This window comes from Cydia strobilella, chromosome 4 (assembly GCF_947568885.1).
Source record: "Cydia strobilella chromosome 4, ilCydStro3.1, whole genome shotgun sequence".
Lineage (NCBI taxonomy): Eukaryota > Metazoa > Arthropoda > Insecta > Lepidoptera > Tortricidae > Cydia > Cydia strobilella.
The window spans coordinates 14371410-14430857 of NC_086044.1; the positions used below are offsets into that span (position 1 = coordinate 14371410).

At 38.6% G+C, this 59448-nt stretch overlaps 1 protein-coding gene across 3 annotated transcripts; it reads left to right on the top strand.

The window, feature by feature from the left end:
- Positions 1-1872: 1872 nt before the first annotated feature.
- On the top strand, positions 1873-54520 carry LOC134741047 (junctophilin-1). Of its 3 annotated transcripts, XM_063673798.1 has the most exons (9): positions 1873-2415; positions 21466-21677; positions 37492-37766; positions 38237-38281; positions 41031-41204; positions 41859-42193; positions 43254-44688; positions 52281-52484; positions 53207-54520. In XM_063673798.1, the coding sequence occupies exons 1-9, from the start codon at positions 2186-2188 to the stop codon at positions 53291-53293; spliced, it is 2997 nt and encodes a 998-aa protein (XP_063529868.1). In that variant the 5' UTR covers positions 1873-2185; the 3' UTR covers positions 53294-54520. The 3 variants fall into 3 exon arrangements, with proteins under 3 accessions (XP_063529868.1, XP_063529869.1, XP_063529870.1); XM_063673799.1 differs by lacking the exon at positions 38237-38281 and having other exon boundaries at positions 1888-2415; XM_063673800.1 differs by lacking the exons at positions 1873-2415; positions 21466-21677; positions 37492-37766; ... (2 more) ...; positions 41859-42193; positions 43254-44688 and adding an exon at positions 51477-51927.
- Positions 54521-59448: the final 4928 nt, after the last annotated feature.

A 59448-nucleotide genomic window follows, 5' to 3' on the forward strand; every position in this document is an offset into this window, starting at 1 on the left:
ACCACATAGGACCATTTGACATTTCCCTCAGTTTATCTTATGACAATACTGAAAAAAACGAAAGAACTTGCGGATTGTTGTCTCACTCACTCATAGACAAAAAGTAATAACGTGTTGTGAATACGATATCTTTTACCAAGCTTTTATTTTTGCCCGGCTTCTTTGCTTTAGTCATTATTCTGAGGAGTTTCTGACGTATGAAATGTCAATGATGCGTTTTGAAATTGCATCGACTCAACTTGTGCGTTCAGAATTATATTTAACATCATTATTAAAAAACAAACGTTTCTTATGGAACTTTAAGGTTTATGACATAAAATCATTAAATAAAGCTAAATTTGGTATTTTTTATTAGATTCTCAAACCATTTGTTTAATGATAATTAATATCGAACGAACCATTATTATGAGCGTTTTACGTTTTGTTATCTGTCAAGCTACTTACACACGCTCCATCCAAGGTCAAATGACTTTCCCCACTAGTGGATAAAATGCGTTTTTCCCCGCTTGTTTTAAAGGATAAAAGACAACTTTCCGAGCTAGTGAGGGGAAAATACACAACTTCCAAAGTTTTCTGTTAAGTTAAGCCCGCTGATTAGCGAACAAGACTCCACACTCACGTTCGCGGCTTCGCGCCGCAATTCGAGCACGAGTGTGGAGGGCCCTCTATAATATCGTAAAAAAATGAGTGTTTCCAGTGATGAAGATGATCTAACGCCTGTGGATGTTGCACTTTCCTCGCTATAGTGAGGTGAAAAGTTTTGTGTTACACGTTACACACGGGTATAACAAATAACTATTCCGACCCATTTCGTACATTGTCACAGTGACATCATTATCTTCATCTTCCTCGCGTTATCCCGGCATTTAGCCACGGCTCATGGGAGTCTAGGTCCGCTTGACAACTAATCCCAAGAATGAGGGCTAACGCGTATGAATTCGCCGATAGGGGCGCTAGTGTAGATGGTGGTCTTTTCCATAGTTCGAAATGTCAAATGTCACTTGTCACTTCAATCTGAGACTTCAATGACTGACACCTGTTCTTTAGTCTTTTGGACCACCATCAACAGAGGCGCCAACTGATGAGCAAAAAAACGATAGCCCTCATTGACGTACGCACTGGTTTTTACGAAAGCGACTGCCGTCTGACTTTTTAACCCAGGGGGGAAATTATTAGGCCTTAAATAATCGGATTAGTCCGGTTGCCTCACGATGTTTTCCTTCACCGCAGAGTACCTATGGCTGGTGGTTAAAATTTCATCCTTTATATAGTTTGTCAAAGGACTGTCTCATTTCAAACATAGACAGAGAATGAGGGCGCCACTTTCCACCTAACCTGTCACATTTTTGATGTAATTTGCGTAAACATGGCAACAATTTAGTTTGAATTTTTCATAGACATATAGTATATACAAGTAATTATTTAATTCCATTTTAGAATTTTTAGTTCCATTTTATTTAATTTCTACAGCCCGCTCCACACTATAGTTAACGCGAGTGTGGAGTCGATTTCGCTGATTAGCGAACTAGACTCCACACTCGCGTTCGCGGTTTCGTGCCGCGATTCGCGCACGAGTGTGGAGGGCCAGTACTATTTTATGTCACACTATGTCTCGTTCGAAAACAATAACAATTTGCTGTGCTGTAATCACGAAAGAATTTAAAATAAATCAGTAACCTTGAAAATAAAAGTCTTTATTCTTCAATTTAGGCATTACAATGAGTTTATAATACCTATGGCAGTCAAAAATTACCATCGCACCGGTTCCAACACTACAACGAAGCCTTTATCTCGGACTCGAAAGCTTTCATGTATTTACCAATATAGGGTCACATGTCACATGTAAGGAGAGTAGGTACCTAAGGAGTCGGCAAGGGTAGGTGACAAAAGCGTGAAAGCTAGCAGGGTGGCGTATTGTGGTAATCCAGCGGAGCATGCGACGTGGAGCAGCAAGTACAATGAGCAGCTTTGTGCGCAAGGCGGGCGGCGGCGGGCCGGGAGGGCGGAGGGCGGGCGCGCGCTGTCGGCACTCGGCAGCGCAGTCCGCCTCGCGCAGGACGGGAGCGGTGTTCACTCGGCGGCGCGCCGCGGCGCGACATGCCCAGCTGATGTTTATTTATACCACGAGCTCGGTGGAGGGCGCGCGCGGGAGGCCCTCCCCTCCGCGGCACCACGGTTTCGCGTGATGCAGCCGAGCGAGCTAGCCGACGCCGCGCCCGCCGCTAGCGGAAACCCCCCGCAGCGTGGCCTCAACGGCGGCCGCTTCGATTTTGACGACGGCGGAACTTATTGTGGAGATTGGGAGGATGGCAAAGCTCACGGCCATGGCGTGTGCACCGGCCCCAAGGGCCAGGGTGCCTACGCCGGCTCTTGGCACTTTGGATTCGAAGTTTCCGGCGTCTACACCTGGCCCAGGTGAGAGAGTGACTTCGCCCGGGCCTCGCACATGCCCGAGCGCGAATCGGCGTCCGAAGCCGCTCCAAAAATAGGCTGCTATTAATAATTGAGTTCGGTGTTTCGCTAGAAAACGCGTGTAGCGGCGGTGAAAGTACCTCATGGCCTAACAGCGGCCAAAATATTCATATCAATCTACATATAGATATAGGTACCGACTGATAGCGACACGTGATAACAGAGGGGTAGCTATCTATCGACTCGTTCTTGCTCTACATCACCAATTAACTGATTGTTACTGTCCAGAGTCCATACATGCCCATTACAGGTTCAATGGAAGTCATGGCACAAATCATTATTTTATTACATATAATTGAGAAAAATTTTAGCACGTGCGTTTCTGCTTATGTCTTGGAAAGATTCTACGAGTAAACTCAGGACACTCAGGTCATGAATTTTTTTACTGTCTTATTTTTGTTTTCTTTTATTTTCTGGGTGTTGTCTCAAATAACAAAAAGTAATCAAAGCACTGTACTAGTGATCCAGTGGTCGTGGATTCAAGTCCCACCCAAGACAGTGACTTTTCCACTTTTAATTTATTTCTAAGCTTAATCAAAGTTTGTCAAGGAATTCAAGTTGGTATAGTTGGTAGTTTGGTTGGTACCTATGTGTTAATCCTGGTATGTTATTCTCAACTCAACCTTAAACTGTTAAAAGACGTGTACAGTTACAAACTTTTAAGTAGTTCCGTACTTTTTAACCGACTTCAATTTCATAGAAGGAGGAGGTTCTGTATTCGGTTGTGGCTATTTTTTTTAGTATTTGTTGTTATAGCGGCAAAAGAAATACATCATCTGTCTAGCTATCACGGTTCATGAGATACAAGTCTGGTGACGGGCAGACGGACAGCGGAGTCTTAGTAATAGGGATCCGTTTTTACCCTTTGGGTACGGAACCCTAAAAAACGAAACAAACGACTGAGAACATAAACAAAAGTATCTGTAGAAATCGGTATCTTTCGAGTGGTATTTGATATTAACTTGATTTATTTTATTTTGAATGTGAACAGTACGATGTTCAGACCCGATGTACCATGCAATACAGTAGGTATACAGTAAGTATGGCTCAGTCAGAATGCGTCTCAGTGCCAGGCCTTCCGGCTATTTCATCCAGCTAGCGGCTGCTCCAAAGCAACCCACTTTCGTCGGGTCATTGATCCATTGAAAAATGGGATTTCCCGACATCACTAATAATCTTATTAAATACATTTATATACAGGGTTCATATTTGATCCACAAATTCAATAGGTCCCTAACACCTTGTAAATAACAACATGAACATGGCTAACATACACTACAAACTATACCACAACTACTATATGATACTACTATACTACTACATGTTTTATAATCACGCCTGCTCTGTATAGAGACAGACCAGACTAGAAATCACGCATATTCATTAGCTACAAATTCTACAATCCTGACCTGACACGCCTTTTTAGGATTCCGTACCAAAAAGGTACAAAAGGAAACCTTATGGTGCGACTCTGTGACCTCTGTCCGTCTGTCCGTCCGTTTTTCACATCGCTAAATATCTCGAGAACTATAGTTGGTCAAACCAAATTGTCAGTAAATAAGAACAAAAAAAAACTATACTCATCCTTTTATTCTGGGTGCTATTATAGTACTAGTGTAAAACAAAGAAAGTATGATTATCTCTGTCTATGTTTGAAATGAGACCGTCCTTTGACAAACTATACGCTATTGATTTGAAAATTGGAATAGTCGTGAACTCAGAACAAGGACTAAAGCGTAAGAAGTCGGGCAAAAATGCTTCGCAAACATGTATACCTGTCACTAACTTCCTTACGAATTAGATAATGTGTCAAAAAGAGATGTATATATGTTTGTTATTCCTCTTTTGTGTAGGGTGTCACAAGTTTGATAATTTGCTAGGGATGTAACTGTGTCGACTTTTTGACCAACCACCTCTTGACCAAACCTTTTGGTTTAATTCTTCCTGATCTAAGATCTAAATACATATATCGATGAAAATTAAAACGATTAAGGATTAAGTACTTTTACAATGTCAACTAGAACATGTCGTATCGGATGTTAATCGGTAATCCGAGAGCCTAAGCATTATTATTGTCTCGCACTAGAACTAGAATGATATTGTTTACCTACTGCAAATTGATTTACTTACCAGTTAACTATGAGCTGTCTCTATTTACATACATCTGCTCGCGCTATTATTTCGAGATGGAGAAGTCTGATACGTGGCGACTGGGGCTAATTTCACTGTCGTTCTTCACAAGCAAGAACTGCTGTATTTGTATGTAAGTAAATATTTACAACACATACATGTCACCTATCTATAGCCCAAGAAACATTAAATAATTGAATCAGATGCATCAGGAATCATAGTAGAATCATCAAGCCAACCCCTAAGCAAAGCAATATGCGTAATACTAAATTCGTCTGTATTACAATTTTCTTCACTAGATATTTACCAGCTGTGACAAAACTGTGACTAGGTACTCGATAGATTCAAGCTTATAACTAATAAATAATTCACACAATCGCTTAAAAATTGCGAATTGCTCTAGTAAATAACCTGCGTTATATAAGTCTTTGGAACAACAAAACAACACAACACAAGATGAGAACAAAACGAAACCGTTTTGATTTAAGGACAAAGTTTTAAAGCCTCTCAAGTCCACCTTAAGGCATAGGATTTAAGAGCCCGGTAACGATTTTGGAGCAAAAGTGTAAAATTGATAGATTTAGTCGTCGAAATTATACCTACACGTTTTGTTACGTAATATCTAAATAACAAGTATTGGTTTCTATTAGCACGTCTTCTCATCTTGCCTTTTAATAATGTGGTCGTGAGCGTGCGTCACCGATAATACATGAAGAGAAGGGGCTGTTTTTAAAAATTCATCAAAAAATTATGGTGGTAAATTAAATTATACAAATTGATGTATAAGAACAGTTTCAGCAAATGTTTTAGATTGTGTAAGTATCAAAATTACGTTGAAATTAATTTGAATGATTGTTCATTATTTTAGTATGTGGGTATTTTTGCACTTTGTAATTTTTCCTCAGTCACCCGTTGACCACGAACGCTGTAAAGAGTTCGAAACGTCGGGATGTATTATAAATTCAATATACGCGACATAATCCGTTTTCATAGTTTTATTTCATGAGTAACTATCGCGGTAACCGAAGACAATATTAACAAATCAAATTATTTTATTAAATATTTTGATTTGTGTTTTTTAAGTAGTCACACTACTATATAAAAATTAAAAACTGTAATAGATGTCATATATTAAAGAAAAAGTGACGAAGCCCTCCAGTGGTGAAGGCCAGATTCGAACCGGCGTCTTTAGCTATCGCGGCTAACGCCATGAACCCCTAGGTCACCCCGACACGCCATGTACAGGTTGAATAATAGTGGCGGGGTGGCCTAGGGGTTCATGGCGTTAGCCGCGATAGCTAAAGACGCCGGTTCGAATCCGGCCTTCACCACTGGAGGGCTTCGTCAGTTTTTCTTTAATATATGACATCTATTACAGTTTTTAATTTAATTAAAGTTAATATTATTGGGCAACATACATGGGCAGCGATCATCTCCAGAATGCCGTTTGTGCTGTCCCTGGTTCTGCGCAGCAATGAGGCCGCTTTCTTGCGTATAATTGCCGCAAAGCCGTCGATTAGCGCCTCCGCAAACATGGCGGAAGCGCTGCAGAACCTAGGTAGCCCAACCAGCACTCTGAAGGCGTTGTTATACACCACTCGCAGAGCATTATATGATTTTTGGGTATAGCTGACCCAAAGGCTGCCTGTGTAAAAGGATGAGCAAAATGCCTTAAACAGAGTTATCTTAACCGCTTTTGAACATCTAGCAAACCTTCGGGCCAACATGTTCGCCCTTACACACAACGCTCTCCGTACTCTCTCCATGTCCTCATCGTTCTTTAAGTTCTCGGTAACAATATGCCCTAGGTATTTAAACCTATAGACTCTCTCGAGGGCAGTCGAACTGGAGGCACATGTGAGGGACATTTGTTACCGGCCTTAAACACCATTATTTTGCTCTTTTTACCGTTGTAAATCAAACCGTGTGAGAAAGCATAGGACTCTCATATGGCTACAAGCTTGCGGAGAGCGCCGACCGAGGGCGCCAGCAGCACCATGTCGTCCGCGTAACTGATGTTGTTTAGGCACACGCCATCAACATGGCAGCCGACATGAGTGCTGCTATTGCTGCTAAGCTGCTCGATCAGCGCGTCCATGTACAGGTTGAATAATAATGGTGAGCTTAACCCACCTTGACGTACACCACATCCAAGTATATATGAGGCAGTAACCTCACCCGCCCACCTCACACGGTTTTCCTGATTAAGATACCAGTACCTGAGAAGCTGAATGAACTCTGATGGTAGCTTAGACTGCTGTAACTTATGCCATAAGATGTCGTATAAAACGAGATCGAAAGCTTTAGACAGGTCTAAAAATCAGGCGTATATAGGCGTCTTTCTGTCTGTATAGTACTTGACAGTGTGCTTTAAGCTGAGAATTGCAGTTTCTGTTGACAGTCCAGGTCGAAATCCGAACTGGTTGTCGTGCAGTTTGATAAGCGTTCTCAAATGTAAGTTAAGCACACTGTCAAATACCTTTGCCACAATTGTTGCCAGGGAGATAGGCCTGTAATTTGACCCATCAGACGCGTCACCTGTCCGGTTCTTAATAATGGGTACCACCAGAGTCACCAACAACTCAGGCGGTAGATAAGATGGCTAAGGCACAGGTTGAACAGCAGAGACAGCACACGCGGTAGATGCGGACCCGCGTGCCTCAGGTGTTCGACGCTCAAACTGTCGTGTCCAGGTGACTTGCCTTTTGTCATGTTTTTAATAACTTTACAAATATCTTTAGCACAAACAGAAACAGACAATTCACCCTTCAGCGACCCAGCATCGAAAACGCCACACGAAGAACCCAAGGGAGAACTAAAATACCGTCAACACTCACAGGTACTCCACTTTTAGGGTTCAATTTATTCGTAGCTTTCCAGAAGCTCGCAAAGTCACCGCTAGAGTGAGTAATACAAAATTACCATTTTTAGCCGTCCAAACTTTACGAAATTTACAAATAAGAGCGACAATATCAGTGCTTTACGCGCGTTTACCTAAACGTCCATCAGAAAAAAAATCATTACTAATTTAGTGAGTCTGTTTTCAAAAAATTGATGTATAAAACGGCAAGATGAGAAGACGTGCTAATTAATATAAACCAGTACTTGTTATTTCAATTAGGTATCAAGAGGTGTACAATTTCAGCGACTAAATCTATCAATAACATTTTTGGGGCGACTAAAATAGATAACGGGCTCTTAAATTGAACTTGCTAAGCCTAATAATTACAAAACATAATCCTATTTGTTTAAGTAATACAATTTATTGCATTAGGTGCAATTTATTTAATCTAAGATATACAAAAAAAACCGGCCAAGTGCGAGTCGGACTCGCGTTCCAAGGGTTCCGTACATTACACAATTTAAACAATGTATTTTTTATGTGAAACGTAAGTGAAAATTGCCTTTAAAAACCCGTAGGGGTCGGATCAAAAAGTAATTAAGTCCGACTCACGCTTGACTGCACATTTCTAATAGGTTTTTCTGTGATCTATAGGTAAAGAACCATTTAGTTAATTTTTTTCAAAATTTTTGATCCAGTAGTTTCGGAGATAAAGGGGGGGAATGGTAATTTTTTGCCTATTTTCTTGAATAACTTCTAAACTGTTTATCCTAAAATAAAATAAAAAATATATTTGAGATCCTCACAATGATTTCTTTCATTTGATATGTAACACAATTTATTTTTTAATGTTCTCATTTACCCCCCAAAAGTGGCCCCCATGTTTAAAACTCATTTGTTTACGTTACATGTCCGTCTGTAGGTCACAAACATACATTTGTGTACCAAATTTCAACTTAATTGGTCTAGTAGTTAAACAAATAGTCGTATCGATATCATAACAGTATTTTCTTTTTGAGATATGTTTACAGATTAAATGTCGAAAAATGCAGAAACTTTGTACTACTGGTTTTGGTGGTATTTAGATATTAAGTAGTGATGTACCGACTATTGATTTGGCCGACAAGCCGACTAATCGGCGCTCCGATGGCCGAATCGGCCATATCTCAAAAAGAAAATACTGTTATGATATCGATACGACTATTTATTTAACTACTAGACCAATTAAGTTGAAATTTGGTACACAAATGTATGTTTGTGACCTACAGACGGACATGTAACGTAAACAAATGAGTTTTAAACATGGGGGTCACTTTTGGGGGGTAAATGAGAAAATTAAAAAATAAATTGTGTTACATATCAAATGAAAGAAATCATTGTGAGGATCTCAAATTTTTTTTTTTTATTATTTTAGGATAAACAGTTTAGAAGTTATTCAGAAAATAGGCAAAAAATTACCATTCCCCCCCTTTATCTCCGAAACTACTGGATCAAAAATTTTAAAATAAAGAAACAAAATGGTTCTTTACCAAAATGGATCACAGAAAAACCTATTAGAAATGTGCAGTCAAGCGTGAGTCGGACTTAATTACTTTTTGATCCGACCCCTACGGGTTTTTAAAGGCAATTTTCACTCACGTTTCACATAAAAAATACATTGTTTAAATTGTGTAATGTACGGAACCCTTGGAACGAGAGTACGACTCGCACTTGGCCGGTTTTTTTTGTATATCTTAGATTAAATAAATTGCACCTAATGCAATAAATTGTATTACTTAAACAAATAGGATTATGTTTTGTAATTATTAGGCTTAGCAAGTTCAATTTAAGAGCCCGTTATCTATTTTAGTCGCCCCACAAATGTTATTGATAGATTTAGTCGCTGAAATTGTACACCTCTTGATACCTAATTGAAATAACAAGTACTGGTTTATATTAATTAGCACGTCTTCTCATCTTGCCGTTTTATACATCAATTTTTTGAAAACAGACACTTAATTAGTGACTTGATACCTAATTGAAATAACAAGTACTGGTTTATATTAATTAGCACGTCTTCTCATCTTGCCGTTTTATAGATCAATTTTTTGAAAACAGACTCACTAAATTAGTAATCGATGGCCGATTAGTCGGCCGACTAGTCGGCTAGTCGGCCAAATTCATAAATCATTATTTCTCTTTAAAGTTTACATTCAGATGGTCACTGCAGCAGCTATGTCTAAGTTAGGATGCATTTGTAAAACAATTTTCTTGTTCCTTTCGTCGTTTTAGCTTTTTGCGCGTAATTTTAATGCATTTATTTCACAATTTAAGCAATTAAATGACAATTTAACCAAGGAAATGCATATGCTACAAGATATTACGGCATCAAATATTCGAATAAAAAATATTTCCTTCAAATACAAGCTTTATGCATAAATAAGCCAATTGGCATTTGAGCATTTTGAGCAAAATAGACTTTCCTTAAGAGACCCGCGCGCCTCAAATAATAAAAATTACATAGGCACTGTAATAAAACGTTTGTAATTGCAACCAACTACATAATATTGAATGGATCTCTTTGTATAAAGTACTGTGTCTTTTTCTTTAAGAAACAAATAAATCTATCTATTTACTCCCTACACATGAATTTAATATAATAATATGAATAACAATATTCGTATGCACCCTTAACAGGTATAAAGTATAATTAATTTCATTGAATAAAATGGAAATTTTATCAAATGTATTTGCTGTTTATTTAGTTTATGTCCTGTTTTTCTGTAACTAATAAAAGGCCGACTAATCGGCCATTTTGGCCGACTAGTCGCTGACTGATCGCCGACTACAAATGTGGCCGGATAGTCGGCTTTCCCGACTAGTCGGTACATCCCTAATATTAAGTTATTACTCGAGAATGTGTAGCTGAATTTCGTCAGCTTAGGTAAGCACTATCATGGCGTGTTTTGTTCGATCCCCAGTAATTGTATGCTGCTACATATTTTTTTTTTTTTTACACTAATTTTGTATTGTTTTTTTTTTATTTGTTTTTTATTTTTCTATTTTGAAATTAATTGATCAAGCGCGGATTAAGCGTATTCGTTTCATTTTTACAAGCTTTTATTAAATTAGCCCTAAAAAAATATGTTTTTTTTTTCGTTATTTTAATTTTCTAAAGTGTTCTGAACGGCGGAGCCATACGTTTAGTTAGCTTTAAGTGGTTTTCCTTATTCCGAATTTCATACAATTTTATTTACAGTTTTTCTTTTAAAATACGTAGATTTCTTGCACCATATACTTTGAGGTTTAAGTAGCATACATTCGTTTGTCTGAGCGGGTTTATGGAGCCAATTATTCAATAATATTATTGAAAAATTCAATAAAAAAATTGAGAAAATTTTACTCAACGCCTGTTCGTGTGAGTGACCTTTACACTATCCATGTCAAACAAGATGGTGAAGTGAAATATTATAAAAATAAAATACGCGGTACTATAAAAAGCTGGAAGAGTTAAAATGTGGCATTTTTACAGAAATTTCAGGACTGAATTGTTTGAGGCTACCGTGTGCGAAAATTAAGGCATAAAACGCTCAAATGCGCTCATACCTATACAGGCTTTACAATATAGAGTCGGGTAAAGCCCGATATTCAAACGATATACAAGGCTCTTGGGGCGCCTTTTATATTGTAAAGATTACATACAGGGCGCCTGTGGCGCCCTATACACTGTAAGGTCGGGCGAAGTCCGACATTCAAGCGTGCGAAGCGCGCTCTTACACACAGGCTTTACACAGTAGGGCCGGGCGAAGCCCGACATTCAAGCACGCGAAGCGCGCCTTACGCAAAGAGCGCCGCATTTTACACTGTAAAGATTACGTACAGGGCGCTTGCGGCGCCTTTTTCCCTTACCTACAACCTTTTCACTGTATGGTAGGGCAAAGCCCAACATTCAAGTCATACAGGGCGCCTGCTTTACGCTATGAGGCCCCTATGCGGTCTTCGCAATAACTTCCACGCCACGTTTCACATCTACCCATGTTTTTTTTATGCCAATCGATCCCATTTCTATCCACGATCAAAAGCTTGTATGGTACCAAAAAAATTAATGTCTGAAAATATCAGTTGGTTCTAAGTGCCTTGTCAAAGTCTCAATCGTTGTTCAAACAAGAATTTAAATTTAATTTCGGATCTTTTTTAACAATAAACATTCCATCCGCTGCGCCCTCTAGGTTACTTTACTGTAACATTACGAATTTACTGACTTTTTTCTTTAAGTATGTATGTGTATGTCATGTATGTGAATGCAAGATATTGCTATATTTTGCAGTATTTACACAATTTTGATGAAGTGTGACAGTCTCTACTGTTGAGTGTAAATATATTTCGATTTAGACGTCATATTTTTGTTACATACGTAAATATCAACACGTCTTAGAAAATGTTCGAGTTTTGGAAACGATGGTGATAATTCGAAAATGTGCACAATCACACATCCATCTTAAGCTATGCTCGCGAGGTCTACAGCTCACAGAGCCACTAGTTAATTGTACGTCTAATCTTCATCTGAATAATAAAGACGTTCGTCAACTGTGAGTGACAAGTTCTCGTTTTCATTGATTTCGGGCGTTATTTATTGCAGTATGTGTCTCAGTAGGCTTTAAAAGTGACACAACTTTATCTGGTATAGGTAGACTTATTACGTCGGTCTTTTAGAGACAAATCCGAAATATAAGGGTCCGAAGATGAGAGAGCAAGCCCAAGTTGATTTTCGGTTTACCTTTCGAGAGTGGTGCTGACGATCATACCGCCAAAATAAAAAAAATAAATAAAAAAACAGCAATTGCTTAACGAGGGTGGACCCCTTCCCAATGCCACATGATATCCTTGATCAGATTTAACAGATTATGCTGACACAATCGTTCGGAGGACTTATCTTATGTTTTCTAACTCATGTGTGTTGCATGCTTATTACGGCCGAATAAAAAAGTCTCAGTTAAACGGTACCTATGCCCATGACCAACAACCAATTAGCGGACTCATCTTAATAAATAAATATTATAGGACATCCTACACAGATTGACTAAGTCCCACGCTAAGCCCAAGGAGGCTTGTGTTATGGGTACTCAGACAGCGATATATATAGTATATAAATACATAGAAAACACCCATGACTTAGGAACAAATATCTGTGCTCATCACACAAATAAATGCCCTTACCGGGATTCGAACCCAGGACCATCGGCTTCACAGGCAGGGTCACTAACCACTAGGCCAGACCGGTCGTCAAAATCTTCATAGCTACCAGCGTACAACTAGATATCCTCCAGGAAATGAAATGAAGTACAATAGCTTTAATTCGCAAAAAGAAAATAACACTTCGTAATTAAACTTGAAATCGTATATACTTAAAAAGTGACAACCCTAACTTAATTATTTGAAAATTCATATCTCGCGAATACGGAATAACCTCCGAAGGTTATACCGATTTACCTATATCCTATATATGATCGTAGCGCTACGCCGTAGATATTCGTAGCGTTTTCCTATGTCACAACCACTACAACGTTAGTATTATTCACATTGCTTGGGTGCGGTATACAATTATGTACAATAAAACGTTTTATGGTTATAAATTGTATGAAGATGACAGCTGTCACCGTACCCAAGCTATGTTAAAAATACTATATGTAAGATATGTTGCGTATCTACTCCTTTTCATCTTCATAGTCCTGCATATGTTTGATTTGTTTTTCATACAATACGTTTCGTTTTTCTGGCATAAGTTTGTTTTTACCACAAGTAACATGTCAACCTTTCTAGATAAAGCGCTGAAAATCGTTTTTACAGTCATCGGTCACTTATATGTAGTTTTCGATTTTTGCTCGCATAATTACTGCCTCAAGGTATGGCTATGGTATGGTATAGGCTATGTAGCTTCAGATTGAGTTTAGGTACATACATATTGTTAATAATAATAACCCCTCGTACATACATCGTACTCAACGAAGATGTAAATAATCGGTGTGTAATTATAGCTATAGTTACATTACATACATATTATTATCATCACCTACGTTGGCAGTTGTAACTTTTCTAATTTAATTACTCTTTTAAGGTCAGCATGTTTGTTAGAACGCTACAGCTAAGATTGTGTTGTTATATTAATATTCATAAACTGCTTTCCCGTTTCACCGCCCAGTCGTAGAAGCCGATTTTGCTATAACAATTTGTTATGATGTTAATCTTGTTTTGATAAGACCTTAGCGATAGATCACGCTGATAGCTGCGAGCGAAATGTACTGGAAGTTGTGTCATTAGTCGTCTAGCTCGCGCATGAGATGCACTGTGAGTCATGTCAATACAAGATTATAAGAAGATCAAAACCTTAACAAATTATTAAATCAGAATCTGCATTTAAATATAATTTTGAATATAAACTTTCAACCCCCTTTTAACCCTCTTAGGAGAAGAATTTTTAGAAGCGCTGAAATTATTTCTCTTGTATTGTACCATAGTGCCTTCCTAGGAAGTTTCAAGTCCCGCACTCAAAAAAAAATATTTGATCCCCATACAAACTTTCAACCCCTTTCCCCCCTTCCAACCCCTTGTGGCCATCCCATCGCCATCCCGCCGCGCCATAAGCCATCCGGCACCACTACCCTCTCTACACGCTGGCTCATCTTAGTGGGCCAGCATGATGGCCCATCGTGTAGAGGAGTCATAACATAAAATATACCGACACGCGAAATTACCTGCGGTGGGTAGATGAATAGGTTCTTATTCGATAGAATTGGTATTTTTTTTAGATTGAAAATAAATTCGTAGGTTGGTAGGCATTAAGTAATATATAAACGTTAGTAGTGTTGGTCAGGCGAAATCTGTCGATTCCGGCGAGCGCGGCGGCGGGTGGGTACGAGCGGTGCGCCGTGTTCGGGCAGCAGCAGCTCCAGCACCTCGGTCCAGTTGGCGTCGAACACGGCGCACCGCTCGTACCCACCCGCCGCCGCGCTCGCCGGAATCGACAGATTTCGCCTGACCAACACTACTAACGTTTATATATTACTTAATGCCTACCAACCTACCAATTCATTTTCAATCTAAAAAAATTACCAATTCTATCGAATAAGAACCTATTCATCTACCCACCGCAGGTAATTTCGCGTGTCGGTATATTTTATGTTATGACTCCTCTACACGATCCCCTTAGGGGATGAATTTTTAAAAGCGCTGAAATGATTCCTTTGTATTTTAATAAAAAACCTTTTTACGAAGTTTCAAATTCCTAGCTTAAAATAAAACTTGAACCTCATAAAAACTTCAACCCCCCTTTTTAACCCCCTTAGGGTTTGAATTTCTCAAAATCGCAAATATCAACTTTCTAGGTTTTTAGTTTCGGCTCTGCGTTAATGAACCAATCAGTCAGGATACACGCATTTATATATATATAATCTAGACTATTAGCAGCACATCTCACTCGCACCAATGGGTATGTACGAGCAAGATGCCCGGGCGAATGATGTCAAAATGAGATGCAAACATCAATTTGTAATTTTCCCTGCGTTCACCCGACACGCAAACTTGACAAACATCAGTACCCTTAGAGGATAACCAAACGGAGTAGCCATTAACAGGCGTTCCCCTCTGTCGAAAATAGTCGGCCAATGGTCATACACAATGTATGGACTGACGTTTATCTGACATGGCTATTTTGACGTTACGAATACATTTGACGTTTCCCTCCCCCGCAAAAATTGGCAGACTTTTGTACAGCAAATTACAGACAAGGCGTCTCCGTTCTCTCCGTTGGTTATATCCTCCAAGTCAGTACCCTTACCGTGAGTCACTGACATATACTCTTAACGTCTACGTAATGCGTCTACGTAATTAACTTTCTATACATCTCGCTCGCACTAATATGTCAGTACATGCGAGATGCATAGAAAGTAAGTTACGTTTACGCTAGCGTTTATGTCAGTGCCGAACTGATGGTAGCCGTACCGGGGGCTTACCGCGAAAACCGAAATTCACAAATGGCGGGGATCTTTCTCTTTACTCCAATGAAGGCGTAATCAGAGTAACAGAGAAAGATGCCCGCACTTCGATTTTCGCGGTTATAGCCCCGTTTACATTTCGCAAGTACGAGTATACCTCCCAACGGCAGCTGTTACAATTTCTAAACGAAGCCATTACTAACGCGCGTTACACGGCGGCTAACTATTTGCCAACAGTTAACTCTTTATCGCATTCAGTCTAGTAATATTGAATAGTCTTTGATTGCATTCAAAAGTACACGTAAATTTGGCTTTACGTTTGTACGCATAAAGGATGACTCAGGCTAGACCGGGGTGGGGCCGGGCCGGAGCTTCCGGCGCTATAGAAAATGACGCGTCGGACGCATCGGCCCGGGCCCGACCCGGTCTAGCGTGAGTCATCCTTAACAGTAAATAATTGGAGTTCCGACTAAATTAATTAGATTAGCAGTCACTATACCTATGATCAAATTTTAACTTTTTATTTCCAACGGACGGGATTTGCTTCAGCCGACGGCCCACGATTGTGATTGAATTTAGATATAAGTATTTAGCGCTTAAGCAGCCTACCTCTTGATTTTTTTCGTTTTCCTACTTTTATTAACTCAGTAAAAAATCCGGGGGAGTATATTTGACTTCTCAATGTGACAGGGCTTGACATGGCTACTTCAGAAAACAATTATAGAGAAAGTGGTCATAAAGCTCCAAGAACTAAATTAGCGAAAACAACCATGGTGTGACCTCTATTCAAGATTCTAAACGATCGATAAATCTAACTACTGTACATCAGACATTTTACAGGACGCGCTTGCAAAGTGAACAATTATGTATCGCCCTACGAAGTTACTGTTATAATTAGTTTAGCGACTCGTCCCCGTTAGTGAGCTCAGTAGTCTACCTTTTACAACTGAAGTATGTTGATATAACTTGTAATATTCAGTTACGCTACCGCAGAATGTGTAACAGCCGCGATATAAATACTTAGAGGTTAAGCTCGCTTGTTCCGACTCCGACGTTCTGAGCAGGGAACAGAACACTCCATTATCTTGCCGCAACTAATAAACAAAAGAAAGAAATTTTATGTATAATGTATCGTTTAGGTGCTGAATGTCTTATATATAGGTATCATAAAATTCATAAAGTAATATTTTATTGTCAATGTATGTATGTAGGTCTGTCTCAATAACTAACGTTATGATTATAAATTTTGATCGGTTGATTCATAATATTCGGGGAGCGCTATAGGGGATTATTGTAATTACTCGAGCATGTCAGATTAAGATATGTGAGTGATATCTTGCTACCTTGTCATTTAGTCATTTTAGTCCAAATTAATGCTATAATTGTGCTATTACTAAATCTGACAATTATTTTTACACATTATCTTAATCTGATGGTTACAATGTTACAGATTAAGGGAATGCGTAGTTGCTTACAAATAATTTTCAGATTAAGTTATAGAAAAAATATAGCATTAACTTGGACCAAAATGACCAAATCCACAATCTACAATCTACTTAACGATTTGTTGAACCCCCCACCAACTGCTGTAGACTTTTTCCGGCTCGCTATAAAAGAACTGTGTTTTTATTGAATTCCGTTTACTTCAGGGTATGGGTAAGTACGTTTAAAGAAACTAAATGGCATATTAGTTATTTAAAAATTATTATTTTTTGTTATAAAAAGTAATTAAACGTTGCATATATGTGACGTTTTCAATCAAAAGGTACCACATTGTCGCTTGTCGATAAGGTTGATTTCTAATTGAAGCTATATGGAAATAGCGCCTTACTGACAAGCGACAATAAATACCCTTTTGGTTGAAAATGGCACATATGTAGCTTTGTTGTAACACGGGCATTACATTTAACTCAACCAAACAATTTAAAACTGCTAGCGGAAGCCGCTCCACCCCAATTACAAAGAAATACCGCAAATCGATGTACAGGTTAGCCGTTTGGCACACGCATACTAGAGGTCAAAACAACATTTTTGACCCGCAGTTCCTAAAAAAATTCCAAAACCTATCATGTGTGGTATCATACGAAAGGGCTTTTTAAAGCGATTCTAAGCATATATCACATCATTACATTTCGGCCATATTTTTTTAATTAAAATAAAAAGAATTTTCGAAACATACCAAGTTTGGGCTCCTCCAGATACGATATGGCAGATTTTTTTTTGTACAATATACCACAAAAGATACGTGATATCCACATATCCAACCCCAAGAAAGCAATTTTGAAAATAATATCATTAACAATTTTTTTTTTTCAATTTTTCAATTTTACAAACTGACACAGTTCTACTTCAATACCTATTTTACGAGATTTATGGAACTGTACTGCAGATACGGTACATATTAATCATAAAATGATACGTAATATCCATATATCGAACGGGAAATACCTCTTAACCCTTTAACTGCCCCTTTTCATCGGTTGGTACAGTTTGTTTAGTTTTTGACACAAAATATCAAGGTTGTATCATTCAGATACGATATACCTTCTCTATTTTCGTTGTACAATATACCACAAATGATACATAATATCTTATTATCTAACCCCAAGAAAGCAATTTTGAAAATAATTTCATTTAGATTTTTTTTTTTAATTTTTCAATATTGTAATATTGTAATATTGAAAAATTATACACATGAAAAATATTAAAAAAAAATTCTTAATGAAATTATTTTCAAAATTGCTGTCTTGGGGTTAGATATCAAGATATTACGTATTATTTATGGTATATTGTACAAAAAAAATCTGTTAGGTACATATATCGTATCTGAAGGATACAATCTTGATATTTTGTGTCAAAAACAAAACAAACTATACCAACCGATGGAAAGGCGCTGTTAAAGGGTTAAAGAGGTATTTCCTGTTCGATATATGGATATTACGTATCATTTTATTATTAATATGTACTTTATCTGCAGTATAGTTCCATAAATCTCGTAAAATAGGTATTGAAGTAGAACTGTGTCAGTTTGTAAAATTGAAAAATTAAAAAAAAATGTTAATGATATTATTTTCAAAATTGCTTTCTTGGGGTTGGATATGAGGATATCACGCATCATTTGTGGTATATTGTACAAAAAAAATCAGCCATATCGTATCTGGAGGAGCCCAAACTTGGTATATTTCAAAAATTCGTTTTGTTTTAATTAAAAAAAAATGGCCGAAATGTAATGATGTGATATATTTTTAGAATCGCCTCAAAAAGCCCTTTCGTATGATACCACACACGAAAGGTATTTTTTTTTCATAAAAAAAATGTTTTACCATTTTGTAGGTATAACTTTTTTTTCTTTCTATCACCTAATCTTTCGGGCAATAGGTCTCTACGACGCTCAAGTAACTACACATTTAGCATCGCCGGCTCCCGTACTATAAAAGCTGGCGCGACATTTATACCACAGACAATATATGTTTATACTGAACGGACAAAATGCCGCACCGGCTTTTTTTATCCAAATATTACGTCACAGCAATGGTGGGGGCTACGTATCTACCTTTTTCCTATGAAAAAGTGTGTCAAGAGGGGGATGGGGTCTAAAAAAATCTAAATTTTGCGTGATGTAATTAATGGACGACCCCTAACTAACAATGAAACAATTAATTTATAATAGCCCGTGCGTCATATCGTGTAAATATGGTCATTATTATTCCATGAGCCGTCGACGTTGTACATAATAAATGCAAGGTAAAAATTATAACGTAGCAATTAGGAAAATGCATTTAGTGTTTTCGCCAGGTTCTCCTAAATGTGAAATGTGAAGGGTATATAATGTCTAGAAATTAGGGATGTTACCGACTAGTCGGGAAAGCCGACTACCCGGCCACATTTGTAGTCGGCGGCTAGTCGGCAAGAAAGGCTGATTAGTCGGCCTATTATTTGTTAAAGAAAAACAGGACCAACGCAATAATAGTATTTTATACAATCGTGATATAATAGAGAGCTTTTCAGTCGAGTACCGTGTTTAAGCAACGAAGCTTGCTGAGTTGCTTAAGTGAAGGTACGAGATTGAAAAGCTTGATTATATCACTAGTGTATACAATACTTTTTCTACGAGACAAAAAAATAATACTTTCAACTAGTACAATCATATACTTAGGTAAACAAACCAAAAGTATACAGCTAAGATACGCGAGCTGCCGCGGCCCTCGATACCTTCATACTCATATGCGCACCGGCTGCCGCGGCCCGGCGCCCCCGGCGGGTTGGTCAACGACACCTCGTAACTCATGAGGCCCTGGTACCTGCTCCTCGCTAAATTCAATTTTAAGACAGTTTTTTTCTCGATTTTGACCACCGTAGCCTATGGAGACTAACAAGCAACGCTAAGCGGTTTTCGTAGGATATGGATGTTGCTATATGAAGGGTGTCACATGCGCGTTTATGACTTATGAAGCAATTGTTGGCCTACCAATCACAAAGCAGATGCGACGCAGCAGCGTGTTTAAGTAGGCTAATTTGCATTGAATCGAGTCTCCTTAAACAAGAAATATTTTACTGAAATGTATGAAGTTCTATTTTCAAAATTTTAATAAAATTCTTATGCTTGAGTCGGAAGTGCCATAGACTATCCAACGTTGAAAAGAGTAAGGTTGTAGTGTTGCACATGAAGTCGTAAGACACAGATTATACTCGACGAGTAGAAAATAGTTATTTTCGATACAAGTGCGGAAAAGAGAAAATTCGAAAAGAGTGACAAATGACCTATTCGCACGTGTATCGAACAACGTTTTACAGTACATATGGCCCTTTAAACTTTCGACATATGCACGAAAAGTGCAACTTACGCACTAGTGCGAGAGAGTAGCACTATATGTACTGTAAACATATATTTAGCATATGTTTTATAGCCATTTTACTCAAATGATTTACGGTGTTTCATACTACAACTACTGTTCACATTATAAATAAATATAAATAATAACAATTACAATCGTAATATTACAAAGGGTAATTTTTATATATTTATGTCTAATATTTGAGGTGTCTTTAATTAAGCTGCTAGGATGTCTCACAAAGCATGGGTTTAAAAAAAAACAAATAATCTGCAGGGAATTATTAAAATTATGTGTAATGGCGGGGAACATTTTTCGTAAAATCCATGTCCATGGGGAAAGGTTCTGTTGAAACTGGCCATCAGGTACATACTTTTTATATAACTGCTGTATGTTCAAATGTATTTTTTGACAGACTTCATTAAAATGATCCAAGAGGAATATTTGTTTTATTAGGTTATGGGCCCAGTACGAAAATACTAAAATAAAATAAAATAATAAAATAAAATAAAATAAAATAAAATAAAATAAAATAAATAAAATACTGTACTGCTAATCAAATGATTAGCAGTCGAAATTCAACTTTTTTCAGGGATCTTGACCCCAAGATCCCTGAAAAAAGTTGAATTTTGACTCCACACGACCAATCATTAGGTATAATATGACAAATAGCAACCCAAGATCAAAACGATTGTTTGTGGCCGACTAGCCGACTAATCGGCCATTCGAGCGTCGATTAGTCGGCCAAACCCATAGTCGGTACATCACTACTGGAAATACATTCCCTATTGGCCAATCTGTCGGTTCTTAGTATTCATTATTAAGTACTACTAGTTCATCCCAAATTTCGTGATTTGTTAAAACGTTACGAAGTTTGTTTAAAGTACCTACACTTAATTTTACCATCCACGTCATTTCACCGAATAGATGCGACGTGTACCTCCATGGCTAGTTAACTATGTGAACGCACCGTTAAACGTAGTTAGTATGATAATGTATGTTAAGGGGCCCACTGACTATCAGTCCGCCGGACGATATCGGCCTGTCAGTTGTTCGGAACTGTCAAATTTTTGTTCTAACTGACAAGCCGATATCGTCCGGCGGACTGGTAGTCAGTGGCCCCCTTTAACAACAACAAGGGCTTAATCCCTTCGTTAATTGAAATACTGTCCATCTTACACCAACTTAAATCCTATATTGACATTTTTTTTTTTTGCAGTGGAAGTTCGTTCGAGGGACAATGGCAGAACGGCAAACGTCACGGGCTGGGCGTGGAGACGCGCGGCCGGTGGCTGTACCGCGGCGAGTGGACGCAGGGCTACAAGGGCCGTTACGGCGTGCGACAGAGCACCACCAGCAACGCCAAGTACGAGGGCACGTGGGCCAATGGGCTGCAGGACGGCTACGGCTCAGAGACTTACGCTGACGGCGGTTAGTATTATTACGATAGTTATTAATTTATTATATGCAAAAAAGCTGGTAGAAATCGTACAATAAAGTGAGCATGACGGACTGCCCAAGTGACACTGTGACTGGCCAAGTGCCTAATACCTAGTATTAACCTCATTTTTCATTACAAAAACTGAAGAAATACCTTGTATTTCATTCATGATTTCATTGAACATTCTAACAATTAGCTCCATGCCTTAATTTTTTTTGTTAACCTTCACATTATTTTATTAAAAATATATTTAAAATGTTAAAAAATTTTGAGCGGTTGAAAGGCTCTTAATTTTTGGCGCGAATTCGACAGAGCGTGATGACGTCACACGTTATACGGTCCAACTGACGTCTGCTACTAATAACACTTATGTGAATAATCTGTCGAACGCGCGACGTCACGTAACGTTTCGCGCGTTTCGCTCACTAGTTTTTCGCGGGCAAATTTTTGTACTTTTTAGGGTTCCGTAGCCAAATGGCAAAAAACGGAACCCTTATAGATTCGTTATGTCTGTCTGTCTGTCTGTCTCTCCGTCCGTATGTCACAATCACTTTTCTCTGAAACTATAAGAACTATACTGTTGAAACTTGGTAAGTACCTATAGATGTATTCTGTAGAGTTTCACACAAAAACAGAAAAAAAAAACAATAAATTTTATGGGTTCCCCATACTTGGAACTGAAACTCAAAATTTTTTTTTTTTATCAAACCCATACGTGTGGGGTATAAGTCTTCAAAAATGATATTGAGGTTTCTAATATAATTTTTTTCTAAACTGAATAGATTGCGCGAGATGTGTTCCCCTCCCCCCCCCCCTGTAACTTCTAAAATAAGAGAATGATAAAACTGAAAAAATATATGATGTACATTACCATGCAAACTTCCACCGACAATTGGTTTGAACGAGATCTAGTAAGTAGTTTTTTTTAATACGTCATAAATCGTAAACCGCAATTTACCTTTTACTCACGTTTCACATAAAAAATACATTGTTAAAATTGTGTAATGTACGGAACCCTCGGTGCGCGAGTGCGACTGGCACTTGGCCGGTTTTTTATTTATTATTTTTAAGCAATTAAATGATAATTTAACCTTTCATCTGTGGGAGACCCGAATCGGGCATCAGTTTTTGCGGCAATTTTTAATACAAAATTTTAACTTCAAGGTCACTATTTCAACAGCAGTTAGCAAACAGTAAAACGGCGACAGACGGTTTGGTGCAACCGACCCTAAGAATATGATTTATATTAACAGGACGTTAAATATAGTCGGGAAGAAAATCATAAAAACTGGCATGAGTATTGGGACAGTTAAAGAAATGTGATCAGGGGTGCCTTCCTCAAGGCCACATAGTGAATGATCTAGTAGATATATGAATTATAGCTAGCCAAACAAGGGATGAATTATAGCCGAGTCGAAGACGAATAATAGAGGAGGTGACCGATTTGTAAATCATATGAAATTTTAATAACCCAAGGTCTGACAAGAATATTAGGCTAATATGTATGTATGTATAAATATGCTTGCCTCTTAGATACTAACAAAAACCTACCATATACGAAAAAAATGTTTACAGTACATATGGTGCTACTTTTTCGCACTAGTGCGTAAAGAGCACTTTTCGTGCATATGTCGAAAGTTTAAAGGGCCATATGTACTGTAAAACGTTGTACAATACACGTGCGAAAAGGTAATTCGCAACTCGTGTCGATTTAAAACACTCGTGTCGTTTTAAATCGACACGAGTCGCGAATTACCCTTTAAAGTTTCGACATATGCACGAAAAGTGCTCTTTTACGCACTAGTGCGAGAAAGTAGCACCATATGTACTGTAAATAACGATTACTTCATCTACAGTCATATAAACAATGTCGCAATTCGCACCTATTTCAGTTTGGCACTCAAACGCAGTGAGGACACAGAGGAGTACACCACTTTTCTGCACTAGAGCAAAAATGTATCACTTTCTGCGCACTTTTTAGAACAATAAATAACGACCCACTTTCAGAGCATAGGATATGAAAATTATTTTCAATGATCTAAAAAACTATACGTAATAAATAATTTTAATGACTACTCTTTGCCTGTCTCTACATTACAGTGAAATCATCGCATTTCAGAAATCATCGCATTGATTCGTGATAAACTATAACATACAAAAGTATAAAAACAACAAAGAAACATAAATATAAAAAACCGGCCAAGTGCGAATCGGACAAGCGCACGAAGGGTTCCGTACCATTACGGAAAAAACAGCAATAAAATCACGTTTTTTGTATGGGAGCCCCATTTAAATATTTATATTATTCTGTTTTTAGTATTTGTTGTTATAGCGGCAACAGAAATACGTCATCTGTGAAATTTTCAACTGTCTAGCTATCACGGTTCATGAGATACAGCCTGGTGACAGACGGACAGACGGAAAGCGGAGTCTTAGTAATAGGGTCCCGTTTTTACCCTGTGGGTACGGAACCCTAATAAGAAGTGCGATTTGAACTTGGCTCGTTGAAAGTAATACCATCAACGACCCTAACGAGTTTTTTAGTGACCTCAAGTAAATTCTGCTTGCCATATATGTTTTTAGGGAAAACTCAATTTACAATACTGCATCAAAATATTGCAAGTTTTTTATTGAAAAAAGACCATTTGCAACTAACTTTAACTGAGTTATGTGATTCAAGCATATTTAAGTATTGATGTGATTTGTCTTACTGAGACGTTTATTAGATTAAGCCAGGAACAAAGTGCTCTGCTGCGGCATTATGAACTGGCTTCTCACTACTCAAGGAAGTGTAAAAGGGGAGGCTCCTGTATCATGATTAATAGTTATTTGTTATACAAGGGTGCAAAGTTGCATTTTACCCGCGAGTGTGGAATTGAAAAACGAGCAAGCGAAAGGATTCTAAAATAGAATCCTGAGCGTAGCAAGTGTTTCAACACACGAGAAGTAAAATACATTTGCACCCGTGTGTAACACAAAACTTTTCACCTCACTATAGCGAGGAACGTGCAACATCCACAGGCGTTAGATCATCTTCATCACTGAAATCACTAATTTTTTTACGATATTATAACAAAAAACTGGAAATTCTGTATTTTTACGTGAGAAGTTTTTAAGTAAAAATTTTGTTGACAATGTTGACATTTCTGACGTATGAAATGTCAATGATGCGTTTTGAAATTGCATCGACTCAACTTGTGCGTTCAGAATTATATTTAACATCATTATTAAAAAACAAACGTTTCTTATGGAACTTTAAGGTTTATGACATAAAATCATTAAATAAAGCTAAATTTGGTATTTTTTATTAGATTCTCAAACCATTTGATTAATGATAATTAATATCAAACTAATCATTATTATGAGCGTTTTACGTTTTGTTATCTGTCAAGCTACTTAAACATGCTCCATCCAAGGTCAAATTACTTTCCCCGCTAGTGGATAAAATGCGTTTTTCCCCGCTTGTTTTAAAGGATAAAAGACAACTTTCCGAGCTAGTGAGGGGAAAACATAATTAAACATAAACATAATTTATTCAAAAACACATTCATATAAAAACAAAGACTAAAAACAGTGATGGTCTACATGTGCCTGAACTAGGATACCCTGGGTATTATGAGCTATAAAGCCGTCCAACCGATAAACGATTTAATAGCTGAAATGTATCACTTCGAATGCTGTGCTGTAGAGATTTCCTATATGAACCTAATAATACTATGCGTATATAGGCCTTATAAATTAAGGTTGCTGCTTTTTATTATGTCAAAGATATATCAAAAAAAAAAAACACTTAAAAATAACAAACATAGTTCTGAGTTAGAAAACATTAGATAGATAGATAGATAATTTCTTTATTCATACCCTCAACATGGCATTGAAAAGAACAAGATAAGAACATGCAAAACAACTTAATTACTAAAAACTATTACTTTATGAAGCCATGTGTCGTAGCACAGAAAAGGCGCTGACTCAGCATTGTGATGCGGCAAGCCACATCGCTGGTATTCTGCCAGTACCTTAACAAACATTACTAAAAACTATACTTAATCTGTATCACTACATAAATGAACCAACACGGCAAAAGGCGTGTTTGGACCACATTTATTAAGGATGGCACTGGTGCAGTAATTCCCTTAGGGCTATCTAATCACGAAACTGCCCAATTGTTCCCATTTAAGCCAAAAAGTAAACCAAAAATACAGAAAACAACTACTATACTTAAAAGATCTTAAATTCGCGATAGACCCGATTGTAAATGTAATTTAATATGTGTTCAAAACGCGAAAGTTTTAAATGATATATACTTAAAAGAGATTATTCAGTCGAGAATGTGTCCAAATTTAAAGACCTATCTATCCTAAGTAATTTGTCGTTCCAAGATGTGTATAATGACAGTGATATATAAATAGTGCCTTTAATAATTTTCATGAGACAGTGAGATTTTTCTATTTTCTATGTTTTCCGCAAATGAAAATTAAAATACAAATTAAAGTGGCTCGCGGCTGGATTAAAAATCAGTACAATTGAAACAGTTTGGATTAAGCCAACCTAATTAATCCTAAAATATATAGAACCAAATAAACTACTTATACTGGGTCCGTCTAATAGTGAATCCTAACACCAGTACCTAAGTAAAGTAAAGGACCTATCAATGTGGTAGGCCGCACCCACGAGACGCACTAAGATTGAAATTAGCCGTGGGACTAAGCTGGAGCGAGGCCAAGAAGGTTGCAGAAAACAGAAAGGCGTGGCGGGATCTTGTGGAGGCCCTATGCACCTCCGGGGTGCCCTAGGACATACAACAACAATGCGGCAACGTCATCAACGCATTTTCTCAAGGTAATTGTCAGTAACATAGCCCGCGCCAACGCTGTAGTAGAGCAGTAGCGTTGAATTGAAACAGTAATATGCTTTCCATGAATTCGTGTGTCCAATATTGCATCAGTGGCACCTAGAAGTATCTTTTCAGCCGCCCCGTAATGCTGATTCAGTTGCTATCAGACGAATCTCACCTTTATACAGACTGCCGCCCCGTAATGCTGATTCAGTTGCTATCAGACGAATCTCACCTTTATACAGACTAATACCCATGCATGTTGGTTAAGTCTCAGAATAATAACTAAGTTAAGTCATGTAGGGACATTAGAGAGAGGGCAATAGAGATTAGTCAGGCGGGAATTATGCCTGGGGACTGAAGTCCTCTGAGAGGTAGTCAGAAGGAGTATATATATAGTAAGTGACATTTAAAACTTCGTAAGCGCGATGTAGGTTTCTAGCTGACAGATGACGACAGTGACAGAGGAGACGCCACATTCATATTAAGGTATAATGTTTACATAGTAAGCTAACTCTGCACAGAATTTGCAGTGATAAAGTATGAAAGTGCCTCTTTAAACGTCATATTCATAGGAATTTGACGTTTGTGGAAGCACTTTCACACACTGTCGCTTGCCAAGTCGGTGCAAAGTTAGCTTGGTCTGACACTATCTATTTCATTTTATTCGGTTAACAGCAGCAGCTCTCTGCTCAGACAGACCAAATAAAATAGAATCGTCCTAGTTCATTCCAAGAGTAAAGCTACAGCTACATGCTGCATGTACCGATGAACTAATTTTGTCAGATCTCAGCATGTCACACGCCGACACGTGCGCCCGCGACACTCCGGCTCGGCCGACTCTTGCCGCGGAATCCACGTATTGAGAAATATCGCCATTCTATTATTTTCTTGGCATATCGTGCCATTCGTGCCAACTCAATGTGTCTGGAAACTAATTAGGATTAATTCAGCCTTGAAACAACTAAAAGATATTTCATGAGAGCTCGTCAGCGTCACGCAATTCTTACAAAGATGACTCATGATTAGGGTAAAGTATATGAAAGTCATTCATAAATTCACAAACAACCTACGTACCTATATTTATGTCATCTTTGTCGCACACTAGTCACCATAATACCTACTTGATACGTAGCTCATCCGGCCAGAATGTTGCCCTAGCACGGAATGCTCCATTCATGTCGCGCCGCACGTAAAAGGGGCCATTCACGAGGTTATTCTGTTACGTACTCGTACATGCCTACTCTCCTCCATTCTCCATTATGCCAATAACCTCTTTAAAAGAGCGCAAATGTGAGCAAGCTTTCAATGCGATAATGCAAGTCTATGTATATTTTTAAAAAGCTGTGTTACGACAATTTAACTGTGAAATAAAAGCTGCATGAAAAGGTTGCAAAAATAATGGAAATAATAAATACGAGTACGTACCTATTTCGTATCTCATGGCCATGGCTAACAATTCCCCAAAAGGCAATTAACACGCTAGTTGTAAAATAATAAAATACAGAAATCATTTAACTCTACTGCATCGTTGTTATGGTTTTGCGGTTTTTGGCAATCGAAAATTAGACGATGACCGCGGCTGCCGAGCTGACGTCATCTCCTTAGTCCCCATTATAGAATTCCCTAACAGATGTGCGAGTTTTTCATCACTTTTCTTGCCTATTTTGTGCCAAATTATGTGCAATAGGTTCATATAAATAGTAATTACTTAGTGTAGTTACGACCTATTATGTAAGACATACATAGAATGGATACGTTAGAATGGACACCGCCACTTTTGTGTCTACATATCAATCATAGGTACAGTCGCCATCAGATATATCGAAGCGGTCGAGGTGCTCAAAAATATCTGAACACGCACTCTAACGGCTTGACAATAGAGGCGTGTTCAGATATTTGTGAGAGCCTCGGCCGCTCCGATATATCTGATGGCGACTGTACCTGTTTATTTATTAGGCCTGTTACACTGCCCTTTCCGGTGTAGAAGTATATTTCCGGATTCAACTCAAATAGTGAAACATACATATAGGTATATGACAAATACAAACTTTAATTTTATGTACTTTATATTCATCATGTAAATATTTCCTCTTGTGACGACAGGCGAGTTAAAACTAACCGTACCCGTACCAGCGTAGGCGAACTAACTAGGCGATAGGAAAATAGAGCATGACTATAACAGATAAAAGCTTTTTGGTTTAATAAGTGGTAGGTAGGAAAGAAGTCGATGCGGCGTCGGCCAGCCGCGCCGCTGCAGCCGTCGCCGCCGCCCCGGTTCGCGGCCCTCGTGTTATATATAGCCAGGCACGCTTGCCGCCGCCCGCGCCTTACAATGTCGACCACTCGTTTAGACCAGCGCGTACAATAAAAATCACGATAAAGACCTTCATAAATCACAATCATAATTGGTATTACCTAATCACAATACAAGCCAAATGGCAGGATATAGAGCACGCAAACAAAATGTAACTAAATACAGAAGCGCAATTCCGCATTCCTCAGTCCGTTACATCGAAAAACTTGTACATATTTATTTTGTTTTTATAATATATTGTCTTCAATATAAACAACACCGTACAGTACCTACATACAGTACATAGTACATTGGTGACATTGACAGCGTGCTCAATACTCTCCATATATAATACTGCCACGAACGACTAATGGAGGTAAGTATGTCATAATAACAAGATCACCCTACAATGGATCAAGGGACACAGTGGATCCCGGGGTGACGATGCTGCGGACGAGTTTGCCACTAGGCAAGTATCGAGTGCGGGGGCGATTAGCCCGGAAGCGATTCTCCCGATACCGTTAAGCAAGGTACTCTCAATGCTGCTGGCACGTACAGGCATGGCATTAACTTTTATCAATAAATGTCTTGTATCTTGTACAGGGAAACTACACACAGCGGGCTTAGCACGGTAGAATTTTTAACCGACTTCAATTTCATAGAAGGAGGAGGTTCTGTATTCGGTTGTGGCTATTTTTTTTTTTTTTTTTTTTTTTATGTATGTTCACCGATTACTCCGAGACCCGTGGTCCGATTTGAGTAATTATTTTTTTGTTCGAAAGGAGCTACTTCCAAGTTGGTCCCATATTAATCTGGTTCTGGTCTGATGATGGGATCCCTGAGGAATTAAGGGAACTCCTCAATTTTTAAAGGCACATGTATGGTGATTTGGGTGTTTTCATAAGCAACTTGAGCATTTTCTCTCGAAAACGACCAATTTGATGAAGTGGACCTGATGATGATGATTGTTTTGATGATAGTGATGATGATTTTTGTAATGTAGGATGTTCAGCGATTACTCCGACACCCGTGGTCCGACTTGAACAATTCTTTTTTTGTTTGAAAGGAACTACCTCCAAGGTGGTCCCACATTAATCTGGTGCTGTTCTGATGATGGGATCCATGAGGAATTGAGGGAACTCCTCAATTTTTTAAGGCACATGTATGGTGATTTGGGTGTTTTCTTAAGCAACTCGAGCATTTTCTCTCGAAAACCACCAATTTGATGAAGTGGAGCTGACGATGATGATTGTTTTGATGATAATGATTTCAGCGATTACTCCGGCACCCATGATCCGATTTGAGTAATTCTTTTTCTGTTTGAAAGAAGTACCTCCAAGGTGTTTTCGTAACAGTTTTTATTTTGATCTGATGATGGAATCCGTGAGGAATTGAGGGAACTCCTCAATTTTTAAAGGCACGTGTATAGTGATTTCGGTGTTTTCTAAAGTAACTCAAGCATTTCCTCCCAAAAACCACCAATTTGATGTAGTGCAACTGTAGCCTAACCACGAGTTTGACAATAAATATTCGCTAGCGTCTTCGTAACTTTGTACACTAATATGCCAATACGAGCGAGATGCATAAACAGTAAGTTACGCACACGATAGCGAATATGTCAATGTCAATCTCGTGGTAAGGCTACTGATGATGAAGACTACGGACAAAATGTGGAACTTCCCTCGTATGTGTATTATGATTTTTGATGTAGGTAGTGTTGGAAACAACCAAAGAGACTGAGAAGTGAGGGGTAGGTGTGAGAGGTGAAGGTAGCGGGTATTAGTATTTGGGGGGTTTGGGGGTTGAAGGGAGGTGAGTTGATGGGTCGGGGACTGAGGGGTTGGGAGTTAAGGGATTGTGGGTTAGGGTTAGGAGTTAAGGGGTCTGGGGTTAGGGGTTGGTGGTTTAGGGTCGAGGGGTTCAGTGATCAGGGGTTGATGTGCTGTGAGGTTGAGTGATCGGGGGTTTGAGGGATTGGGACAGTGGCGGGGCGGAGAATGGATTTAGTGACAGGAATGATTTCCCAGACGGACTCGAGGAAAATTCTGATTGTTTAATAAAGTTTACGAATTTAGAGTTAAACATGATTATGTTTTTCATTCATGCGTCACGCTTTTAACAATGTCAAAACTAAAAATGGAAAAATAAACTTTTATAAAAAAAAAGATAAACCGACTTCAAAAAGGATGAAATAAAATATGATCCTTTTTAGGGTTCCGTGTTTAAGTATATGCGTTACCAACTGATATGTTTGAAGTCGGTGCCAAGCCAAGTAGTAACAATACCAGTCAAAAATAATGAGCTTTATGTATATAAATCCCATTACAACTGTACAAATATTATAAACGTGAAAGTAATTCTGTCTGCCTCTTTGTTACCTTTTCAAGGCTAAATAACTAAACCGCTTTAGCTGAAATTTGGCATGAAGGTTCCTTGAATTGTTTTATATTTTGAAATGTAGTCCTCTGGATAAGCGACAGAAAATAACTCAGTCCCAATCCCACACTTGCGTGCTATGGACTGTTCAAGAATTAGTAAGAAATGCTCTTTAAAAATACGACGACAAATAAACGCATTAGATTTACACTAATGTGCCGACAAGCATGGTACGAACTGCGCCAAAAAGGTTCAACCGTGTGTTCTGTTCTGAGGTGTGTTCTTAAATACCTATAGAAAGTTCGTTTATTATCGTCGTGTAACGCTGCGTCTTACATAGGCGAACAGTCGCGAACGCGAAGCGAAGCGACACGGCGCGGCGCGGCGGGCCCAAGGCGTTCGCGTTCGCAAAGAGATCGCCCACGTAGGACACTTCTATAGGTAACAAAGGATTAATTAAGGCGCCGTGCCGCGCTGCTTAGCGTTCGCGTGTTGTTCGCCTACGTAGTACGCTGCGTTAGGTAATCCAACGTACATACTTATATAGCCGCAGCCTTTATCGAATTGCACCAAAACCACTATGAATATATGGTTCAAAATTTGGCTTGGCACCGACTTCAAACATATCAGTTGGTAACGCATATACTTAAACACGGAACCCTAAAAAGGATCATATTTTATTTCATCCTTTTTGAAGTCGGTTTATCTTTTTTTTTATAAAAGTTTTTTTATCGCCTGTCACCATGCCTGTCACGTTCTAACAAGTATGTAAGTGCGAAAGTGACAGGCGTAGTGACAGGTGATAAAAATGCAACCATGCTGATACCGCTGAACACTGGCTAAACCAGACTGGCTGCAGATAGGCCAAACAAGCCATGCCTGGCATCAACGGAAAGCTCACAAGGCGCTCCTTCAACTAGGGAAGATCCGACTGAGTATGGTAACCAGTGTCATAACAGGTACTATTTAACAAACGTCTTTTTATAACAGGCGTCACAGACAGTCCCCATGCCGAGGATGCATGGAGTCAGAAGAAATAGCCTTTCACGTGGTGCTGGAATGCAGCGGAGTGGTCCCAACCCCATACAGGCAAAACATCTCGGATCCCCGAGAGACCTCCTCGAGGTCCTACTCAAGATAGGATAGGTTTGATAGGATTCCTCGAGGAGTTGGGCTGGCAGGAACTAGCCCCTGTCACGCAAAATAGGCGACAGTCATCGAGTTGCGGAAAATCGTCCGAATTACAATACAATATAATGCTCTCCATATCACGGTGCGATTAAAATAAGTGGATTTGCACTAAATCCAATTAATTAACAAGCCAAACTATGTTCCAGCTAAAATTGTTTGGTAGTGGTCAAGGACAGCTATTATCAGTAATATCCTCGACCAGCCTGTCCCGCGTGGCTAGTGGCTTGTTAACAGGCGACGTTATCTACGTCTGATAAATTAAAAGCTAATTGATAATGATAATATTATACCTGCCAAATGTAAATAATTTCATTTTCTAATGTAGCCTCTCTAAGTGCTTTCACGTAAGAGCTTTCTTATTAATTACGTAATTAACCCATTAACGCCTGATGTTATACCTACTCGCTTGAACACAACTATTACTGAGGTCAAATCGATATGCTATATAGATAGAGCACCAGTATACCTAACGGAATAACAAAAATGAGTAGTCCACTAATGAGTTAATTGAGAATTGTCAATCTCATCTAGCGTCCACGCGTACACAATTTCATTAGAATTGGCGAGCCAATGTCGCGAGTTTTAAGTACCTATAAATTAAAAATGTGGTTCATGTCACGAGCGAAGTGTTCTACGATTATGCAGAATACTTTAACCTATGTATTATGACATACATGTAATATTATTGTTAAGTTTATAATTTTAATTTTTATACATTGATTTTATAATGAATTACCTATACAATTTGTGATTTTATGATGTTAATTAATAAGCTTTGCTCCATCTCACATAAGACCTAGATCGATTTTTCGCCCCCGAAAACCCCCATATAGCAAATTTCGTCAATATCGTTAGAGCCGTATCAGAGATCCCGGAAATATATATATATACAGGAATTGCTCGTTTAAGGATACAAGATAATGTACAGAAAATCCCGACACGACTTGTAACTTTTTGTTATTAAAAAAATATTTGTATTTGTATTTTGTTCTCAGTGTCCTCTCATTTCATTTTTGCGTTTACACCACACAATTGAATTGCCAATTTAATCAGATTGTGCGAAAAATTGTCCCGTTCGCACACCCACTTATAGTTTTTAATTGTTTGATCGAGTTAGCGAGAGAAAATAGCAGTCGATAGACAATTTAAGTATTTATTTTTTATGAGAAGAAAATACAATTGTATTATATGCAATATTATCGCCACTCGCGCTTGTTTCCTTCGGTATGGTGTTTCGTTTTTAGGGTTCCGTACCCAAAGGGTTCAAGGTTCAAAGCTCAAATATACTTTTCATTTCTCATGCTCTGAAAGAGGGTCATTGTTGTTCTAAAAGGTGCGCAGAAAATGATACGTGTCTGCACTAGAGCATTTTACGTTCGAAGTACGATATTTTTAATTTTTTTACGATAAGCAATTGAAATTTGAGTTTAAATGGATTTGTTATACAATTTCCATTGTGATACTTGACTCTCCATTCCATAAATAACGATACTTTTGCCTGAATTTTTAATTGAAAGTTCCCTCAATAAATACTATAAAAATGTATTATTCGTCATGTTTTTGAAAAAACACATGCATTTTACTTTCCTCGTATTCGAAATGAAAAGTAGAGTGTTTAACTCGGGTGAAAGGCATCATTTCTGCCTCGGACTATTGGCGCTTTCACTGCGTTCGAGCGCCAAGACACCTCGGCAGGAATGAGTGCCTTTCATCCCTTGGTTAACAATCTACTATTAATCATGTAGGCCTAGCAACAAGCACTTATGAATGGTGAATATAATATGTACATATTCAGAGCAATTTATTGATGTTAATATTATTCCATAATAATATTGAATTATTATACAGAACAAATTTAATACTAAGAATTTCACAAAAAGATCGTTAAACATAAAAAAATACTAGTCTACAATGTTACTAAGTAGAATAAAATCTAAATGTCAAATAAATAAAAATAAAAACAACAAAAGAAGTACATTGGATTATCCATTTCCTCATCATTAAATCAAATATACCCAATAAATAATTAATCGTTCCGAATCTAAATTAATCCCACGTTGTTTTATTGTTCATGTAGTCTTGTGTGGTACAATAAGCTTTAGAAATAAGTTTACGCTATACATAATTCGTAAATTTATTAATTGATAATTCAGTAATAGGTTTGGAAGTTTATTATAAAATCTTACACAATTACCCATGAATGATTTTTCAATTTTATGGAGCCGAGTGAAGGGCACAGCGAGCTTATGTTTTTTAAGTATTTATACAAGGTGACCTTAGCCAAAGTACTATGGGAAAAAATGGAGAACATAAACATGCCCAGGGAATTAATTTATATATTTAAATATTGGTACGGACACCAGGTCAATAAGGTCAGGTGGGCAGGAGCAACATCGGAGGAGTATGGGTTGGGGTGCGGGGTGAGGCAGGGGGGGTTGACTTCTCCCGCACTGTTCAATCTATACATGGACGCGCTAATCGGCGAGCTCAGCAGTCAGCATGTCGGTTGTCATGTGGATGGCGTGTGTGTGAATAACCTTAGCTACGCGGACGACATGGTGCTGCTGAGCGCGTCGGTTTGTGGTCTCAGAAGGTTGTTGAGAATTTGTGAGGAGTACGCTGTGAGCCATGGCTTGAAATATAATGTGGCTAAAAGCCAATATATGGTCTTTGAGGCCGGCAGTAATCGACCATTGCATGTACCTGATGTAACTCTGTATGGAACACCACTAGAAAGAGTAAAGAGTTTTAAATATTTAGGGAATATCGTTACTGCTGACCTGAAAGATAACGTGGACATTGAACGGGAGCGAAGGGCATTGTGTGTAAGGGCTAACATGTTGGCGCGCAGGTTTGCTCGGTGTTCCAGCGACGTGAAGTTGACGCTGTTCAAAGCCTACTGCACGTCGCTGTACACGTGCTGCCTGTGGGCTAACTTTACGCAGAAAGCATACAATGCACTTCGCGTCCAATACAACAACGCGTTCCGGGCAGTGATGGGGCTGTCTCGCTACTGCAGCGCCTCGGGAATGTTCGCGTTCGCGGCAGCGCACACGGCGTGTTTTCATACCACTATGCGACTGCGCGCCGCGTCCTTGGTCCAGCGGGTGCGAGCCAGCCCCAACACAGTCCTAGCGATGATCGCGGACAGAGTGGACTGTCCTTACATCATGCACTGCTGTAACAGGCATGTAATTAAGACTGGGATAGGATAGGGACTTAGTGTATGCTTTAAATTTATTTTATTGTTTTATTAATAGGTACCAATTTTTCGATTTCAATTTCAATTTTAATTTTATATTTGTTTTTATTATTTTTATGACATGTGTAAAAACTGATTATGAGCCTTGCAGCTTGAAATAAATGTTTTTTTTATTTTTTTTATTTATTGGACAAACCCTGAAATCCCACGTAGGGTAACTTCTCAGGAATGCTCCAACGTTAATATTTTTAAATTAGAACAAAAGATAAAAAAATAAATTTTCTAACAAAAATTAATTCCAATGATCGACAACAAAAAGAAACATAAGTACTGTATTAATCATCATCCGGTTTTTTTAAATAATCGCAATTAAACATAAGTACTGTATTAATCATCATCCGGTTTTTTTAAATAATCGCAATTAAACATAAGTACTGTATTAATCATCATCCGGTTTTTTTAAATAATCGCAATTATTTTTAGAAGTGGCGCTAGTGAGCACGTTGATGGGCTCTTAATTCCTTTGTGTTTTGCTCATTAATATTGTTGAAAGTGTAATATCGATAGCTTATTATACAGTAAACAGATGTTGGTCCGAGAGCTGGTAGCAGGGTAAGTCTGGCTGCAGGGTAGCGGGACTTTTTCGATACTTAACTTTAACCTGTGAAAAATTACAGATTGCCTAAAGAACCTTTTTTTAATTTTTTTATTTTATTTTTTTGCACGCGTCTGGCAAGGTTAAAGACCCGACCAAATCGTCTGACATATTTTTTTTATGACTGTTTAGATATTCAATTTTCACTTGTAGAAATTACAGATTGCCTCAAGAACATTTTTGGCACCAAAAAAAATCTTTAAAAATGTAAGGGTTGATTTAGACCCGCTACAATGCAGCTAGACTTGTGGTGCTGAGTTAGGGTATGATAGGAGAAGTATCAGGCAAATTTTCAGCTTGCCTCAAGGACCTACTCCAAAATGTCTACCAGCTCTCCGTCTAAAAGCGCTGAAAAAATATTCAGAAAAGATTTTTTACTATGTTTTTCGTAAAACGGGTTTTTAACCGGTTAACCGGTTTTGTGTCATGTTTTTCGGTTAATAACCGGTTTGGATTTTGTCCGGTTTTTGCATTCCCTAATTGTAACAAGCAAAAGGCTGCCTTAGCCGCACTTTTACTAAGAAGGGAAGACTTTTTGCAAAAACTCAAAAATGATTTAACCGATCAGGTTCGCTATACCTATAGTTTTCCTTAAAAGTATTCTCTAAGCTTTAAAAATTACTATAAAGTGATTATAAAATGACTATAAAAATTATGACATAACTCATTTATCAGGAATAATTCTGATTTCTCCATAGATTTTAATGACTTGCAATTTTATGCATAAAGTGTTATGTTATTGTTATGCAACCAGAGGGAGTTCCATTGTTATACATATGCATGCAAAATTTCAGCGTTCTAGCACTAACGACCACGGAGCAAAGCCTCAGACAGACGGACATAGCGAAACTATAAGGTTCCTAGTTGACTACGCTACGGAACCCTAAAAAGCCAAGGGTTAAATATTGAGGCCTATAGGCCTCATTCTTCGTAGTGTAAGTTAAAACGCATTACGAATATTAAAATTTCAAGATTCTTTGAATTCGTAAAGACCTGCAGTAAAAAGTAGAATGACCTAACGTTTCTGCAAAACGTGTCCATGAAAATGAGGCCTTATGAATGTGTGATGATGGGGCACGGGAATTCGTTCGTACAACGGACAAAAGACGATTACACTCTCAAACTCAGAATATCGTACGCATGCGCATTGCCGATCCATTAAAATGTTAATCGAGAACTGAAGATTTTTGCACTAAGTAAATCAATGAGCAATTGTGCAGGCAACTGATGTTTACCACTGCCTGTTCCAGGAACATACCAAGGACAATGGATGCGCGGCATGCGGCACGGGTACGGCGTCCGGACCTCCGCGCCTTTCGGGCTGGCATCGCACTACCGCGGCGGCGCCCGCGACCACCGGGGCTCGATGTCCTCGCTGGCCGAGGCGGGCACGCCGGACCCCACCGAGCGGCGCACGCATCGCATGGACGAGGCGCGCGGCGGCTTCGTCCTCAAGAGCAACTCGGACGAACCTTCGGGTCGCCGCGGATCCCTCATCGAGAAATCAAAGAAAGGACTACTCTCTGTAAGTTCTAATTTCACCCTACGTATGTATTGGCTTATTAAATGCGTGACTCACTAAATGTTGACATTTACGACGAACTAGCAGTGAATTCACACCAACGCCCACTTAGAATTACATCAAACTTTTGTTTTATTTTAGAACGCCAGTAGTACACGTGTAATAAAATAATACGTTTATATATGTAGATATATAATGGCTTTCTATACCTACTTAAAAGGCTGGGGACCTTTACATTACTTCTATTATGTATCGGAAATAGCTACATACTAAGTATCATACTCGTACTTATGTTGGTAGTATGTATCTGTATTGGTGTGTTTTTATTTGAAGTGCGTGATCAATTGTAATTGTAATAAGATACGAATATCTACTTGATAAAATAATAGAATTTCAGTGTGTGCATGTACTTATTAACAATAACTTTATTTTTGGTAACCGCAGACTAAAGTTATTTTTATTTTATTTGCAAGCCGGTAGCACAAACCGTTATCTTAGAAGAAATAGATGTAGTGAAAGTAAGTACAAATCATTACTAAGAGCAAATCGAAATAAGATCGACGTTACATGATCAATCAAATAAAAACAAACTTAAGTAGGTATGTGTCAATTAGCACAAATAGTTGATGACAATCTTATCACGATATGCTCTGCTTTCATCTAAAATATATATTTAGCTAGCAATGTCGGATACAAGCATATGTAGTTTCGCAAGAAGGCAATTTGCTTATTCAAGTTTATAATTCTCCACCATAACCAGGAATCGGCTAGAACATTAATCTAGGCCAGCCATTCTCAAAGTGTGCTCCGTGGACTCCATCTCACACCCCCTCCGCGAGAAAAAGCGAAAACAAATCAATTAACCAGCACTCGTATATCTCTGGTCCACAGTTAATTTGACAAATGAACATTTTTAATTTGGGGCTCTATGAAATATTTTGCTTTCCAAAAGGGTTCCGTTGCCAAAAAAGTTTGAGAATCGCTGATCTAGGCATATTTGAGAGATAATCAATTAAGTTTATTACTTTTTGAAAAACATCAATAAAGTTTAACTTTTTAAATGGCGAAACGATAACCTGAATCTGGCATTCTGGAAGTTAAACACCACCTAGGCACAAGGTAATACCTAGGTAAGGTGCATTTAATTTTTATATTAAGGATTAGGCTAATCTATGCAGTTTTTTATAAGTAGCTAAGTTACCTATTTCAATAGTGTGTATATTCTCTAATCACTTTATTATTTATGAAATGTCCGTATGTGGTATATTGTTGAAGTACTTTTCAATCAAAAGTTAATAATCTACTGAATCTACTCCATGAGCTTGGCCCATTCCATAATTAAAATATAGTCTGTCAAGCGATGTCCGTCAGTAGAATAAACGGCAAATTTAAAAAACTTTTTGGCGCGAAGGGTGTTCGTCCCATAGAAAATTTGAAATTCGCGCCTGTTTCTACTGACAAAGTTGTTTGTCCGGCTTAAAATAGGTATTAAAATATTTAAAAGAGGAATGAATTTTCTACCTTTACAATAATGTTTCGACCTATGTACATCTAAGGATCAATCGGATAGGTAAGGGGTCGGGTCGGCAAATGCTTTTGAACATACGATTGCAGCTCTTCAAAGACTTCAAAGTGGCCCATAAATCCACACTCAGACAGGTGTTCTTAGACCTCTGAAAGCTACATTGGTGGCTCTTTGAGACTCCTTAAAGAAGTGATTTCAACTATGACTGACTCTTATTCTCAAAACTTAGCCGACTCCCTGATCTATTCCTACTAATTAACAACACTAAGGGCCTGTTTCACAATGTCCAAGTAAAGTATTGGATAGCTAATTAACAAATAAATTAACTGCCAGATAAAATTTCCTACAAAAAAAGCACTTTATCCAACAGATAAAGCTTATTTGGAGATTGTGAAACGCCAACGATGACTTTATTCATCAGATAAGTGGCAAGTAGCTTATTCAGGACTTTACTTGGACATTGTGAAACAGGCCCTAAGTAACATCACTTTGAAAACAGGTTGTAGAAATTTCCATACAAAGTGACCAATCCAACGATTTACAAAGTTTTATACCAGTACCTAGTTAGTTAACTACAATTTGTAGGTAGTTAATTAAATAATTTAATTTTAGAAAAACTGTATTAACTTTCTTGATAAAAGGCTTGCTCGACTGCGTGTTACAATAGCGTTGACGTTGACCCCATTCAGCGAGTTGACTGAGATTCTCTTACTACTAAAAATACAGAATTCCATTGAAAGCACGTTTACTCTTAATATATGCATTCCGTGCTGATTCAGTCCATCCGCTGTGTCTCATTCATCCCGTTTACGTTCGGGAATACAAATAAATTAAGATGTATCGCTTACGCATCCTTTGATTTTATATACTCGAGTGACTACATTAATAACCAACCTTGCTTTAAAGGAAATGTTGAGTAAGATTGTTGAAACTTACGTGTTTTGATGATTCAACAAATTAATCATCTTTAATTATAATGGGTGAAATTTCAATAGCGTATTTTAATACCTAGTTATTATCTACAGTACACGAACACAACTGGACTGATTAGACCTGGACTTTTAGGCGAAAAACCCACGTGGCCTATATAGACCGTGATCCAAAATTTCACGCCGCGCCTCCGCCGTACTGCACCCCGCGGCAGCGGTGCCACACCGCTACGTGGGTTCTTCGCCTTAAACTTTGGAAATAAGTTTTTTAGCACTCTTTTCTATTGGTACTGCATTCGTATATATAAGTACCTAAGTATGTGTTCATTTGTGGCACAAAAATATAGGAAATTGTATATTCTATTAGAATTTCTTAAAAAGTATTTTTAAACTTCTGTTTATAAACATAGTTAACTAGTTTATTGAACTAATGACATTATTTCTCGTATACCTAATAAATTATTTAACTAACAAATAGCACTACTACCTACAAACCTCTACTTCTTCAGTTATTCTTTAATTATTATAGCTCGAATGTCGGTAGTGTGGAGTTTATGGTCACCACAGGTATTGCTATTTGATTTATACCTGATAACCTGATATATATCTTATAATTAGATGCTATTTACGGTAAGTTTGTATTCAATTGTATACAAGTTATGTACGATTGTATATTTAGTCTAGTAATATTTGGTCATCTAATTAGGTAAAATAGCTAGCACTTTGTCCGAGCTATGGTAATTACCATACCTATGGTCCCTGAATGGCATGGTTATTCCCATACCAATACAAAATTGTATGTATCTGTTACAGAAGTTGCGTAAGCAGCGAAGCGCGGGTGAGCTGGATAAGAGAGGCACCAGCTCAGTGCGGTCGGGCGGCTCCGGGGGCTCCGCCTCCTCCTGGGTGTCCTCCGTCGAGAGCACCCACTCCGCCATGACCCACGGCTCGCTGCACACTGACTCTAATGCTAGTTTCCTCGTTGAGGTACTTTGGTTTATTTGCTTATTGTACCACGCTTGCATAGCTTTAATAATACACGCAATACTACCATTCACGCATGATGGGAGCACATGATACATGGGCTTAATTCAATAGGTATTAATTTGATTTCAATATGTGTGCTTCTCGTTTCACATATTTAAGATTATATGTGTGATGATTTGATGAAATCAGAATTCAATCAAGATTAAACATAGATAACAATAGGTAAGGTCCCACTAAAGTAGCATCATTCGAACATTAAAAACTTGATTTGATATAGTATATCTGATATCTGACTATATCTGACTTTACTTACAGTGCATCATGTTCGTACTTAATTAATTGTTACACGGCGAAGATAAACATTTCTAATTATAGGTACCTCCTTTTGACTTCATTTTCACGTATCTCCTCCTTGCATCTCCCTCGTGCTTTAAAGTATATTGATGCGAATGACATGCGCCACGGGAAATAGACACCATTCACCAACAGATTTTTAAAGTTAAATGCCGCACCGACCTTCGTACGATACCATTATTCGCATTGGTTTGAATGCCTAATCGGCTCTGTAAGAATGAGGTCAAAGTGAAGTGAAGTAAGGTTTTTTTGAATTATATAAATAAATAAAAAAGTAAAGAGTTTTATTTATCATTTCAGGATGAACATTTGGAAGCTGGTGTCACAGAAACTTACATGGGCGAATGGAAGAACGACAAACGCAATGCATTCGGAGTGAGCGAGCGCAGCGACGGCCTCCGTTACGAGGGCGAGTGGTTAGGCAACAAGAAGAACGGATATGGAATCACGACGTTCCGCGACGGTACCCAAGAACAGGGCAAATACAAGAACAACGTGCTAATAACAAGCCAGAAGCGGCGCCACATGTTCCTCATGCGCTCGGCGAAGTTCCGGGAGCGTGTGGAGTCGGCGGTCACCGCGGCGCAGCGCGCTTCCAAAATAGCACTGCAGAAAGCTGACATTGCGATATCCAGGTGTGCAATCTCTTTAGTACAGTTTTTAACGGATTGTCTCATCTCCCCAACCCACCACGCATAACAGCCGTATAAGTTATTGGAAAACTTATTTAATTATTCGCCATATTCTTCCGCAGTAAAATCCTAATTCAATCTATTTTAAATTAAAAGTGGAAAAATTCACTGTCTTGGGTGGGACTTGAACCCACGACCACTGGATCACTAGTACAGTGCTCTAAGACCGTACCCGATGCAGCGAATATTCCCACCATATATGAGCCACTAGGGAGGCTCTAGCGACATCTACCGTAAGAGTGTTAATACTTCTTAAACGGCTATTAATTTAGTATGGGATGGCGCATCGTTACTGGTGAATTTCCAATATGACTTGGAACTCCGGTAGCCGTTTAAGAAGTGTTAACACTCTTACGGTAGATGTCGCTAGAGCCTCCCTAGTGGCTCATATATGGTGGGAATATTCGCTGCATTGGGTACGGTCTTGGTGGCTCAGATGGTAGAGCACTGTATTAGTGATCCAGTGGTCATGGGCTCAAGTCCCACCCAAGACAGTGAATCTTTCCACTTTTAATTTATTTCTAAGCATCGTTCGCAGACAAAAACAACTGCTTAATACAAAATTATTTTTTAATCTGGTTTTCCTTTTGCTGTAACGGCTATATAACTATGTGGTGGTGCTTGTGTTTGGGTGATATTTTTAACAGTGTATTTAGGTACGGTACGAGTACTGCTCAGTATTTTCGCTTGCGTTCTTTTTTGAAACGGATGCTAGATCACATTCATAGTTACTACAGGTACTACTTCTTTAAAGCTATCCTGGAGGGGCGGATAGGAAGGAAGCGGGGTAGAGGAAAACCCAGACGCAGCTTTTTAGATCAAGTGAAAGAAAAAGTAGGGGTCGTATCGTATCAAAAAGTCTAAGAGTTGGCGCAGTATAGGGAAAGCTGGGACTGCTGAAAGATACTCCACCGACAAGAGAATAACTCTTTTAAGTAAATGATGATAAGGTACATAAACAGTCAGTTTGTTTATTTTTGTATAACTTTTACTTATGTTACAGAACCGCCACAGCCCGAGGAAAAGCTGAACAAGCCGACGAAGCGGCAGACCAAGCAAAAGAAGACTGTGATTTAGCACAAATGACTGCAAAGCAGTTCGCCCCAGATTTTAAGCATCCTGGCTTGGACAGAATAGGATTAAGAGATAAATATAGACAAAAACATTACGACTCGCAGGTCACGACGCCTGTTTCACAAGAATCTGAAAAGATCTTGGAAGGAAAGAGCATTCCAAATCATATCCCTCCGATGCATTCACAGATTCCTCAAGCAAACAAAGCTCCTTATGGAGTGCCCCCGAGACGACCATCTACCCAGTTCCTGAATAAACCAGTACAGTCAATAGATCCAAGGCTCACAAATAATACCAATTATAGTACGGACGATAGAACAAATTATTATTCTGATCAGGATCATTGGCCAAATACGCAATCACAAGGACCACAGTATGGACATAGTGACCAAACGAGTGGCTACGGCCCGAGTGCACAGTCAGGACCACCTTACCGAGTGCAAAACAGACAAGACACCGTTCAACAACAATCGGGTATGGATCAAAGTAGTCAGCAATTTAGCAACCAACCGCGTAGATTTTCTTCGGCGATGAGACCGGCTCTAAATCTTAATCAGAGACCCGGACCACAGGATTGGAACTCCACACAGGGACAAGGAATTAGACGGCAAAGCATTCTAGGCCAGCCTACTCAAATTGCCCAAGAAGCCCCGTACGGCGACGGAGTTGCGGGCAGTTACGGACGTACCGAGCTCAGAACCGGCACGGTACATTCAGAAGGGCCACACGATCGTCTAGGCGGAGACCATATGCAATATCATCAATCCACGGAACCTCAAGGATATCAGCAGCCTCTCGACCATAGACAACAAAGAGAGGGTTCAATGTACCGCCAAGCCAGCTCCGAGCAACCGATGTACAGACAAGCGACGGCCCCAATGGACGACGTGGCCAACGGGCCTCGGGACCCGCGGCAAGCGGGCCGAACATCAATTGACTACTTTGACCATTATAAAAGACCGCCGAGTAGAGATTCGAGCGTGGATCGCTACGGGCGTCGATCGCGGCAGCCTTCAGTGGAAGCGACCGCGCCCGCCAGAGAGTCGAGAGGCGGGTCGACGGCGCCGCAGCAGCCCGCGTCGCGGGCGGCCACGCCGCAGCAGCCCGCCTCGAGGGCGGCCACGCCGGCGGCCGGCAACGGCCACTTGGCTTCGGGCCGGGGCTCGATATCGCGGGAAACGCCATTCGAAGAGTCGCTTATGAGGAAACGAACATTGGGGCAAGATATATCACCCTCGCCGTATCAACCGAAGAGGACGGAGAGTTTGTGCATGACGCCGGCTCCTGCGCCGCCCCCGCCCGTGATGAGAGGAGGCGGCGGCGGCGGCGGCGGCGGCGGTGGCGGCGGCGGTGGCGGACGAAAGGTAAGCTTATACGTAATTGAATTTTGAATCCGGATATGAACCATTATAAAATAGGTACAGTCACATCGAGGTCATGGTGAAAAGTTTAGCAAATCACTCAGGATAATAACACAAAGTTGCCTATCTAATTGTGCAGTTTCATATGTAGGTAAATTCTCAACATTCAACCCAAACTATGGCGCAAAGCGTCAAATTTAGGTGCCATCATGATCAACATGCATTTAATTTGTCTTGATGTAATCCAACACTACTTCCAATTGAATCTAATGCTTATCAATGCGTCACCTTCACACCACCATTCACTCATTTGACTTCGAATAACCGGGCGATCACAAACCAATACGATTCCAATCATTTACTAATACAACATTAAACGTATGTCGTTCGTTCGTACCAAACCCTGTGCTCCAAAGCAGCAAAGAGAAAAGCTAGAGACCAATGAGTCTCATTCGAACTAAGAGAATGACTTGATTTGATATTTATTTGACATCTAGCTCATACTTAGTAGCATACCCAATATAAGTACCTAGAAAGTTACAACTTTGCCTTTTCAACATAGCTTTGCCCACCGCATCACATTTCAGTAGAAGCGAAATATCATAAAACTAGTAACAGATACACCTCCCTTTCAATCTGTGGTTTATAGCTAATCATATTGCTGACAACACTGGCCTATTAGTTGACGTGTGCCTAACTTCAGCCACGCGTGAGCCGGCTTCAAGTGAGGACGTGTTTTTTGGCGGGCAAAAAAAGTTTAAAAAACTTCGGTGGGATATCGGTCCAGGAGAGTCCTACAGGGATGTAGTTTTAACTGTAAATAATATGCAGCTTAGAAACGATGTAGACGAAGTTTCAACACGTTATATGCATTACTTTTGTAATTATGATCGTGGGCAATCTCATGATCGTATTTACGTATCACTTTTCACAACATTGCCCAGCACATTTTTACCGTTAGGGTTGTCACTAGTAGATATGTTATTATTGACGTGCGAGGGGGCATTTACCATGCAACGTTGTTTAAAGTTATTTTGCTAATTTTAAGAGGAAATATAAGCAACAACCGCTTTATTTATATTACTTTATACTTCCTTTGCAGTTTAAAAAAGTTTCTTGTTATGTTATCTGTAATAACCTACTTTTAATGCTTAGTAAAAATGGCAGTGCTTTTGAATAATTAATATTTTTGTTAATTTATATATTTTTGTATACTTCCTTTGCAGTAAAAAAAAATTATGTTCATTTTTGATTGTTTCTTTATAAGTTGGGTAAAAGTGAAAATTGACAACCCCTAGGATATTTAGGATTTTGTATGAAGAATCGCAATTTTTTTTTATGACTGCCCACATAAGTTTGGAGGTGAACTACTGAACTTAGTGACTTAATACCTATACGACAAAACTATGCCATGTTTATTCTGGATTATAGACTTTGATTCATGACCATAAAGTTGATAATCCTGGAGTTAAGAGACTGTAAGCAAAAGTGGGTAATCTTGAAATTTTTTCATTTTTTTAGCCCGCCTGTTTAAACAGCCCCATCTTAAGACCCATTTTCTACAGTACAAAAACTTATTTCGACTATGGTTTGCTCACTCACGCAAAGAAGAGTATGTCAATATGTTATTGCCACAGATAAGTAATGCAATATGAACTAACAAACTTGAAAAAAAGTAAAAGACTGCAAAAAACGGGCAAAGTCGTACAGTTTTACGGTAGTAAACAAGTACCTTATATTATACAAGCGTGATATTAATACAAGCGTGATAGTCTTTGTGGAATAAGAAGAGTCTTAGAATGTGTATTGGATCCCTTACATTTCACGACTCTTCCCTTTCCGCATAGACTCTACGCATTGAGTAATTTCAAAACAATATTAAATGTGAGATTTAAGTCCAAATGTACAGTACATATACTGAAGAAATTAAAGTATGAAGTTTAATCAATTTCACCTAATTACTACAAGCCAATTATGACGAACACTATTTAGTCATTGCTTTGCTAAAGTAGATATGTACCTACTCGTATTAAAATACGTCAATAATAACATATAATTAGGGGTCACAAACCCAGTTTCACCGAAATTAGCGGCAACAGAAATACATCGTCTGTGAAAATTTCAACTGTCTAGCTATCACGTTTCATTAGATATAGCCTGATGGTGACAGACAGTCAGACAGACTGACAAAGGAGTCTTGGTAATAGGGTCCCGTTTTTACCCTTTGGGTACGGAACCCTAAAAATATAGTTTTAATATGTTAATTATGTTGAAACCATTTGGAATATCTTGCTTTAGACACGTAGAAAACATAAAAGAGGTATAAGGAAATACAACGTTTTAACACGCAAAGCGGAAGAAATTTTAAAGGTAAAATATCAACAATAGGAAGGAAGGAAGGTCAGATGGCAGTCGCTTTCGTAAAAACTAGTGCCTACGCCAATTCTTGGGATTAGTTGCTCTCATGATTGGTGCCGTTCATGTGCCGTTACTATAATGTCATTTTGTTCTTATTATCCCATAGACATAGTATATTATATACAAGTAGTTATAGACGCGCCACCGAGCGACCGGGGGTAAGAGAAAGAATATTCATATACAATTAGGGCAGCATTGGATTTTTTCTCTTTCACTCTTATAAATTTCGGTATTTCGCCATCGCCTCATACCTATGATGCCACCCGGTCGGTAATAGGACAAAGCATGGCACTATTTTCTCTTTCCTCTTATAGGAATCGCAATAAGACTACCTTTCTCTATCAAAGAGTGTCAGGCCCTTGTATTATCCCGTTCGTCTATCTCTTGCTAAATGCATGTACGGAAAGTCCCAGCGAAATGAACGCAATGAATAACTAGCTGACGTCATTTAGGTATCCAGTCCAATTCGAACGTACATCAGAATGACATCTAAATTATGTCAGAAGCGCTCGGACTTGTCCGTACATGTATTGGCGCGAGAGAAACGCAGGATAGCTAAATTACATCGTTCAGATATTTTATCATTCTAATGTCAGTGTACGTTCGAATACACCTGCGTTTATAGTCGCATTTTTATCGCCTGTCACCATGCCTGTCACGTTCTAACAAGTAATGTATGTAAGTGCGAAAGTGACAGACATAGTGACGGCCGATAAAAATTCTACCATGCTACAGCCGCTGATCATTTTAATGTCATGATGTCAGGTAGTCAGGTGCACGTTTGAATTGACCTATAAGTCCGTAGCAAGAAAATGTTGCTACGAGCTACGGCGTAGCACACTAGGATCCTTGGGGTTTTACGCAGCGTCTTACGCTTACGTAAGCGAACAAGTCAACTCGCGAACGCAAAGCGAAGCGGCGCGGTGCGGCGGGTCCACGGCGTTCGCGTTCGCAACGAGATCGCCCACGTAGGATACTTCTACATAGGTATCAATGGATTGATTCACCCCGCGCCGCATCGCGTTCGCGTGTTGTTCGCCTACGTAGTAAGCTGCGTTATTTTGATTGTAATAATTGGTAATGAATTTGATTTGCGAAGGCTTTTCAAAATCTGCTTTTCTGTTACTTACCTGTTCAAGCTCCAAATTTTACGTTAGTTTTTCGCATTACAGGCTGCTCGGTTATGGGATTCTCTACCCGCCACCGTAAGACGCTTTAAATCCTTGCCCATTCCTAAAAATAAATTAAAAGATTGTCTCTCCCAAGGTTTCTCTTTTTGTGTGTATTGACTTGTTGACTGATTCAGTTGCTATGTATTTATTTTCCTCATGAACGTTTACATTTACATGTAAGTATATATTTATTGTGTATGATTTTCCCTTTGTATATTTTTCTTTTATTTCTGTACATTACTGCATCTACTATTTTTAATATCACTTGCCTGGAATAGATCGCTTCTTAGCGATAAAACTGACCGTCTTGTACCGTTTAGTTTATTTTGTGGCGTCCCCACTAGCTGCCACTGTCGACGTCATCTAACAGATGGCGTTAGGGAGCTAGAACGCAATTAGCTAGAAACCTACATCGCCCTTACGGAGTTTCAAATGTCACTTACTATATATACTCCTTCTGACTAACTCTCAGTGGACTTCGGTCCCCAGGCATAACACCCGCCTGGAGAGAGTACTCTCTATTGGCCCTCTCTATTATTACCACATTGGTGACCTTCCGACATTGGACAGCTATGAAGACCTCAAGATCCTGATGACGCCGCCTCGCAGCAAAAACAGTTTCCTCTCTGTGTGCCACTCAGCACCCCTTTGAGCGGAGGGGTCAGCGACGACGTATGAAGCGTGCAGCGAAACCAGGTGTGTGCTCGAGCCAGTGTGGCGAGCGAAGATGCTCAGAGTCACAGGCGAGCGGAGCTGCTCAGAGCCAGTGTGACGAAAGCAGTTGCTCAGAGCCAGAACGTCGAGCGGAGAGAGAGAGAATGAGAGAAGTTGAGTGCCAGGCATGAATATTTACAATTTTATGGTTATTTTTGGAAATCTGACATTAATGATTAGATTTTCCACACGTTTTCGTTGTCATTGCAAATGCCATGCATCTTCTTTATCATAATCTTGGTCCGACTCTAGCCGAGGTAAAACGAACGAAAACACCAAGCAAAACTTTAATATTGTATGGAAATAGTTAAGTGATTTTTACGTATTATTTTTACGGAATAATAACTTTTTTCTAAAAGAAACTCCTTTAGTCTCGGTACAAAAAGTATTGAGGTTGACTGAAGTAGCATGACAAATACGAACGTTTCCGAGAAAATACGATGGAAAACAATTAAGCACACATCTGTACACACGTAACTGTGGTGCACAGCTGAAATCAAATTTATATCAAATTTTAAGTTGCAGAAACGCCCCATAGGGTTCTCAAAAAAAACAAGATTCTTCCAAATAATACACTTGGTGGAAATATTCATGATCTTAGTGGATAATATACCTATATAGGATAATCATGAATACAGTATAGGTACTTAGGTATTGTGAATAATGTAAATTTCAGTAATCAAAATTACCTACTTGAAAAACCTAGAAGCGCTGGTGGCCTAGCGGTAAGAGCGTGCGACTTGCAATCTAGAGTTCAGGGGTGGTACCAATGAGTTTTTCGAAACTTATGTAAGAAATAAATAAATAAATATCATTTGATATTTACCAGTCGCTTTCCGGTGAAGGAAAACATCGTAAGGAAACCGGACTAATCCCAATAAGGCCTAGTTTACCCTCTGGGTTGGAAGGTCAGGTGGCAGTCGCTTTCGTAAAAACTAGTGCCTACGCCAATTCCTGGGATTAGTTGCCAAGCGGACCCCAGGCTCCTATAAGCCGTGGCAAAATGCCGGGATAACGCAAGGAAGATGATGATGATCTACTTGAAAAACCTTCTAAAACATATTGTATGTAAGCCGCCCTTACTCGCTCGTGCATGATACCAAAGAGGATATAATATTATAGAGCGGTACTGTCATAGTAAATTTTGTAACCACAGTAAATTCACTGCCATCTATCGACACACTTTAAAACTAAAAATGAAGATTTATAAAAATACGATAAAATGTATTTAAATATGGATAAATGTTTTTTTTTATTTGCATTAATTATTTTTATGATTTTGACCCATGTTCTTTCACTGATATGCGTTAAAATTGTTAAATAACAAACGAAACCGTCAACGCCCTCTATACGAGAGTAGGCCAAAGGTAGTAGCGACATCTGATCGAAAATCAAATTTTCGTGATTTTCGAGGCACGTTTTTTCCTTAGACTGTATCCATCTATTACGGAGTTATATCTATCTTTGATGATACTGAAGTTTACATAAGCGCCTAACTTCGCCTAGTGCTTTTTATATGAAAAACATATTAACTTCCCTTAATATGACCACAAATAACCTCAAAATCCTTTTAAAAAGTCGATCTAAGAAGTAGTAAGTGCAAAATTATAACATTTTTAACGTACGTACGTACGTGGCGCGATCTATAACATACCTATATATGTTTTTTTCAAAAATAGCCATCTAGTCAGATTATAGAATCATAATGATAACTTCGTTTATCTAACAACAGTCAAAACAAACATCGTCGATCTACATACCTACATACCTACCGTCATGTATATTCTGAAATCAGGATTCTGCCAAATTCCTATTGTTATTCGTACTTGTAGCATTACATACCTACACTATACACTTGCGAGGAACTATGAATCAGAGAATAGTTCCCTTAGTAGGAATGCTGTATGAGTATACCTACTCTTCGCCATACAAACTTCTAATGTACCTATACCTACTAGTTATAGTATTTTACAAACACGAAGGGTACGGTGACCGGTGTCATCTCAATAGGATTTTGGAAGATTTGGCGTTTTAAGGTTATAAATTGAATTGAGATGACTGTCCCGTCACTGGACCCTTCGTGTTTGAAAAATATACTATATTATATTTATTGAATAAATTATTTGCATTGATAAAGTATTTAAATCCATCAACACATCGCAACTCATCAACTCATCACTGTGGAAATTTAGGTAAGTAGTAGAGACAATTTCCACGCTCTCGCCACAATATTTACTAGTTATTAATGGAAGGTCAACTTAACTAAGCATTTTATGCTCATGCCAACAGCGCGGCGAGAACGAACCTATAAATTATTTTGGATTTATACTTTCAACATGCATACATTAATAACTAGCAGTAAACCAAAATCTGACGGGCGCTCTTATAAAAAAAAATCTATATTCAACGATTAGTCAAAATTGTTTTGTACGATACTGCTTTTAGACTTGTATGGTTTAAATAGTAAAAGAGTGTTCGATATTTGGGTCGCAAAGTCGAGACGCGTGCGCGCCGCTCGGTGGCCGGTTATGTATGCGCAGTATGCGGCATGTAGGCGGAGCGCGCTAGTCGGCGCCACGACCCGCGACTCAGCTCGGCCCGTTCTATTTCTATATCGAGAGACAGTCGCTCACTGCCGCTTTCCGCGCATCACCTCTTGCTAATTATACACATATAAAATGTACTTTTAATACCCGTAAGAGTAACAATTAAACCGCTCTCTCACAGTTAAAATGTACCCGGACTAACTTCTGGTTGAAATGGTGAAATGTAACGGAATCTTGGTGAATTATCAGTTCGTGAATAAATGAGATAATAATTTGAAGTATAGAAAATGTGGTATCAAGGAGAAGAGGATGAGGACGAGGACCTCATGTGCTCGCCAGCGATCCTGGCGCGGCGCGCTTCAGAGAGCTGGATTAACGTGCCTCCTGTGGAGGTAATACCGAGTAGTAGCGTAAACGCGGCATAAAACTTATAATAACTCCTTGGACTTAGACTATTGCCTAGTAGAGCAGTTTATTTTACCGCTTTCATTACTTCAAGACTAATTTTCAGAAATGAAATATTACGGTCGTTTCCTGATTTATAAATTTAAATAAATTTTCTTCCAAAGTATGCCCAATCGTACTACGGGCTAGTTACCACTAATATTGAAAGGTATGGGTAGTCGCTTTAGCAAAAATACCTATATAAAACTTACAAATATGGTAATACTAGGTAGCGGAGCAGAGGCCGTTAACAAGTGAGATCGATGAGAACCAATGAAGAGTTTGCATCCATGTGTTTCAGATGTTAAGCACGCCTCAGACGCTCCAACGCAAGAAGTCCCTCCCAGACGTGGCGGGCATGCCGCAAGCACCTAACAGCGGCATGTCCCGCGAGGAGGTCTCCATGCTCGGCTCCGCGCGGCGCGAGGAGGTGCGCCGCATGTACGAGGAGTCGGAGAAGCTGAGAGCCAACCCTCTGCTGTACTTAGTCAGTCCGCAAGTCAAGGTCAGTTATGTTCTATGAATTTTGTTTTATGACGCAATTATTTCATGAATGATTAATATAAAAAGTACCACTTATAGCACCTCATTACAAAAACAAACAAGCTACGCTTCAGAAAACTTACACTTTTAGGGCAAATATATATATTGGGGCCATGGGGCACACCCAAGGGCCTACCGCGAACGCCGAAGTTCGAAAATTTCGGGCATTTTTCTCTTTTACTTCAATTAAGGCGTAATTAGAGTGACTGGGATAGTTACTCGAACACAGTAGCAACATAGAGCTAGTAACTTTCTGAAGAGCCCATCAACGTGCTCACTAGCGCTACTGCTAAATAATTGTAGTTATTTAAAATTAACGATAGATATTGAAAAAAGGGGGCTGCTACGTACTGTATTTCGTATTTAGGTACCTTTTGAATACATTATAATAGTTTTTACTTTTCTGGATTCGTCGATCTATGAACTAAAACTAAAACGGCCGTTTTAACTTTGGACGCATAGATTGGCATACAGTACGTAGCGGCCCCCTTTTTTCAATATCTATCGTTAATTTTAAATAATCACAATTATTTAGAAGTGGCGCTAGTGAGCACATTCATGGGCTCTTAAGCAAAATTTTAAATTAAAACTCGCAGCTGTTAGCATTATGCGCCATGAATGGATTAACCGGGTAGGTAGGACTAAATGGACTATGGACTACTAGAACGTGGATGTTATTTTCAGGACTGGTTCTCGCGGCAGCAGCTGGTGATCCTGGTGTTGTTCATCAACATCTCGCTGGGCATCATGTTCTTCAAGCTGCTCACGTAGCGGCGGTGGCGGCGCGTCGCGCCCTCTCCTCAGCGCATATGCGACCATTGTATAAATGTGTAACACATTTTCAGTTACTGAAAAATAGCCAAACATTTAATGTTCAAAAGTGTATACATTTTATTACCTACCCGAGCCTTAATTTGATACGAGTTTTTGAAACATCTAAAATAAATACGTATTTACTTGTAGTCAATAAGGACTTCGGTTTGCTAGTGTATTTTCTTTGAAGTCGTGTAAGTGTAGTACGCGAGCGGGCGGGCCGCGGGCCGGAGCCCCGCAGCTCCGGCCCGCGGCCCGCGGAGTGATGTCTACAGTCGGGGAACTTGGACTTGGTATACTTTAAGGAGCACGAGATTATATATGTACGAGTACTTAATCTTTTTCAGCCTGCATATTGTAGGTTTTAGTAATCTTCTGTAGTAACTGTATGCTTAAAAACTATTGTAAAAAGAACAATTTTAATTATATTTACATTAAAGACAAGTGACAGTTATAAAAGAAATAGACATTCACCACGCATATGTGCTTTACAAATCTGAATTTACTTTACTTGTTTTTTTTTATAGATCAACTCTTTACATTTATCCGACTAATTGATAATGTAATCCCAAATTTTAAAGTCTATTATACAATTTATGACTATTAGTGAAATTATAAAACGTGGTGCTTTCATAAAACTATGTGCCCTATATTGATAATGATGCTAAATTCAATTTTATTATACCTCGAAAGGTAATCTGAAAATATCTCTTGGTAAATAGAAAGCAGTCCAAAGGGTTGTTAGTTCACGTACAATTAATGTAACCTGAGTGGTTGTTAAAGCACAAATTATACTAAGTACCTACTTACATGGAAAATGTTAATAATAAATTATTAAACTTTTTAGATTAAAACAGATTTAAATATATTATTTTGCTCGTTATAATATTCTGGAAGTAATGTTACCTTTATGAACTTTTTTGTTTTAAAACTATCCTTTTAGAGATTTCAACTTTTATGTTAACTAGTTGAATTATATATAAAAAGTAAGTCTTTACTTTCAATGTATATGACGTCAATTCTCGTAATCGAAAAGTTGTATAGATAGGTACGTATATTGTATAAAATATTGTTCCCTCGTTTCTGTGACAAGGGGCAAGTGTGCGCATGAGCACGCATGTGTGCGTGCGCGAGAGACTGTTGAGGGTTGGGTTATCGGCTACCGAACTAACTTTTATCACGTACGCCCGCAAAACATACGCCCTTTTCACACATAGCTGATCAGAAAAGGGAACATACTTACTTTGCGGCCGTGGTAAACGCTAGCTTAAGGCGGTCTGGTTACGTTGCGTTTTTTTACAATACAACGAATATGTATGGAGCGCATTCGTTGTAATTCGTTTCAAGAATAAACAACTTCGTAAGACAAATTTCACGTTTTCATTATTGTTAAAAATATAAGTTATATCTCTAAGAATTTAAAATACTTGTATCAATTTTATCTACGTTTCACAAATAAAATATTTTAACAAAAATGCATTAATTATTTTTGCTACATGATATTCCGATATTATTATTATTACAATTATTGCTCTTTATATCAATATTGAAATTGATTCATTAACCATGACAACACATGTACAGTCAGCAATACTATTCGCTTAGCACCTTTGCATACAAGCTTCTATGCAGGCGGGGTACCTTTTCTCTGCAGCTGACTGTACTATATGGATATGCGTCACGGTTCTACGATAGAATTTTGATACGCGTGACTTGAAAAATGTAATGACCCTACTACGGCCTACGGCGTAGCACACGTAGCAGTGCACTAATTTCGTACAGGCCAATTCAAATAAATGCTATTTAATATTGTCTTCGCTTACCGCGATAGTTACTCATGAAATAAAACTATGAAATCGGATTATATCGCGTATATTGAATTTATAAATTTTTAATACATCCCGACGTTTCGAACCCTTTACAACGTTCGTGGTCAACGGGTGACTGAGGAAAAAAAGCCCCCCCCCCCCCCCGAAACGTCAGGATGTATTATAAATTCAATATACGCGATATAATCCGTTTTCATAATAGTTTTATTTCATGAGTACATAGATGTAGGTAAAAAGGGGTAGATATGTGACGTTAATAGTTGACAAAACTAAAATCTGGTCCAGCACCCACACATTTGCAAATACTACACACCGTTATAATGTATATGTGCACAATGAGCAACAGGGATAACCGAATACAGTTAACACAACTGTGCAAGCGAGACCCCTATATTTTACGTATTGCTCGAGGTGCAATAGAGATAAACTTATAACACATACAGATGTATAGGCGAGACTTACATACTTCTTACTTTGTCGTCTTAAGGTGACATTAAGTTATTTAGATTTTTAAAAAATATCTCGATTTGATATTATCTAATCTTAGTCCGTCTCTCTCACGCAAATATATGAGCGAGCGAGTTGCACTGAGATTAATATCGAATCATTGAGTATCATATTTTAAAGCATGAAATTGACCCTCGTTTTATACTTCTGAAACCCTGGTCAAGTATTCGCCATGTTAAACTAACGTATCGCCGCAAAAAAACCAGTATAAAGATATGATCTCTGGTTACGCAATAGGCAGTAGGGATCTCGAGGTTTCACTTGAAATGGTTCGACCCAAAAGACACGCTTGGGAAGAGATTATACAATTGCAGCTTATTCCTGAAGCGGGCATGCCTAGTTGACAGTTTTGACACTCGGATAAACGTGTTTCTCATATGGGTAATGCATTATTTAGCTATCTCTCTCACTCAATAACAAAGATAATTTTAAAATTATTTACAAATAATAATGTTTTTAAATGTTATAACAGTACTTACGAATGGAAAGTGATTCCGTGAGATTTGTTTTTATGTTTCGAGCTGTTAAAACAGTCGAAAAAGGCGCAACACGGCATTTTTTTGTATAATTTTCTAGATGGTTGTGACAATGTTGACACATTGGCGTCACCTGTACGACTAACTCAATATATGTTCCGGAACCTATATTTGATGGCTCACGATCCTGCGCCAGGGGGGTGTCACTGCGCAGTTTAGGTATATTTGGCCGGCGCACCGCCCGGGACGGTGTATGGCAGTGGGCCGTGGGCTGCCGCTCGGCTCGCACGATAGTTGTGTCACGTGGCGCTCGCGCAAAATTGTAAATACGCAATGGCTTCGAAACCTAAATCGCGATCTAATCTGTATAAAAGATAATGTTCTGTTTACGGATGTCTGAATAAACGGAAGAACAAGGAAGCAGAAAAAACCTTTTTTTTAAATTCCTGACTATATTGACCGACATATTTTCAAAGGAATAAGTACTTTTAGGGATCCCTTATAGGTATAAGTCCGCCTTTGTACATTGTATATATTTTTGTTCTTTTATTGCGTTTGTAATCTGTCTTATGTACAATAAAGTGTTTACATACATACATACTTCTGTGGCATACCTACTTCCGTGAGAATCAGACATACTATCTCCGGCTAAAAATTTTATGTTTACAGAATCAACGTTTGTAATTCCTACATATTTATATTAAAAATAATAAATCAGTAGGTATAGGTACAAAAACTTGTCAAGTGACAACCCCGTGCCGGCACTCGCAGCTCGGTCATAAAATTGCGGCGCGCAAAGAAGATTCACGGTTCGTGCGCGGTTATAAGTTTCTATTTTGCTTGCAGGCGGCGAGTCTAGGTATAATTTTATACCTAAATCTGGCTTTTGTGAAGGAGTGAATTTTCTGTACGGTAGTACTATTAGTTATTCTGTGCCTGCGCCTGGTACCATATCTACCTCCCTTTACTTACATCCATGCATGAGTAACTATCGCGGTAACCGAAGACAATATTATAAACATTATTATTATTAATTTTAGTATTAATAATCGGATTTAAAGTTTTCGGAGATGAGATGTAATGAATGAAGGTTTAAAGTTTAAAAGTAAATAATTACTTAATTCAAAATTAGTATTTTTTTTACCCGAGCGAAGCCGGGTTCTCATCTAGTTAATTATATATTGTCAAATAACGGCACACAAGTCACAAGCACAAAGAAAAGAAGTAAGAGTACAAAGCACAGCACAGTATAGTTGAAGAGAAAGTCAGTTTAAGCACAGAAGATAGAAAAAGCACATAAAGAAAGAGTACATGAAAACCAAAAGCTATAAGCGTAATTCGGCGCGCACGCAAACCGAATAGGTATATTATAATGCAAGCTAGTGAAGCTAGTCGGCGCGTAAGCGTTAACTGTGTTCCGACTGTTCCGAGCGCGCACGAATGCGCTCTGGGGCTGCCGATCGACGGCGAAGCGAACCGAGCGATAAGACGAGTACCCCGTACGCCGCGCTCGCATCGCGCGAAGCCGCAACGATATTTGAATATAATTACATTTGCATATATTATTTATAATAATATTAACAATTAAAACACCTGTCGCAACAGATTAATACTATAAGTATGGTTTCTTCGCCACTAGTCGCCTAGTAACTTGACGCGAAAAGACGTCCACGTTTTGTTCCGTTTGTGCACATAGTATAGTTTATTTGGGTCTCTATTGTTTTCCATATAGTTTTAAGTCATAATGTAGTATGTCCACATTTTCGTTAGCCATAATTTGGTTTTTCTGAGAAAAGCGTAACTTTTCAGGATTGCCATAAAACAAACCTAACCTATCTATAGGATAACCTGAGTAAAATCCTGAAAAGTTAACGGTTTCAGAATTATGACTAATGATAATATGACAATCATTACATTATTGACTTTCAATAATTATGTCAAACAAAGGGACCCCAGTTTATTTATAGTGAAGTAATACAAACACACTGTTTGGCTGTTTTGTGTAGTAATACAAAGATGACGAAACATTCTAAGTCTGGATCGGAAAACCGTTCTCAAGATAAAATTACGGTAATAACGGTAATTGATACTTCATACCTAGAAACTAGAAATTAGAAACTAGATGTAGTCTGTTACAAACACAATTAATTGAACGGTTGATAATTAAGTTAATAATATTATTAAGTTCATTATCACTAAATGAAAATTTTTAAACAAGTGCAAATCTTCGAAATTAAACTATCGTGAGACATATTACAAAATAATAGTGAGTGAAACCGTATTGATCTAAATATTAAGTGCAAATCTTGTTAGGTATTTACTTTAACGTTACAATTTTTTTTTTAAACTGACCTACCTAAATAACAAAAGATCGGCTGGGACATTGTGGCAGTTGATCCACCGATAATATATTTTAATGAGTTATCCTATTCATTATTTGCACAGGTCTGTTACAAGCCAATGACATGGCAATGTTTAATAGTTATTTGTGCAACAAGAGAGGAAAGTTGGTTTTTCTTGCGAGTGTTTATTTTGAGTCCCGAGAAAGCGAAAGATTCTATAATTGAATCACGAGCGAAGCGAGTGATTCTAAGGTAGAATCTTGAGCGTAGCGAGGTACTCAAAAACACGAGATATAAAATAACTTTGCTCTCGTGTTGCACACATAATTTTTCACCTCAGTAGTGAGAACATATTAAAGGTTAAAATGTATTTCGAATTACACAGAATAAACAGAAAAAAAAGTATTATAATATGTACGATACGATAAGATACGATACGATACGAGACGAGACGAGACCGGACCGGACCGGACCGGACCTGACCGGACCGGACCGGACCGGACCGGACCGGACCGTACCGTACCGTACCGTACCGAAGTATGAAGTTCATGGCCTTCACTAAATTAAAAAGCTACATTGTTTCACTCCCTGGAGTGACGAAAGTCGCACTTTCCTCACTCCAGGGAGTGACGAAAGTAGGCTTGTTCGAGCTGCTGAGGTGAAAAAATAATTGTATATTTAACACCAGAACCCCGAAACAAGTGAAGACGCAATCGACCTAGATGACTTGTTGCCGAAAATCGGCGATTTCGGTATTTACCAGAAGTTGCGGGGTTGGTCCCATAGTAAAAGTTGCTCAGTTTAATCCTAAAACCTCCCTGGCGACGGGAATGCACTTATTTTTTAGCCACCGTGTATATTAATATATGTTTAATATATCAAACATACCTTTATCTTGAATATATATCCATTGCACTTTTAGATGACAAAGATGCACTTGCTTGAACGAGAATAACACA

Coding starts and splice junctions, on each gene's coding strand:
- LOC134741047 (XM_063673798.1), top strand. CDS start 2,186: ATGCAGCCGAGCGAGCTAGCCGACGCCGCGCCCGCCGCTAGCGGAAAC. Junction 41,205..41,858: donor ATGCTAGTTTCCTCGTTGAG/GTACTTTGGTTT, acceptor TTATCATTTCAG/GATGAACATTTGGAAGCTGG. Junction 44,689..52,280: donor GCGGCGGTGGCGGACGAAAG/GTAAGCTTATAC, acceptor CATGTGTTTCAG/ATGTTAAGCACGCCTCAGAC.